Source organism: Euphorbia lathyris, chromosome 1 (assembly GCF_963576675.1).
Source record: "Euphorbia lathyris chromosome 1, ddEupLath1.1, whole genome shotgun sequence".
In the NCBI taxonomy this organism is placed as follows: Eukaryota; Viridiplantae; Streptophyta; class Magnoliopsida; order Malpighiales; family Euphorbiaceae; genus Euphorbia; species Euphorbia lathyris.
Genome location: NC_088910.1, coordinates 121,957,989 through 122,030,077, shown reverse-complemented (window position 1 = coordinate 122,030,077; position 72,089 = coordinate 121,957,989). Strand labels below are relative to the sequence as shown.

General features: G+C 38.7%; 1 pseudogene; it reads left to right on the top strand.

Annotated features, from left to right (window-relative positions):
• The first annotated feature begins 37,585 nt into the window (after positions 1 to 37,585).
• LOC136219301 (syntaxin-71-like) lies at positions 37,586 to 38,865 on the top strand (annotated as a pseudogene).
• Positions 38,866 to 72,089: the final 33,224 nt, after the last annotated feature.

Genomic DNA, 72,089 nt, shown 5'->3' with positions numbered 1-72,089 from the left:
CCGAGTAACTAAACCTCTACAACTATCCGTTGAACAAAACTGACTACTCAGAATACGAAGCGTTTATACCAACAAACGCTGAGTAAAGGTAATCATTTGCATTTAATGCAACCGCACGCGTAATGACACCTGTACTGCGCATGCGCCGAATACGTCTTAAAAGTGTCATACATGTCAGGGTTTCTGCCGATTGGACAACCCAAGGGCAAAACCGACTTAAATTCACACGGAACCCTAGATTAAAAATCTATAAATAGTAGGTATTTCTCACTACCTTCTCTTTACGCGCACTGAACTTTAGAACGCTTCAGAATTTCCTTAAGCACCTAAGAACTTCCCAAGATGACAAAACCCTCTTTCAATGTCTCCGGTGCCGGTCGTTCCCAGACCACCACTGATGAACAAACAACCAGCAATCCCCCAACTCAGCCTTCACCCTCCAAAGCTGCTGGTCATGGCAAAGAAAAAGCCATTCAAGCTCAGGGGAAACCAGCTGAACCTAGACAATACATTCGAGTATTGGAGAACGTACGGGAATGGAAAGTGGAAGCTTCTCGCTGGGTTTCTCAAACCTTCATCGATTCAGAACAACCGTTCTGTGAATGGATAAAGAACAACGGCTGGACCGAGTTGTTCTCCTTGCGTTTTCCCACCTACCCTGACTTGGTTATGGAATTCTACCATAACCTCAATGCTGACGTAAAAGACCATGACTACTTAGTCACCGAAGTCAGAGGAAAAACCATCTTCATAAACCCAACGTACTTGGGATCCCTACTCAGCCTCAAGACTGAAGGTGCCGAATTAAGAAGAAACGGTGACCAGGAGGACATCTACTATAATGAAACTTTCTGTAAGCCTGCTGGGTACATTGGAGAGGTATCCAGCTCGTCCATGGGTCAGCATCAGAAGATGGCCCATTTCCTGCTAGTTCAACTAATCTACCAAAAGGTCAACTGCACCAGCTCAGCATCACACTTCGAGATGTGCTTTATCTGGCACATGCTGACCTACAAACCAATAAACATGCCAGTGTTTCTCATAGCTGGGTTTCTGCGCAGTACCAACAATCTTCGACTCGGCTCATTGATCACTAAGATCCTTATTGATCACAAAGTTGACCTTCAAGGAGAAACTTGCATTAAGGGGTCGGAGATCACTGCAGCCTCACTACGTGCTCTCAAATTCAATCAGCCCTTAAAGAAGGGAAAGTTCGTTGAGCTGCCTGAAGATCAAGTCAAAGAAGAACTACCTGCTGAGGTGATTGTTCCAGCAAAAGGCAAAAGAACAAAAGCTCCTGCTATCAGAAAAAGGAAGCCTACTGGCACCCCATCTAAGGAAACTGAGCCTCAATCCAAGAAATCCAAATCTGCTGCTGAGTCAAACTTAGAGACTACTCAGTCAGCTGAAAAGCACTGCAGGCAAGATGAGCCTGCAACTGAGGGTACAGCTGGTGCTGCTCAGAAGAAGCAAACGACTTCTACCCTTTCACCCATCCATGCTCTTCCACTTGACTTCATTGTCACGTCGGACTCACATTATGCTCAGCATTGTGCTGAAGAAACTAAGCAACATGAAAATGCGGTGGACCTAGACGAACACTTCGTCGCTCAGCTTGAGGAAGAGCTTGAGAACGACGATACTGAGGATGAAGGGAATGCACAGGAGCAAGCGGAGGAAGCTGACTCTGAAAGGACAGCCGGTGAAAATGCTCAAGCTGATCAAGCTACTACTGAGTCAGTCGATGGAGTTGAACAACATCACGAACAAACTGACCAGCAACCTACCGATCAGAACATACAAGGCTCTCCATCTCAAGCTGATGAGAATCAAGCTAATCTTCCTCATGTACAAAAGCCCAGAAGAAGAAGACTGGTAAAGGCCAACATCTTAGACCAACCAGTCAGCGCACCGTTACATGATCCTTCCAAAGTAAAGATGACCTTCTTTAGGAAGCCAGTTCCTTCTGCATCAACTCCTCAGCCTTCCCAGGCCTTAGAAAAACAAGCCTCTGTTTCTACACAGGAACATGCCGAACAACCTAACCCTATCAATCCAACAATCCACACCGAGCAAACTCAAGAAGAAAACATAGCACCCGTCAGCTCTGAACCTGTCCAACCTGAACATTCCACTGAAGCTGACCCTGCTCACCAAACATCTGGACAACAGGATTTTGATTTGACAAAATTAATTAAGTGAAATTAAATATTCTATAACACATTAAGTTTAAATGCTTTGATTTACTGTTACTAATGTGTTTGTTCAATGTTGAGTTTATAATTGTTATAAGACATAAAGATCATAAGGCCCAAGCCCTATATGGAAGTCAAGGCCCAAGTCAAACGAGCCCAAGATCACTCAGCCCGCATATTTCAAAACGCTGCCGTTGAGTATTGAAACGGAGCTCACCAATGAAGGATCGAGAAGATCCACGTAGACAACTTCGGTATGAAGCTGCTGAGCTGTCTCGACAAAACGTACAAGACAGCCGCTGACTACAAAGCAACTTCCAGACCAAGTATTTCCTCTGTTGGTAAAGAACAGAAGATGCAGGAAGCTGTCTGTTTGACATTACCCGATTTGGAGGAACATACTGCCACACTGACCGAAGAACAGAAGATGCTGGAATCTGATTGGCTAAGAGAACTGCTGAACAGACTGAGTGAAAGCGACATGAAGCCGTTTCCCTCCAACGGTTATTTCGAAATTCGAAATAACCAGAAGCTCTCACAGCTCTCTATAAATAGAGCATTCAGAATCCACATTCACCAGAGAACTTTGAGCAAAAGCCGTTACGCTGACCAAACGTGTACAAAAGTTCTCCATCAAAAGCAAAGCAAATTCTTACACTACAAGCTTATTCATTTGTGTAAAAGTCTAGAGTGATTGATTCTCAATCATCTAAGGTGTTCTAGCAATTGTTGTTTAGGACAAATCTTAATCATTTCTAGGAATAGAAAGGAGAGGCTGAGTACTCGGTTTTAAGTACTCAGCGGAGAGATTAGGATTGAGTAGAAGTATAGAGGAAGGTACTCTTGTCATACTCAATTGCTGATATTGTAAAAGGTTTAAGGCTCTACCTTTAAAGAGCTCAGTAGAGGATTTGAAATCTCGAAAGTGTTCCGGGGACAGGACGTAGGCTTAGAAGAAGCCGAACCTGGATAAATCTGCTGAGTGAAGTATTTCTAAACCTTAACTCCTTATTTATATTGCTTGCTTAAAACAAACTAAAACTGACCAAGTAAAAGAGGTCAAGCTGAGTTGTGCGCTGCCAACGAATTAAGTCAGGAATAAACTCTAAGTGCTATTTCCTGACCTAAGCAACGAAACTGACCTAGTCACCAGTTGACTAAGCCAGTGTCTTGTCGATTGATCAGCGCCGCTATCATACAATCTTTTCTTAAGAAAAATAAATTTGCCCTAATTATTTAAAAAGGGTAAAATAGTTCCTAACCCCCCCCCCTTGGAACTATATTTGCAACCTTACAAGGGACCAACAAACTGGATTGGGGATAAACCGTTAATTGAGGTGTGTTCTGCCCCCCCCCCCCCCCCCCCCCCGCCTAGTGATATACGCAACTGGAGGATTGCCGATGTGGTTGACTCGGAAGGGGACTGGATCTGGTCAAAGTTTGATACTTTCTTTAGCCTTGAGACTCTCCTTAGAATGCGGGGAGTGAAGGTGAGTAATCAAGAGGAAGACTTGGATAGGCACTGCTGGGCGCTGACTAACAATGGAGTTTATTCTTGCAAATCGGCCTTTGAAGCTTTCTCTCTCTTTAGATCTGATCCTCCCTCGGATGTGTGGAAGTCGATTTGGACCCTTAAAGTTCCTTTTCGTATTAGGAGTTTCATGTGGCTGGGCGTTAAGGACAGGCTTCTTACTAATTCGGATAGGCACAGAAGGCACTTGGCTGATTCTGGAGCTTGCAGTAGATGCAGAGGCCATGTTGAGACTTTGTGCCATGCTCTTAGAGATTGCTCTAATAGTAAAGAGGTTTGGAGGAAAATTCTCCCACACCATATTTTCTCTTCCTTCATGGCACATTCTGAGGTCGACTGGTTCTCTGATGGTGTTAGAGGAAAGTTGCTTCCATACATGGAGCATGGTGACATTTTCTTTGCTATTATCTGTCACCAAGTTTGGAAATGGAGAAACGAGGAGATTTTTGGAGATAAAACTGTTTTTATGACAAACTTAGCTGATTTCTTCTCGAAAAAACTTTTCTCTATTATCGATAGTTTCAAAGGAGAGTCCATTGCCAGAGCCTCTCAGTGTTGTGATGTCCATCTCGTGGGATGGAGCAGGCCAAGAGAGGGGGTTGTGAAGCTGAATACTGATGGTTCCTGCCTCAGTAACGGTAAGATTGCGGCTGGAGGTGTGCTTAGAGATGTAGGGGGCGCCTGGCTTTCTGGGTTCTCCCAGAATTTAGGGTTGGGTTCTTCCTTTTCTGCGGAGCTCTGGGCTATTCTTACTGGAATCAATCTTGCTAAAAGGCTGGGTGTTAAGAGGCTCTCTGTGGAGTCTGATAATTTGGAAGCAATCAAAATGATTTCTGAGAATCATTCTATGGGTCTTAACAGTCGCAACCTCATCAAAGCTATTAAAAGGCTTTGCTCCTCCTTTGAGTTCGTAGAGTTCAGACACATTTTTAGAGAGCAGAATCGTGCTGCTGATCGCTTGGCGGCGGCGGACCATAAAGGGACGTTAGGCGTTACTACCCTTCCTATTTCCCCTAGTTTCATCTCTCCTCTTCTCTTAGAAGATAGAATTGGGGTTAGCTTCCCTAGGCTAATTCCTGGGTAGTTTGTTGTTGTTCGTTTTTCTTTTCCTTTTCTACCAAAAAAAAAGGGCTCAATTTTATTCTCTCGCCCCGGGCATACAAAAGGTCAGGAACGGCCCTGAGAGAAACTATTACGATCTATATATTAGGTTTTTATATCTTTTTTATTTTATTATGTATAAATAATTGCTAATGTATTAATACTACGGAGAAATGAGAACATTGAGTCATGCTAGCAAATTTTTATAAAAAATACAAAATGAAAAAGTCTAAGACATAGTGCAAAGAAACATTTCATCTGTAAATTGAAATATCCTTGATACGATAAAAAGAAACTACATAAGTGTTCATTGTATATGTTATTGAGGAAATGTCAAAAAGGTGATTGGTTTTCAAAGTTTGTAGAGATTAGATTCTTTAATATTGAATGCAAATAAGACCCAAAAAGTCAGAAAAACCTTATACATTTTTCTTATTTTCTTGAGATATGAAAATGAATCGATAAACAAATGAAACGATTGAAGGAAAATAGGCAAACGTTTGGCAGCGGAAATATAAAAATTTTAACCTTTTTTCCATTAACCCAATATATGTTAATCATTATTTCATATAAAGAGGGATAGAAGGAAATACCTTTTGATGTTCTATCTACCGTTGCAATCGAAGTGCTCACAACTCTTACTTCGAGTTCCCGAGCACAAGATAAAAACACAATTCAAAACCAAGTTAGAATTCAACCGTATGAAAGCAATCAAGAATAGATTGCCTCTAATTAATCAACACAAGATCAAGGAATAGAGAAAGAGACTAATAATCAATTGAAACGGAAGGAAGCGGTGAATAATCTCGTCCTCAACAAGGGGGTCGAAATCCTTCTCTTCGGTAGACACTGTCTTAGCCGAAATTTACACATAGGGGGGTATATATACTCTCTTGTATCTAAACCCTAGTTAGATAGAATTAGGTTACTAAATAAGAATTTAATTCGAAATATAATTCTTATTTATTATCTATAATTATATCTAAATATAAAGATAATAATAATAACCTTTTAGGATAATAATAGGAGCAATTTAATCTCATTAAACCTCCTAACTTATTTATCCTTTAATTAATTTAATTCACAATCATAATCTAATTAGGATTGCTTAAAATCAAATTAATTTCTTTATGTAATTTATACATAAAAATCGCCCCCCCTTGCTTACTGGGCCTTAGTGGACTCAGTTGGGCTTCCATCAATTAATTAACATATGTTTATCTTTTGGGCTCCAAGTCTTATGTGTGACCCATTAGGTTCTTATTGCTTCTAGCCATATGCAACTATTAAATTAATTTTCTCAGAATTATATTTAATCTTTGCATAACGGAATGAGTACGCGAAATGTGATTAGCAAATCCGAAACATTCCCCCAGAGCTATAAGAAGACAGGTTGATTCTGTCGTTGACCTTTCCGTATTAGTTACAGTATAATTCGATCCTTTATCAACTACATCATTAAACTGAATCTTATGACTATGGATAATATCAAGTCACATATAGCGAGACGTTCGTTTTACTTATACAGGCCGAGTTAACTCCAATTAGATAGGTTAAGTGAAATCTGTATTTCAAGTCTTAAGCTATCACCTTGCAAGGATTTAGAGTCAAGTCTTCCACAAGCGATCCTTGGACGTATCTCCCATTTATCGGGAGTGACAAATGCTCAATCTAATGTATAACTATCCTGCAATTACTTCCTGTGATACCCAACGTCTGCCGTTCACACCCCAGAGTCATCTCTGTTATGGATCGTGTTACAACAGAATCAAAGCATCACATTCCATAATCCAGAATCACTAATTAACATTCCTTTGAGTCTGAGGATTACTTATACCTATTAATACCAATGAGATGAACAGGTGACAAGGATAAATCTACCCATCCTGTTATCTCAAGTCGGGTCCCCAATCCTAATGAACTCCCTTTCATTGGATCCATGTAACTGTCCAGATATCTGCATATCTGAAGCTTGTGAGATCAGCTCTCTGTCTCGATAGAAGACATTGTTACATACAAGTCTCAACAGTGATATGTCAATCCTATTTCTAAACATATTACTTGACTTGGGGGTGGTTTTAAGTTTATTAGTTTATTATAAAGTTTCGTCTCACTTCATGCTTGTATGAACACTTTATAATCACTTTAAACAAACTTAGGGATTTCCTTTTGTTAGACTTATTTAGTTCTTAAAAGAGGTTGCCTTTATGTAGTTTATGAAACCATATCTATTTAAAACAAATGATGTAAAGAACACTTCATTTACATTAAGTTCATATCCTAGAACAATTGTCTATAGGACACTAAACCCCAACATACTCCCACTTGGACTAAAGCCAATTGTTTCTACAACTTATCCCAGTAGAACTTAGATGATGATCATGTACTTTCTGGGCTAAGGGTGATAGGGGTATTTTACCCCTATCTTTTAGCGTGATTTACAGGTTGATTTTGGATAAAATAAATAAGTTTAATTACAAAAATAAAGTGTTTTGATAAAATAAAGAAATAAAAATAAATCTCGTACTTTCAGTTAATTTTCCGTGCTTTTGATCAGTTTAGGAAATAAAAACGTCAAGCTAACTCGGCTTGCAAGATTTGTATATCAGGTACGAGCTAGGAGCAATACTCAAATACGCGGGGCGTATCATCCTTTACGCGGGGCGTGAAACATGTTGTCAACAATAATTGCCTTATCCGCAGGCGCTATGTGGAATTGACTCAGCATACGCGGGGCGTATGCCACCTTACGTGGGGCGTATGACACATGTCGGAAATGATTGGCCTAATCCTGAAAGTCAGACTGCACTGTCTCCCTGAGTCAACTCTTCGTACGCGGGGCGTATAACCATACACGCGAGGCGTACCAGGCAATTCCTCAATGATAATAACTCAGAGACTCTTTTACGCGGGGCGTACTTCAGCTACGCACGGCGTAAAAGCTCCAATAGTTAGGGATAGTGTGTAGTTGTGTCTTACTTTACCCCAAAGTAATCGTCGCTTAAATAACATACGAAACCGAGTCGTCTAATACTTGTAATTATAAATCCCGTGGATTCGATACCCGGTCTTAACCGGATTATTACTTGATACGACGGGGTACACTTGCCCCTAAGTAGTCGTAGCGTCTAGTAGAGTTAAGAGCAATTTACAAAGATCACATCCATAGATATAGAGTCCGCACTGATATACATTTCGTCGTGAAAACTCTACCACTAGGCGTCGCGCACATCAAGTTTTTGGCGCCGTTGCCGGGGATTTATAATCTCCTACAATATTAGACAAAAACGTTTCATTGTTAGTTTAAGCATTCTTTTTGTATAAATTGTTTATATATACCTTGACTAACATTATTCTTTCTTGTTGATAACCTTTTATACTTCTTTTTACTTTATGCACACCCGATCGAAAAGTGATTCTCTTATTCCTATTGATCTCGAAATTGAACGTACTCTTTGTAGGATTCGAAAAGAAAGAATGGCAAACCCCAACGCCGAGGTCAACCAACCCGACGGAAACCAAAGGCCACACGTGAACAACATTCGCGGGGGCAATGATACGCGTTCGATGATGGAGATCCTTGCTCTGCATCGCCCCCAGAATCGTAATGGCATTGTTGCTCCCACGATCCCAGCCAACACATACGAGATCAAGACCGGCATGATCCAACTGATACAACAATGTGGTCAATTCGGAGGGGAACTCCATGAGAACCCCAACGAACATTTGGATAAATTTCTTATGTGTGCCGATACCTCTCGGTAAAATGGTGTTCCCGTTGAGGCTGTGAGACTGAAATTATTTCCTTTTTCATTGACAGGACAGGCGTTGGAATGGCTACACTCATTGGAGGCGGGATCCATCACGTCATGGGAGGAGCTCGAAAAGGAGTTCCTTTCCTACTATTTTCCGCCATCCAAAACAGTCAAGTTACGGACCGATATCACGTCCTTCAGGCAATTGGAATGCGAGGCCCTTCATGCAGCTTGGGCTAGGTTCCGGAAGTTGCTCCGAAACTGCCCCCACTATGACATCCCGAAGCACGACTTGGTAAGCACTTTTTACCACGGGTTAACCCCCACTAACCGTGCGACTATTGATTCCGCTGCAGGTGGGGATCTATTTCGAAAGTCAGTTAGTGTGGCCTACGAGCTCATTCATGAGCTCGCAAGGAAAAGTGTGCAATGGCAAGAGGATCGGCTTACCAGCCCGTCGCGACACCAGACGTTCGCTGTGGAGAAAGAGGCTCCGAAAAGCTCCATAGCAAAAATGAACAAGAAACTTGACTCGTTGATCGCCCAATTGAGCCTCAATAAAAGTGTGCAGGTCCTGATGTGCACTCACTGTGGTGGAGACCATGATGCGTTTAATTGCCAAACCGGTAGCCCTTTCGCCGGCGATGCCGAAAATGTAAGTTATATAAGAGGCAACCAAAGGTATAATTCCCATCTGAACTCCTATTCTCACCACAATAATAATAATAATAACGACGGATGGAGGCCTCGGTACCAACACCCGAACTTATCATATGGCAATAATAATAACGTGTTGAGGCCCCCATCCGGCTTTGAGCAGGAATTTCAGGAAAACGGGCTCGGGCAATCACAAGCCGCGCCCGGTAATCGGAACGCTCCACCTTCCAACAATGTACACGACCAATCGGTCACGTCTTTGTTGAAGGACATATTAACCCATCTTTCCGATAGCGAAGTGTTTTGCAGGGATCTTAGCCGCTAGGTGGCCCACCTAAACCGTCAACAACAAGAAAGGCCACTAGGAACCCTCCCGGCGAACACTGAACAAAACCCGCGGGGTAAGAATCGGGAATCCGGACAGGTGATAACGCTCCTCAACAATAGGGGTTCGGACCCGTCAAGTTCCAACCCGGACATCTTGCCCTAAGCCGCGGCATGAGAAAGTCGAGCTACTTCGACTATAAACGTAGCACTGGTTTGAATTACTCGAACCCTTTTGTTTATATGCATTATAAATTTTTGTTCCTTTCTTTTCTCTTTATTTTTCTTCCTTTTTGAGTTATTGTTTTACATTTTATTTTCGCTTGTGTTTTAATTTTTGCTTTCATTTTTATTCTTAGCATAGTTTCTATTATTTTTATAAAACCAAAAGAAAAACAAATCCCACATTAATCCAAAAAAATTTTTAAGGTACGCGGGACGTATAACCCCATACGCCCCGCGTATCTTACAATTAATCCCAAATAAATGCCACATAAAGGACACGCGGGGCGTACCCTAGGGTACGCCGCGCGTATCCTCGGGGAGTTGTGAATCACAACTCCCCATGGCAGCTTTTCCTTCCTAACCTCCCATCATTTCTCTTCCCCAAAAATCTTTCCCACTTCTCCACTCCACCTCTTCTTCCATCCAATCAACTTCCATCCTTTCAAATTCAAATCCTCAACCTCCCTCAACAATAAATTTACATTAACTACCCTCTTAATTTCAAAATTAAAACACCCAAAAATATTAATTAAACATAAAAACCATAAAAAACATTAACACCTCATTAATAACATCATATATCAAAACTCCAAAAAAAAATTCAAAATACATCTAAAACCGAAAAAGATTTTTCACATTCCGTTTTACGTGCGGCGTACTCCCCCGTACGCCCCGCGTCCCTGCCTTTTTCTTCCATCAAAAAGGGCAGGAGGTGCACTACGCGTGGCATACCCCCATGTACGCCCTGCCTATCGCACCCCTATTGTGCAATTAAGCACTCAAAAGGTGGGATACGCGTGGCGTGGCCGCTTCACGCCGCGCGTACCCCTCCTGGGGATCCGAGTTTTGCTTGGATCCCCACTTCCTTCCTATAAATATCCTTCCTTTTTCCTTCTTTTTCTCCACTCATTAACCCAACTCTTCCCCAACACTCATCTCCCACTCTTTCTACTTCTCCTCCATTCCTCACTATTGTCATGGCACGAAAAAGAGCCGCCGACATACGCCCCCACGGTCCACTCGGGCCCGATCCTCCCGTTCCGCACAAAACCAACAATCACCTCCACCTCCCGAACGGGAGGAAACACCCCCCCTCACCCACCTATACCGGGCTCCTTTTCACCTTCTCACCGAGGAGGAGGCCACCCGGTACGAAGACCTTTGTGCCGCCACCGTCATGGAGCTTCCCTATATCCCACATAGCGTGCTCGATCAACACGATCTCGGCATGCCTTTTGAAGCTCGTCTCCATGCCCTCGGGTGGTACGACATTTATAGTAAAGAATACCACGTGTACCCATCACTAGTGGTGGAGTTCTACACCACCCTCACCTCCAACAACGTCCCCGGAGCCGCACTCTTCAACTTCCGCCTCCACAATCGCCCCTTCTCCATTGACACTCAATGGCTCCAACACCATTTCACTTTCCAAACGGAGGGGGGCAGATCCAGTTGGCCCCGACGGCATTGCCGCTCATGAGTTTTGGGCCTCCATTACCGGGTCCGATGACTATCACATCTCCAACCTCCGCCCATCTCTCATTTGTGACCCTATCCTCTAACTTCTCCACCGTTTCATCTCATTTTACTTTTCGGGGAAGTCCGAGGCCTCTAAGGTCAACAAACACAAACTGTTGGCCCTCTACTGTTGTGTCAATGGGCTCACCTATGACCTCGCCTATCACGTGGCTGCTCACCTCCACTCCACGCCCATCCGGAAGCGGGCCAAGCTCGGTTTTGGCCACCTCGTCACCATCTTCGCCCTCACCGCTCTCGGTGAAGCTGCCCTCGAGCGCCTCCCGCGCCTTGTGCCTCAGCCAATGGACAAAAACGCTTTTAAATCCTTAAAGCATCCAACTTTTGGCCCGAGCGAGACTTCGGGGGCGGCTCACTCCAATGAGGACGGGGACTCGGATTCAAGCATGGGTCTCAACTTTAGCCCCCCGCTTCTCCACGACCTCAACGCTCTTTATGCTCGTTTGGATATCTTGGAGGATAACCAACGTCGTGATCGGACTCATTTCGACTCCCGCTTCGATACCCTCGAGGCTCAAAGGCTAGCGGATAGGGCTAACTTTGACGCCTTCACCAACGCCTTCTACACCCACTTCAACATCCATGACAATCTGCCTCCACCACAACCATAGTTTCCATTTTTCTTTCTCTTTTATGTTTTCTTTATGTATTTTCTTTTGTTATTTCCTATCTTATTTTTATGTTTTTTATGTACGATGTTGTTTCTAATTAAAAACGTTAAGTTCCGTTTGTGTTTTGTGCTTTCGCTATTTTCGTTTTTATTGTTTAGAATAACACCACGCAGGGCGTACCCCATGGTACGCCCCGCGTACCGCCCATTTTTATGCTTAAAAAAGTTCAGAAACTCAAACACGCGGGGCGCCCTGTTCCTACGCCCCGCGTATTTGAGTCTCTGACTCCAAAAGCAATAAAAATACCGCCCTACGCGGGGCGCCCCCCTATTACGCCCCGCGTATTTGAGTCTCTGACTCAAAACGCAATAAAAACGCTGCCCTACGCGGGGCGCCCCCCTGGGTACGCCTCGCGTAGGGCCCCTGACCACTAAGGGTCTTCTTTTCCTTCCTTACCTTTATTTTTCTTGTTTTTGTTTTAATTTCTTTTTACGACGCCCTTGGAATAGGCGTTACTTTAAATAACGCGGAGGGTCGTGCAACCCCGCACTTAACGTTTGTTTTGCACTAACAAAAACAAAAATAAAAATAAAATAAATACAAAAATAATTAAACTACTTTATTGAATCTTTCAAATTTTTCCCAACACGCTATCCCTCCGTCGGAAATTAATTAAAGTTCCGTTATTTGTCATCAAAAATAAAAGACGTCGACACAAGGGGATGACCTAATTAAGGAATTTTAGTCTTGGTTTTGAAATTAGGGAATTTGTGCAAAGCTTAGGATAGTACTAAACTAAGGCATTGAGGCTTAACCCAAATGTTATCTCCATAATAAACTTTAAAAAGGCAATAGAAACGGGATAGTTGAGAATTTAGCGAAGACTTGATAGTACACAATTTAAACCCGAATCTTTGTGAGGTATTTTTGAGCCTAAAAGAGTTCGTACGAGAACTCTAATTCTTTCACAATTTTTCGAGACCTTTGACTTCACTCGACTCATAGAATTTGCATCCAATACCGGGTTAAGTACACTTATTTTTGGTAAAAAGGCAATAGATGATAAACCGAACCCACGTAGGCTAATTTTCCTTAATTTATTTTTCTCGTTTTCATTGAATATTAGGAAACCCCTTCGAGCCTATTAACCAACTTTTTTTTGTTAATACCCTTTTAACATTTAACCCTTTTTCCTCTTGTTCAAATACCGACATAACCAAGTTGCACCCGAATTACCCGAAATAAGTCACGGCCTTAGCAAATGAGCACCATAAGCTTTCAAAATTTTGTTTTTGTGCCTCTATCAAAACAAAGGATACGATAAAAATAAAAAGGCATTCTCAAGCTCCACCCGAGCAATTTTGAAGTATATTTTGTAAAATTCGCCAAAGCCGAAATAAACAAAAATACGGTGCAATCACAAAACGGTATTTTTGAACTCGAGTTTCTTTAAACTAACCACTAAAGAAGCCACCCACATTACAACCCCCCTTCGGGTTCATTTTTAATGTTGCCTAACCATATTTTAGGAGGAAAAACCCGGATGAAAATGCAAATTCAACATGATCTCGAGTAAGTGCAAAGAAGAGTGCTAAAACACCGACCCACCTAAAATTGAGCGTAAGAGCGAAATCCCTTGGTGAGGTACTATCGGGTTCTCAAAAGATATTCAACCCCCGTTAATATTGCCCATTAATCTTGATCATGGAGGTTTCAAACAAGTTTCGTACTCAATTGGTTGCGTAGGTACTTACCGAAACCTTTGCATAAAACCATAACTTTGAAATCACGCACTTGGCAAAACCAACCTTCGGTTTGTTTCTTAATTTTCTCAATCCCTTGTCTTTCGATTTCTTTTACTTGAGGACAAGTAAAACTTTAAAGTCCGAGGAGGTTTGATAGGGGCATTTTACCCCTATCTTTTAGCGTGATTTACGGGTTGATTTTGGATAAAATAAATAAGTTTAATTACAAAAATAAAGTGTTTTGATAAAATAAAGAAATAAAAATAAATGTCGTACTTTCAGTTAATTTTCCGTGCTTTTGATTAGTTTAGGAAATAAAAACGTCAAGCTAACTCAGCTTGCAAGATTTGTATTTTAGGTACGAGCTAGGAGCAAAAATCTACTCAAATACGCGGGGCGTATCATCCTTTACGCAGGGCGTGAAACATGTTGTCAGCAATAATTGCCTTATCCGCAGGCGCCATGTGGAATTGACTCAGCATACGTGGGGCGTATGCCACCTTACGCGGGGTGTATGACACATGTCAGAAACGATTGGCCTAATCCTGAAAGTCAGACTGCACTGTCTCCCTGAGTCAACTCTTCGTACGCGGGGCGTATAACCATACACGCGAGGCGTACCAGGCAATTCCTCAATGATAATAACTCAGAGACTCTTTTACGCGGGGCGTACTTCAGCTACGCACGGCATAAAAGCTCCAATTCAAGCAATAAAACTCCAGAGACTCAAACACGCGGGGCGTACCTTAGCTACGCAGGGCGTGCTTGAGACAACAAGACACAGAATTGGTCCACATGCAGGAGATTTCTGACGGAATGGGCATTTACGCGAGGCGTAGACCACCTTACGCGGGGCGTATCATGGGATTTCTGCACCAAATAATGTTGCTCCATACTTGTACTTTATGAAATTACAACATTGCCCTTGCTTGATGTCTATAAATAGGAACCTCTTGAACTTCATTAAAAACCACCCAAGAAACAATCACACACTAGAGAGCAAACTATACTTGTTTTGATTATTGTTGTAGTATAGATTCAGTTTTTGTAGCTAAACTCTCCACCTCGAGAGCTTGTTCGGTTGTTCCGGCATTTCATCGAAGCTCCGCTCCACCATTCGTCACCAAGCTCGAGAGTTCCACCTCCACGACCTAGGAGACGGCTTTGAGTCCGATTAGCTAGTTTCAAGGGCGGATTCTCCCCTTTTACATGCTAATTAGCTTGTACTCTTCCTATATACTAGGCTTGGTTGTATTCCATTTATATACATTTCATATTTATAATTTCATGATTTATAAACTCTATTTCCCTTTACGTGTTAGTGTTTGCTACTTGTTTTGATATTGATAATTGATTATTGTGTAGGAGAACGCGATTTCTGACGCCATTCGGGCTATCCTTAGGGAGTTATATAGGTGTTGCCCTACCGGAAGTGACAAACCGGAAACCGTAGGAATTGACAAGCCACGGAACTTACGTGCCCTAGTTTCTAATTCCCCCGCATTAGACACGCCTTGACTAGGAATCACGTAGTCTAAGTGCTTCACGAGTCGGTCCTACTACACTTAGTCATCTTTGCAAGAGTAAACTATTTTCCGTATACATTTAGAGTCGTTATTTATCGTGGTTATAACTTATCGATATTCATCCCACTTCATAGGGTTTTAGCTACACAAATCTGAGTCGCCAATAGTTAGGGATAGTGTGTAGTTGTGTCTTACTTTACCCCAAAGTAATCGCCGCTTAAATAACATACGAAACTGAGTCGTCTAATACTTGTAATTATAAATCCCGTGGATTCGATACCCGATCTTAACCGGATTATTACTTGATACGACGGGGTACACTTACCCCTAAGTAGTCGTAGCGTCTAGTAGAGTTAAGAGCAATTTACAAAGATCACATCCATAGATATAGAGTCCGCACTGATATACATTTCGTCGTGAAAACTCTACCACTAGGCGTTGCGCACATCAAAGGGCTTTGTCAACGGATCTGCAACGTTGTCCTCAGTAGGTACTCTTTCTATTCTCACATCTCCTCTTGCCACAATCTCTCTTACAATGTGGTATCGCTTTAGGTAATGCTTGGATGCATTATGAGACCGTGGTTCCTTTGCTTGTGCAATGGCTCCATTGTTATCACAGTACAGAGTAATAGGATTTACAATGTCAGGCACCACACCAAGTTCTATAATGAACTTCTTAATCCAAACCGCTTCCTTTGCTGCTTCCGCAGCAACGATGTACTCTGACTCGGTCGTAGAGAAAGCTACGCTTCCCTGCTTGGAACTCTTCCAACTGACCGCGCCCCCATTCAAGATAAACAGGTATCCTGATTGGGATCTAAAATCGTTCTCATCTGTGAGATGACTGGCATCTGAAAATCCTTCTATTTTTAGATCCCCTTCTCCGTACACTAGGAACATGTCTTTAGTCCTTCTCAAGTACTTAAGAATGTTCTTGACGGCATTCCAATGCTCGTCTCCCGGATTGCCTTGATAACGACTCGTTATACTTAACGCGAACGCCACGTCAGGTCTAGTGCATAGCATAGCATACATAATCGAACCGATTGCGCTGGCGTATGGGATTACAGCCATGCGTTTCTTATCATCTTCGGTTTTAGGACATTGATGATTGCTTAACTTTACTCCATGTACCATGGGTAAGTTACCTCGTTTCGATTCAAGCATGCTAAACCGCTTTAGCACCTTTTCAATGTATGTAGCCTGTGAAAGACCAAGCAGTCTTCTTGATCTATCTCTGTAGATCTTTATACCAAGTATATAAGCTGCTTCACCAAGGTCTTTCATGGAGAAGTTACCTGATAACCAAACTTTTACCGACTATAGCAGAGCTATATCATTTCCCATTAATAATATATTGTCCACATATAATATTAGAAATGCAACTGAGCTCCCACTTGCTTTCTTGTAAATGCAAGCTTCTTCGCAATTTTGTTCGAAACCAAATTGTTTTATGGTTTCGTCAAAACGCTTGTTCCAGCTTCTAGATGCTTGCTTGAGTCCATAAATTGATCTCTGTAGTTTGCAAACCTTGTTTGCATCCTTTGATATGAAACCTTCAGGATGCATCATATATACATCCTCAAGCAGGTTTCCATTGAGGAAAGCTGTTTTCACATCCATTTGCCAAATCTCGTAATCGTAGTGAGCGGCAATAGCGAGCATTATTTTGATTGATTTGGACATAGCCACAGGAGAGAAAGTTTCGTCATAATCAATTCCTTGTTTCTGACGATAACCTTTCGCTACTAACCTAGCTTTGTAGGTGCTAACCTTTCCATCCATGTCAGTCTTCTTTTTGAAGATCCACCTACACCCAATGGGTTTTATCCCTTCGGGTGGATCAACCAAAGTCAACACTTGGTTGGTGTATATGGAATCCATTTCAGAATCCATGGCCTCGAGCCATGCTTTAGAATCTGGACTGGTAAGAGCCTCTTCGTAGTTTTCGGGTTCGTCGTCTAACACGGGAACCTCATCATCATCTCCCACTAGAAAACCATATCTAATTGGGAGTTCACGAACTCTTTGTGATCTACGAATGGGTGGCACTTGAGTCTCATCTAATGGGACTGCTTCAGGTTCCTCAACCGCCTCTATTGTTTCAGTCGGTGTTTCTTCTTCTTGAACTTCATCAAGTTCAATCATGCTTCCCTTTTCTGTTTCTTCGAGAAACTCTTTCTCTAAGAAGGTTGCGTGCTTGGATACTATTACTTTCTGATCATCTGGATGATAGAAGTAATACCCTACAGTTTCCTTAGGATATCCAATGAAGAAACATTTATTAGATTTAGAATCTAGCTTGTCTGACGCTATGCGTTTGACAAATGCTGAACAACCCCATACTCTCATGAATGAGAATGTGGGTTTCCTACCAACGAACAATTCATATGGTGTGGAACTAGCGGATTTAGTTGGTACTCGATTTAGGGTGAAGAGGGCAGTTTCTAAGGCATAGCCCCAGAATGTCTTTGGAAGTAATGCTATGCTCATCATATATCGTACCATATCTAGTAAGGTACGATTCCTCCTTTCGGATACACCATTGTGCTGTGGTGTATAGGGAGGTGTCCATTGTGAGCATATCCCACACTCAGTTAGATAATTCAGAAAATCATCTGAAAGATATTCGCCACCTCGATCGGATCGAAGTATCTTTATTTTCTTTCCTAATTGATTTTCTACTTCATTCTTGAAGCATTTGAATTTCTCAAAAGCTTCGGACTTGTGCTTCATCAAGTAAACATAACCATATCTGGTATGGTCGTCTATGAAGCTTATGAAGTATCTGAATCCTCCTCTTGCTTGGACCGACATAGGACCGCATACATCTGAATGTATTAATCTTAGAGTGTCTGATACACGCTCACCTTTATTGCTAAAGGGTGTCTTTGTCATTTTACCTTTTAAACATGCTTCGCATGTTTCCAATGATTCAGAATCAATTGAATCTATAAGCCCATCTTGATGTAGCTTAAGCATGCATCTTTTGTTTATATGGCCTAAACGATAATGCCACAAGTAAGTCGAATTATCTAGCTTATGTCTTTTGGTATCAATTGCGAATACAGAAATTTTGTCATCTAGCACATAAATCTCATTTTGTGATATTCCTGAAAAATAGAAAATCCCATCTCTATAAAACTCGCAATGTTTGTCTTTTATTGAAATATGAAAACCGTCGTCAACAAGACGGCTAATAGAAATAATGTTTCTGGACATTTCTGGAACATACAAACAGTTCCCTAATTCTATTACAAGCCCAGAGGCCAAACTTAAAGCATAATTTCCAACAGCGAGGGCGGCAACTCTTGCTCCATTTCCCACTCGCAAGTTTATGCTTCCTTTCTTCAATTCCTTAGTCCGTCTGAGTCCCTGAATGTTCATACAAATATGAGATCCACATCCGGTATCTAATACCCAAGATTCAGATAGTGAAATTGTATTTATTTCAATATAAAACATACCAGATGTTGAAGTCCCTGCTTCTCCCTTTTTGAGGGAGGCTAGGTACACCAAACAGTTTCTTTTCCAATGCCCGTCTTCACCACAAAAGTGGCACTCTCCTTTGGGCTTCTTCACTTCCTTCCCCTTTATTTTGGTGAGCATGGCTCCCTTGCCCTTCTTAGGATAGTTAGGATTGGGAGGGTTCCCTTTCCTCTTCTGTGATCCTTCAATAGCAAGGTCCGGTATTCCCTTGTTTTCTTTCATATTGGGCTTGACTGTCTCGAGCATATTTGCAAGCTCTTCAAGAGAGGTTTGCAAGCCATTCACCTGGTAGTTCATGATGAACTGTGAATAACTCTCGGGGAGGGATTGAAGAAGTAAGTCTACACTTAGTTCATGATCCATCGCATCTCCAATACTAGAAAACTTGGTAATAAGGCCAATCATCTTGACACAATGTGTCATTACAGATGTGCCCTCCTGCATCTTGCATCTATATAACTGTTTTGTTATCTCATAGCGTTCGCACCGAGTTTGATTCCCAAACAACTCTTTCAGGTGCGCGACCATGGAATAGGCATCCAGCTCCTCATGTTGCCTTTTCAATTCCGGTGTCATTGATGCAAGTATGATGCATCCCGCATGATCGTCATCAGCGTTATGCTTTAGGTAAGCATAAAATTCTTGGTAGGGAGCATCATCCGTCGGGTAAGGGGGTATCGGTGTATCAAGTACATACCCTATCTTATCGAACTTCAAAACGATTTTGAGGTTACGAAACCAGTCGATGAAGTTTGAACCGTTCAACTTGTTATCGGTAAGTATATTTTGCAGATTGGTTTTAGTCATGATTTTAGGAGTGTTTTAATTTAACCTGGGAGTGAGAAAGAGTAAACGTACGTTATTCATTTGCTTTAAAATCTATCAATCTAAAATTATAGGTCTTTTAATTCATTTTAAATTGCTCCCACTATTTTGCCAAATTAATAGCCCTCCATATTAATTCGAAGAATTTCACAAATCCTTTAGTGAGCTAGGATCCTAACTCCTGAGATTTCACCTTGAGTTTGCTCAACAAGCTAGTCTCATTTGTTAGGTAGATTCATGTAATCAATCACATCTTTAATGTGATTCCTAGGTTATTGGGTTACTAAACACATTAGTAACTAATATGCTATTCATATTAATCCCAACCATATTGCCCATTAGTTTATGATAACATGAGTTTGCTCATCCAATTACCATAATCTAATTTAAGTATTACCCCATATTCATGAAAGAACGATTTTCGATAATTCAGGTGTTACCATAAGACCCCGAGCTTGAGTTTGCTCAACAACTCAAAGGCCCCCAGTACTGCCGGCTGAATTATAATATTAGGGAGGGGCAACCGATTTTAATAACTTGCTTATTTACTTAACTTTTAATTAGTGAGGGATTTTTATTTTAAGTCTCATAATCTAACTTAGTCTTGATTTGCTTTAGCATACATCAGACACATACATTGGTGTTATGGACATATTGTCTAAATTATTCCGTCGAGCCAGAGACGGAATAAAAGGCCAAACCTAGGGAAATACTAACTATTACATATTTCTCTTTAGGTCCTCCGTCTTCTCCATGGCGCCTTGAAATTACATATTAATTTCTATACTACTAAAGAAAACTTCAATTAACTTGAAGGGAATTAGATGAGAGCAGAAATTAGAATAGATAGTAGAAAGGCAGGACTCGCAGGCCCTATTTCAAAAATACCAAAAGACTAAATAGAGGGTCCAAATATGTCCATAACTCCAAACATACATAGACTCAATTAAATAAATTTAATTGGTTGATTACATAAAATATTTATGTAATATTTAGGTTAATCACATTAACTCATCAAATTAACTTTCATCCAATTTTAATTCTATCAGTTTCGTATCTTCTATATTAACCTATTAGATTAATACAACTATACAAAACTTTATTTATGCATATCCCAATTATTTTGATTTTAATACTTTTGATTTACAAATAGGTAAAACAAACTTTTAAATAAATTCTTTCATCCGATAATCAAAAAAACAGAAAACTATTAATTTCTGAAACATATATGTATATAAATATATTTAAAAACTATTTTAAAACGATTTTAAAATATGTAGGTTTCGGGCCGGGCCCGAACACGTGGCTGCCGCAGGACAGCAGTCGGGTTGCGCCTCACGAGCTGCTGTCCAATCTTTTTTTTTAAATATGTATATATATATATATATATATATATATATATATATATATTGGTTTTAAAACGATTTTCAGAAAATAAGAAAAACTTATTAAAGATTTTCCGTTTTATCTTTAGAATAATAAAACTAACTTTTATCAATCTAACTATAAAACTAATAGATTTTGTTATAATGATTATCAACCAAAATAATTAGGAACATATGCATAATCTATTTTAATTAACAATTAATTAAAAATTATTTATCTTTAGAATTAATTAATCAAAACAGTGTCGTGAATTAACCTAAATATAAATATTCATTCAATCTGATTGAAAAACTTCTTAATTTTCATATATGAAATAACGGATTTAACGCAGGCTCTGATACCACTGAAGGAAAATAGGCAAACGTTTGGCAGCGGAAATATAAAAATTTTAACCTTTTTCCATTAACCCAAGATCCGTTAATCATTATTTCATATAAAGAGGGATATAAGGAAATACCTTTTGATGTTCTATCTACCGTTGCAATCGAAGTGCCCACAACTCTTACTTCGAGTTCCCGAGCACAAGACAAAAACACAATTCAAAACCAAGTTAGAATTCAACCGTATGAAAGCAATCAAGAATAGATTGCCTCTAATTAATCAACACAAGATCAAGGAATAGAGAAAGAGATTAATAATCAATTGAAACGGAAGGAAGTGGTGAATAATCTCGTCCTCAACAAGGGGGTCGAAATCCTTCTCTTCGGTAGACACTGTCTTGGCCGAAATTTACACATAGGGGGGTATATATACTCTCTTGTATCTAAACCCTAGTTAGATAGAATTAGGTTACTGAATAAGAATTTAATTCGGAATATAATTCTTATTTATTATCTATAATTATATCTAAATATAAAGATAATAATAATAACTTTTTAGGATAATAATATGAGCAATTTAATCTCATTAAACCTCCTAACGTATTTATCATTTAATTAATTTAATTCACAATCATAATCTAATTAGGATTGCTTAAAATCAAATTAATTTCTTTATGTAATTTATACATAAAAATCGCCCCCCCTTGCTTACTGGGCCTTAGTGGACTCAGTTGGGCTTCCATCAATTAATTAACATCTGTTTCTCTTTTGGGCTCCAAGTCTTATGTGTGACCCATTAGGTTCTTATTGCTTCTAGCCGTATGCAACTATTAAATTAATTTTCTCAGAATTATATTTAATCTTTGCATAACGGAATGAGTACGAGAAATGTGATTAGAAAATCCGAAACATTCCCCCAGAGCTATAAGAAGACAGGTTGATTCTGTCGTTGACCTTTCCGTATTAGTTACAGTATAATTCGATCCTTTATCAACTACATCCTTGAACTGAATCTTATGACTATGGATAATGTCAAGTCACATATAGCGAGACGTTCGTTTTACTTGTACAGGCCGAGTTAACTCCAATTAGATAGGTTAAGTGAAATCTGTATTTCAAGTCTTAAGCTATCACCTTGCAAGGATTTAGAGTCAAGTCTTCCACAGGCGATCCTTGGACGTATCTCCCATTTATCGGGAGTGACAAATGCTCAATCTAATGTATAACTATCCTGCAATTACTTCCTGTGATACCCAACGGCTGCGGTTCACACCCCAGAGTCATCTCTGTTATGGATCGTGTTACAACAGGATCAAAGCATCACATTCCATAATCCAGAATCACTAATTAACATTCCTTTGAGTCTGAGGATTACTTATACCTATTAATACCAATGATATGAACAGGTGACAAGGATAAATCTACCCATCCTGTTATCTCAAGTCGGGTCCCCAATCCTAATGAACTCCCTTTCATTGGATCCATGTAACTGTCCAGATATCTGCATATCTGAAGCTTGTGAGATCAGCTCTTTGTCTCGACAGAAGACATTGTTGTTGAAACACCTTTCCACAAGATTTTGATTTGACAAATCATTTAAGTTTAATCCATGATTAAGAGACAATTAAATTTAAGTGCTTTGATTTAATTGTACTAATCCGTTTGTTCAATATTGAGTATAAATATAAATACAAAAAGAAATAAAGATTAAGACAGGACAAAGTCAGCACAAGTTGAGTGAAGAGCAACTCAGTATAAGAGAAGATAAGTCATCTTCAGAACAACAGCTTCAGAATGAAGCTGATCAAAGAAGCTGAGTGAAACGAAGCTCAGCACAGAAGAAGTCTGCTCCAAGAAATAGATTCTACAAGACGAAGCTGACCATGGAAGCTGAGTGGAAAAAGAACTCAGTATGAGTATTGGTGAAAATCAAAGACAAATGATTGTCGAAATGAAACTGAGTAATCTTCAGGACAGCTTGAATGATCCGTTAGCTAAATGATACGCAAAAGCCAAATTCCAAGATGCATAGGTCAACTGTTCGATGCTATAAGACAAACTTCCGTAAGAAGACAAAGTCTGTAGGAAGAGGACAAATCTGATGACTGAAGATTTCAGAAGACAGGATTGGCCTGCACATCTGAAGCCGACCAGAAGTTTGTCCCCCCAAAAGAGCCGTTTTGGACTCAACGGACAAATCAATTTCAAATGATTTGTTCCTCACATTTCAACTATAAAAGGGACAAAGATATCATTTGGAAGATTGCCGATTTATAGAAAATTACAAGTGAGAAAGATACAAATTCAAAGCACTCAGAAACAAGAAAGAAAGCTTACACCAATCTTCTATTCTTTGTGTAAATGCTAGATTGATTTCTGTAATCATCTAAAGTGTTCTTTATCTTAAAAGGAACAAGTGTGTGATCAATTGTAATATTGAGAGTGTGCGTGCTAAGTGCTTAGTACTAAGTACTAAGTGGTAGAGAAATCTAAGTGCTGGGTTGTAGCGCTTAGTAGGAGTTGAGTAGACGAATAGAGGAAGGTACTCTTGCATATTCAACTGCCTGTAATCGGTTTGTGCTCTACCCTTAAAGAGCTCAGTATTGGATTCTAAAAGCCCGGAGGATTCTGGGGACTTGACGTAGGTGGAGAGGCCGAACCAGGATAAGTGATACTGAGTAATTTCTAACTCTCTCAAATATATATATATATATATATAAGTGCTTGTGTTGCTTGTTATATTTACTCAGCATATAAACTGTTTGAAACTGACACTGAGTAAATTGGAGTGCTGAGTTTGAAGCTGACCACACAAGTGTCAATTCCCAACTCTTGAGTGAAACAGTCTTAGTCAGCATTTGACTATAGCTGTCTTACATTAAAATCGGCCAAGCTGACCAAAGCTGAGTTGATAAACTCACCAGAATTATTAAGTCAGCAAGATTAATTTGCGAAAAAGTTATATTAGTTCCTAACCCCCCCCCCCCCCTTGGAACTAATCACATGGGACCAACAAGTGGTATCAGAGCCTAAGCTCACTACTCAAAGATATAACTATCTTGAGCTGATCCCGATAAATGGCTGAGAACAGCACTCGTTTCCTTCCCGGGAACCAAACAACACAGATACTCCCTGAGGGATTATCAATTAGTCGGACTCCCCTATTCTTTGGATCCAATTATACATTTTGGAAGAATAGGATGAAGAACTTTATTCAAGCCACAAACATGAGTGCATGGCTTGCAATAGTTCAGGGCCCATATGTGCCATATAAAACTGTTAACAATGAGAAAATTGTTAAGAGTGAAACTGAGTGGTCAGAAGATGACCTTAGAAAACTTCAAAACAATGCTTCGGCTATCAATATGCTTCATTGTGCTTTAGATGCTGCAGAATACAATAAGATTTCAGATTGTGAGTCGGCACAGGAGATTTGGAAAAAGCTTGAAGTGACCTACGAAGGCACGAGCAAGGTCAAGGAATCAAAAGTAAATCAGCACATAAGATTATACGAGCTGTTCGAGATGAATGATAATGAGGACATCTCGGCAATGAATGCTAGATTTACCAACATTATAAATGAGCTGAAAAGACTTGGAAAGAACTTCACTGAGGAAGAACAGGTGAAGAAGATCTTAAGAAGTCTCCCCAAAAGCTGGCAGGCCAAAAAGACTGATGTGGAGGAAGCTCAGGACCTGACTACGTATAAGTACAATGAGCTGATCGGATCGTTGCTGACTCATGAGATATCAATGAAAAACTTTGAAGAAAAGGAGAAGTCAGAGGACAAGAAACAGAAATCACTTGTCATGAAAGCTGATTCCACCGAAGCCGACTCATCAGATGATGAGGAAATGGCAATGTTCACCAGAAAAATGAAAAAGCTATTCAGGAAGAATGATAGGAACAGCAAGAGGTCGTTCAGAAGAAATGACAAATACAAAGCTGAGCCCAGCGACAACAAATATAAAAAGGACAGCTCAAAGCCTGTCACATGTTTTGAGTGCCACCAAACTGGGCATATCAAGTCAAGCTGCCCGAACCTCAAGAGAGACAAGAAGGGAAACAAGAAGGCAATGGTAGCAACATGGAGTGACAGTGATGAGTCAACATCATCCGAAGCTGACGAAAATGAAACGGCAAATATATGCTTTATGGCCGATGATGCTGACCACTCTCAATCTGAGCAAGCTGACCTCTCTGATGAAACTGACCATGAGGTACACAACAATGAGGTAACATCCTTACTTTTGCTTAGAAATGAGATGATAAACGCCCTGAGTGATTTATATGCGCTAACTAAAAAGTGCAATAAGAAAGTAAAGGCACTCAGCAGGCGGTGTGATGAGATAGAAGAGGTCAAGCTGAGTGACCTCCGATATCTTCTCCAAGACAACTCAACTTTGCATAGCAACATGGACATTATGCACAAGTTTGTCTCGGAGGTCCAATCTGATTCAAAGAAACTGAAAAAGGATGTCACTACCTTACAGAGCCAAATAAGAGGCTCAAATAAAAATAAACCCCATGCTGAGTACTCAAGTACTAGTCAGCATAAACAGTTCACACAGTGTGACTGTTGCGGGAAAAGGGGACACACAAGAGAAGTGTGTTGGTACAATAAGTGGACTGTCCAATGTGACTTCTGCGGAAAGAAAGGACATACCACAAAGGTATGTTGGCATGCTCAGCACAATAATGCTGACCACCCTCAAAGGGTAATTCATTGTGACTTCTGTGGTAAAAGTGGCCACACTATCAAAGTATACCGTCACAAATTAAAATACGACTTTGCACCTGTTTATGCTAACAAACGAGGACCCAAAAAGAATTGGGTACCTAAAGATGAATAGTCTAAAATGCAGGTGAGCCTGAGATGCATGGAGAAATAAAAAAATGTGGTATATAGACAGCGCATGCTCGAGGCACATGACTGGTGATGAAACTCAGTTCATCACACTAGAGCTTAAACGAGGTGGAAGTGTAAGCTTTGGAGATAATAAGAAGGGTAAGATAGTCGGCTCAGGTACTATCGGAGGTAACCCAACTATTGAGTCAGTCTCCTTAGTTAAAGGTCTCAAATACAATCTGCTGAGTGTAGCTCAGCTTTGCAAGAGCGGCAGAAAGGTTGTATTTGATGATACTCAGTGTCAAATAATCGAGGGAAAAACAAACGAATTAATTTTAACTGCCCCTCGTATAGACAATGTGTACATGCTGAGTTTGGAAAAACAGTTTTCTAAAAATATATGCTTAGTGTCTAAAGAGGATAACTCCTGGCTATGACATAGAAGACTTGGTCATGTAAGGATGGACCTTCTTGCCAAATTAGCTAGAAAGCAACTAGTTGAGGGACTGCCCAAACTTAAATTTGAAAAAGATCAATTGTGTAATGCTTGTCAGCAAGGCAAACAAACTAAAAAGTCATTTCAAAGTAAAAATATTGTCTCAACCAAGAGACCATTGGAATTACTACACTTGGATCTTTTCGGACCTGTCCAGCCACTCAGCTTGGGAGGTAAGAAATTTTCCTTAGTCATTGTAGATGATTTCTCTCGGTACACTTGGATCATCTTGCTGAGTAGCAAGGATGAAACATTTGAGATGTTCACAACATTGATTAAGAAACTTGAAAATGACAAAGACCTAAGAGTAGCTCATATTAGAAGTGACAATGGTGGAGAATTCAAAAACCAACAGTTTGACGAATTCTGTGAAACCTGTGGCATTGACCATAATTTCTCTGCTCCTAGAACACCTCAACAAAATGGGGTTGTTGAAAGGAAGAACAGAACAATTGTCGAAATAGCTAGGACAATGCTGAGTGAAAATAGGCTTCCAAAGTATTTCTGGGGTGAAGTTGTCCACACAGCATGCTACATTCTCAATAGGGCTTCAGTTAGACCTATTCTTAAGAAAACCCCATATGAACTTTGGAAATGACGAAAGCCCAACATTGGCTACTTTCGTGCCTTTGGGTGTAAATGTTTTATACTCAACACAAAAGATAATCTTGCAAAATTTGATGCTAAAGCTGACGAAGCGGTCTTTTTAGGGTACTCAACTAACAACAAAGCATATAGGGTATATAATAAACGAACTCAGGTTGTAGAAGAGTCTGTCCATATTGAGTTCGATGAAGCTGACCCTGCAGGAAAGTCAACTCAGCTTAATGAAGATGAACCAAGCTCAGCTTCCGCTGATCAAAATGGAGCCTCTGAGTCATCAATACAAGGGCTGACCAAAGGTAAGCAAGAAATTGAAATAACCTTTGCTGACCAATCTATTCCTGCAGAGATTGTAGAAACACCTGTTCCAAACAACTCAACATTGCCCAAAGAAATAAAAATTCCAAGAGGACATTCAGAGAAGTCCATTCTTGATGCTGCTGACAACAAGCTGATGACAAGAGATCAGCTTAGGAAATATCTCAGCAACGTTGCCTTCGTCTCAGTGCATGAGCCAAAGAATTTTGCTGATGCTGAGCACGATGAATATTGGATCAACGCTATGCAAGAAGATCTTGATCAATTCACAAGAAATGAGGTATGGGATTTAGTACTTAAACCTAGGAATCAAAAGACCATAGGAACTAAGTGGGTCTTTAGAAATAAATTACATGAGCAAGGCTACGTAGTCAGAAATAAAGCCCGACTTGTAGCCCAAGGCTATAGTCAGCAAGAGGGCATTGACTACGGTGAAACCTTTGCACCTGTTGCTAGGTTAGAAGCAATACGAATACTGTGTGCCTATGCTAGTTTTATGAACTTTAAATTATATCAAATGGATGTTAAGAGTGCATTTCTTAATGGCTTTATAAACGAAGAGGTATATGTTAGTCAGCCTCCAGGGTTTGAAGATCCAAAATTTCCAAACCACGTTTATAAACTCAAAAAGGCCCTATACGGCCTAAAGCAAGCTCCAAGAGCTTGGTATGAGAGGTTGACCAACTTCCTGCTGACCAGGAATTATGTCAGAGGCAAAGCTGACACAACCTTGTTTATTAAGAAAAAGGGTAAAAATACCCTACTTGCACAAATTTACGTAGATGACATAATTTTTGGTGCTACTGATTCTATGTGCAAAGAGTTTAGCAAACAGATGCAAACTGAGTTCGAAATGTCTATAATGGGCGAACTCAACTTCTTCCTTGGACTTCAAATCAAGCAAGGTAAGAATGGCATCTTCATAAGTCAGTCTAAGTACGCCAAAGAAATGTTAAAGAAGTTTGATATGGAAGAATGTAAGCCTATATCAACCCCAATGGGTACTGACACGGTCCTTTGTGCTGACGAGAAAGGTAAGTCTGTAGACAGCAGGTTATATCGAGGTATGATAGGCTCTCTACTTTATGTTACTGCCAGTAGACCCGATATTCAGTACTCAGTTTGTTATTGCGCAAGATATCAAGCTGACCCCAGGGAATCTCACTTAATAGCTGTAAAAAGAATTTTCAGATATTTGCAGAGCTCAGTTAATGCAGGTTTATGGTATCCAAATACAAGTGACTTCACACTGATTGGATATACTGATGCTGAATATGGACGAGATAAGCTAGAATGAAAAAGCACTTCAAGAGGATGCCAATTCCTAGGAAGTTGTCTGGTTTCGTGGTTTAGTAAAAAGCAGTCATCAGTGGCCTTGTCTACAACTGAAGCTGAGTACATTGCTGTTGGAAGCTGTGTGGCCCAAGTCCTATGGATTAAGCAACAGCTTGAGGATTATAGCGTCAAAACAGAAACAATAGAAGTCAAATGTGACAACAAGAGTGCCATTGACTTATCTAAGAATCCAATCCAACACAGCAGGATGAAGCATGTCAGCATAAGACACCACTTCATCAGAGATCATGTACTCAAGGGTGAGATCAAGCTGACCTACGTTTCAACAAATGAACAGCTTGTGGATATCTTTACGAAGCCCTTGGCTCGTGAGCAATTTAACATACTAAGGGAAGCTATCGGTATGTCTAATCCTCTTCAATAAATTCTATGTGCTAAATTGAATGTTGAGTGATTACCATGCTGAGTGATTTGTGATAATTTAGTAACTGTTGCATGCTGAATTAAGAATGACATGAAATCACCCTAAGCTGAGTAGACATACATGCTGAGTGATTTTTCCTAAGCTGAGTTACTAAGACCATAAACAACTATCCTACGTAAAACTGACTACTCAGAATCACAAACGGTTGATATTCTTAATGCTGAGTAAAACCCATTTAAAACATTAAATGCTAGCACGCGCATTAATAGCCACCTAGGATAACGTAAGCAATAATGAGAAAACCCATGCGCCGAACGTGTCATAAATGCCAGAATCTCTGTCGGTTGATAATCTCGAGGTTAAACAGCTAGTTCAACGAATAGGATCATTTAGCACCTCTATAAATAGTGGAAGTTTTCCCACCTATCACTCTTTACACACGAAATCCTTGGCATTCGAATCCATCTCTCTGGATTCCAAAATCCTCTCAAAGAATTCATAGTAATGGCGAAATCCCAAAATCCTTCCGGTGGCGGTAACAACGACGACCACACCGATGAAAACCCTAAGTCTCCTCCTCAACAAGGTCAGCATGACCTAACTCCAAACAGAAACACCAAAACTGACCTAGCAGCCTCTTCAAAGAAGAAGAAGAAGGATAAGGAGCCGAATGAGAAATTCTTCATCAAGGTGTACCCAAGTGTGAAGAATCATGAGGTTCTCAGATGTAGATGGTTCTCCCCAAGCTTCATAACACATGAACAACCGTTTTGTGAATGGATTGCGAAAAACGGATGGGCTGGACTCTTTTCGCTTGCTGGAAGAACCTACCCTAGGTTAGTACGAGAATTCTACTCCAACCTCTGTGTTGATGGAAGTGATGCTAACCATCTAGTCACTCACGTTAAAGGTAAGAAGCTCACCATTACTCCTTCCTATCTCGCAACCTTGCTAAACCTTCCAAACACCGGAAAGGAATTCAGGACCACTAAGGAAAAGCTTGACCACACAGCCACTTTCTGTAAACCTGAGGGACACAAAGGGGAAATACCCAGCACGTGCATGGGGCAAAACCAAAAGATGACGCACTATATACTAACCAACTTCATCTTCCCGAAATTCAACGCAGCATCATCCGCCTCAAACTTCGAGCAGTGCTTCATTTGGCACATGATGACCTACAGCCCCCTTAACATGCCCGTATTCCTAGTAGGAGCACTCCAACGGAGTACTATCAAGCTCAGGTTGGGTTCTCTTATTACCTGAATCCTTGAAGATCACCAAATCGACCTGATAAATGAAACAGAAACGGTAGGAATTGAAATTACGGCTGCGTTGTTGTTTGGTCTAGTATACAACCAACCTATCAAGCCTAAGAAGGGAAAAGGGGTCATCGAGGCAACTCAGGGGGAAGCTGAGGAGGAAGCTCAGGAGGAAGATGATGCTGAGCTACCTCAGGAAGAGAATATCGTTGTAGCCGAAGCTGCTGTCCAAACCAAGCGAGAAAAGAAATGCAAGGCAATCCAAACCAGCTCAAAGGATGCTGATGTTGTCCCTAAGAAAATTCGGGTTGTCTCTAAGGGGAAGAAAATTGATGCTGACCAAGGTAAGTCTGCAGAGAAAAGAAAGAGGCAAGACGAGCCTGAGGAACTAGAAAGTGAGGAAACCCCTCTGAAGAAGAAGAAGAAAACTGCTGAGCCGAGTCTAGTTGAAGCTGCTCCTCTTGGATTTGCAGTTCCTGATGGTTCTCACTTTATCAAAAGCCAAGAGATTGACCTTGAGCAAATTCCTACTGATCAAGAAGCAGAAGAACTGAACAGTGATGAAGATCAGCATGATACTGATGAGGATATTGAGCAATATCAAGAAGCTCATACTGAGCAAGAACAAACAGGCAATATTGAGCAAGTTGAAAGTCCAGCCGTACAGGATGAGACAGGTGATGCTGAGCTCCCAGAGCAAGAAATAGTAAGGGAAGGGCTCAACACTGATCTCGGAATAGAATCATCTCTTGATTCCATTCTTGCTGACTCACCTCCTCCAAAGACCAGAAAGTTAAGAAGGCTTAAGAAGAAGGCCTACAAATCTCCAACTATTGACCTCCTGGATGATTCGCCTCCGAGGGATGAAATCACGGATCTTACAACTACTCACTTTAAGTTCTTCACATCACATCCTGAGCCCTCCATATAGGAAAACCAAGCCTCTGTTACTCATACCGAGCAACACGCCAAGACTCCAGAAAATCCAAACCAAGCCGAGCAAGAACTCGAAGTCCTAGCTACTCAAGGAGACAAGCAAGCTAAGGAAAATCCTGCTCAACCTGAGGTGCCTCTTCCTGCACCAACTCAAGTCCATGTTGAGCAGGTAATTATCTCTGCAGATGCACCTCCTTCCCATCCTATTTCACAAAACATTGAGCAGTCAGCTCCTGCTGTTCATCCTCATCAAAGTCCAGCTGCTGACCATACTGGCACTTCTACACAAGGACAGCACCAAACACCTCCTCAATCAGGTGCTATTAGAATTCCGGCCACTGAGGTAAATCCTGAGGCACAATTTGCCTATCTTCATGCCACTGAGTCCGGACGTCGCATCATTGAGTCGGCTTAACATCTTCTCCAGGATATAAACACTTCTCATGCCGATGCTGCTGGGTCCGCAAATGCTGAATCACAAGAGTTTTCATCTATCACTCAGCTTCTCAATGAGATCAAGAATCTCAAAGATTTAGTAAGTGTCATGACCTCAGTCTAAACCCAGCAACCCAAGCAAGAATCCTTTGTCAAGCTGACTGAGCTGATATTGATGATGGTGAATCACATGAATTCACTTCAAGGACAGATCAATGCTTTACCTACAGTCAACATGGGCTATGCTACTTCTGCTGAGTTAGATCATTGTTTTACCAAGTTATCTTCTGAGTTGACTGGTACTCATGACCTTCTCTCTTCATCTTCCCAATGTACAATGGATGAAATTAGTGAGGCTGTCCGTCTTCTGAATCTGAGTAAAGAGGAGATGGAAACTGACATGGTCAAAACCAATACTATCCTCTAAACCACTCAAAGCCTATTTCGCCATGTGCGTCATACAAACGCTCAGCGTGACATCTACGACAAGGCTATAATCAGAATGTACCATCAATCTTATGCCCAGCTAGCGGAAGCAATGTCATGGCTAGCTAAATCACAAGAATACATGCTCAGCATGATCAGCTCATCTATTCGCGTCCCAGGTTCAGTTCTGGATGATGGAGTTCCAGTGCTTGATGGGTTGTTTGAAAGCACGAAACGTCTCAAGGCATACTCTGTCAAACTAACTTGTGCTGCTCTCAATGACACCTTCATTGCTCCTCCGCCTGATGGTGGCAAAACGGGGGAGAAAAGACGAGATGATGGAACTCAGCAAGACACAGGTGAAACTTCAGGCAGCGGCAAGAAAAAGGCAAAGGAAAATTGTATCAAGCTGCTCATCAAGCACAAGTTAATAGGAAGCAATAGCTTAGTCAACTTAGGACTTAGCTTACTCTGTATTTATGCTTGATGACTCGAATATATGTTAAGTATCCTTTCATTCAATTTGACTTAACTATATGCGATGCTTATTAATTTATGATATATGCTGACCTGTCTAAAAATTGAACAAACAAACAACTTCAAATTAAAAATACTCAGAACACACTAACTCTGATACCAAAACTATTCAACTGAGTAAACATTAAACTCTTCTGAAAATTGACCTAGGTTCATCTGAAGTGAATCTTAGAAAGTCTAGGATTGAACCAAGTCAGTATAAAACATGTATTCTCTAATTACTCAGAAGGCTTAGAGTTAAGACAATATATGCAACCCTTACGGGGGAGTAATTTCAGAAGAATAAAATGTAATTCAATCATGGGGAACTTCAATACTGAGTTCCATAAATTAAATATTTTTCCAACATCAAAATGGGGGAGTTTGTTGAAACACCTTTTCCACAAGATTTTGATTTGACAAAATCATTTAAGTTTAATCCATGATTAAGAGACAATTAAATTTAAGTGCTTTGATTTAATTGTACTAATCCGTTTGTTCAATATTGAGTATAAATATAAATACAAAAAGAAATAAAGATTAAGACAGGACAAAGTCAGCACAAGTTGAGTGAAGAGCAACTCAGTATAAGAGAAGATAAGTCATCTTCAGAACAACAGCTTCAGAATGAAGCTGATCAAAGAAGCTGAGTGAAACGAAGCTCAGCACAGAAGAAGTCTGCTCCAAGAAATAGATTCTACAAGACGAAGCTGACCATGGAAGCTGAGTGGAAAAAGAACTCAGTATGAGTATTGGTGAAAATCAAAGACAAATGATTGTCGAAATGAAATTGAGTAATCTTCAGGACAGCTTGAATGATCCGTTAGCTAAATGACAAATTCGACAATTGTCTGCACCAATAATAGAAGCTTTGAATTATGCAAAAGCCAAATTCTAAGATGCATGGGTCAACTGTTCGATGCTATAAGATAAACTGTCGCAAGAAGACAAAGTCTGTAGGAAGAGGACAAATCTGACGACTGAAGATTTCAGAAGACAGGATTGGCATGCACATCTGAAGCCGACCAGAAGTTTGTCCCCCTAAAAGAGCCGTTTTGGACTCAACGGACAAATCAATTTCAAATGATTTGTTCCTCACATTCTAACTATAAAAGGGACAAAGATATCATTTGGAAGATTGCCGATTTACAGAAAATTACAAGTGAGAAAGATACAAATTCAAAGCACTCGGAAACAAGAAAGAAAGCTTACACCAATCTTCTATTCTTTGTGTAAATGCTAGATTGATTGTCTGTAATTATCTAAAGTGTTCTTTATCTTAAAAGGAACAAGTGTGTGATCAATTGTAATATTGAGAGTGTGTGTGCTGAGTGCTTAGTATTAAGTACTTAGTGGTAGAGAAATCTAAGTGCTGGGTTGTAGCGCTTAGTAGGAGTTGAGTAGACGAATAGAGGAAGGTACTCTTGCATATTCAACTGCCTGTAATCGGTTTGTGCTCTACCCTTAAAGAGCTCAGTATTGGATTCTAAAAGCCCGGAGGATTCTGGGGACTGGACGTAGGCGGAGAGGCCGAACCAGGATAAGTGATACTGAGTAATTTCTAACTCTCTCAAATATATATATATATATATATAAGTTCTTGTGTTGCTTGTTATATTTACTCAGCATATAAACTGTTTGAAATTGACACTGAGTAAATTGAAGTGCTGAGTTGGAAGCTGACCACACAAGTGTCAATTCCCAACTCTTGAGTGAAGCAGTCTTAGTCAGCATTTGACTATAGCTGTTTTACATTAAAATCGGCCAAGCTGACCAAAGCTGAGTTAATAAACTCACCAGAATTATTAAGTCAGCAAGATTAATTTGCGAAAAAGTTATATTAGTTCCTAACCCCCCCCCCCCCCTTTGGAACTAATCACACGGGACCAACAATTGTTACATGCAAGTCTCAACAGTGATATGTCAATCCTATTTCTAAACATATTACTTGACTTGGGGTGGTTTTAAGTTTATTAGTTTATTATAAAGTTTCGTCTCACTTCATGCTTGTATGAACACTTTATAATCACTTTAAACAAACTTAGAGATTTCCTTTTATTAGACTTATTTAGTTCTTAAAAGAGGTTGCCTTTATATAGTTTATGAAACCATATCTATTTAAAACAAATGATGTAAAAAACACTTCATTTACATTAAGTTCATATCCTAGAACAATTGTCTATAGGATACTAAACCCCAACAACGATCTTAATACACTACAAAATAATTGATTATAAGGGACAAAAAAATAGGGACATTTTAAATATATAGTCCTCAATTTTTTGTTTACAATTTTGATTGAGGACTAATTTATTAATTGTCTGCTTTGCCTTTCCAACTTAAAGTTGGGGACGAAAATATATAATATTAAAATTTATATATTCTAAATATTAAGTTTTAGGGACAAAACTATAACCCTTTCCATAATTGTATCGTGCGGTTCTCTTGCCTTCTTTCTTTCTCTGCTTCCCGCCTCCTTATTTTAGTTCTTTCGTCCATTTACGTCCATCACCTCCCTTTTCGTTCATCCATGTCTACTTCATGGTTCTTCCTCCAATCACCTCTCTCTAATATTTCCTTTATTTATTCGTTCCTTTTTCTTTGTACAAACTGATGGCAGACCTGTTAGTAGGGGTTGTGGTTATGATGGCTACATCATGTCAACGACAATGAATGGAGGAGATCTAACTCTGGCATATTGAGGTAATTTTTCAATTATTTTTTTCAACTATTACATGAAATCGAAGGCTTGATTTTGTGATTGTATTACTAACATCTAGGATTTTAAGTTAAATTTGTTTTAGTATATATAATTTGGGGTTTTGGATAAATTTTAGGGTTTTGATGATTTTAATTTTAATTTTGCTTAGAGTGTATGCATCTAGATGATTAAGTATATATAATTTGGGGGTTTTAAATCGAAGCTTTCTGTCCAGGAGGCATAAAACATCAACTTTAGTCCATAACCATTAACTGTTAGTAGAGGCATCGCTGGGGAAAATTTTATCGAGTAAGTGGCAAGATCCTTCAATTCTTGATGGTTAGAACGTTTTATTGGCATTCTCTCTGCTGGCAACCATTTTGCAGAGCGGATGGCTGTGGGTACAAACTGGATGCATCAAAAGTTGATAAGATCTGTGGAAATAGTGGCTCGGTCTTTCGTAGCTTTTGTGAGGATGGAAAAGGAATTCATACTTAGTTTTATAAACTAGTAAATCTAATAAAATTATTATCAATTGAAAATGTTAATGGATCACTAGAACACCATGTTTTATTCAACTAAATGGAAATGAAATAAACATATAAAGCTAAAGAAAGAAGCAAAATATTTCGGTGATATTGATATAGTTCCATACATGGATAATTATGCCCTCATTGTGTTGAAGATAGTTGTTATTTGTGAATATGGGGTGAGTGATTGTGCAAGGTGGGTCATTATTGGTTCATCTTATTTCTTGTTTGTTAAATTTTCAGACTTGTTCTTTCCACAATTGTATTTCTAGCATCTGGCTAACTAGACTTGTATATATTGCCCTTCTTTTGTTTTACTAGGTTCACGATGTTGCTTCAAAGTATATTATGAAGTGTGACTGCAAGTAACACCTTCAGGAATCCCTAGGAACCACGATTTGGGTATTTTTCTTTCTTCTAAAAGTTCATTTAGTTTATTCCTTTTGTTGTATGTTGAGTTACTCAGGACTATTTGTTAACCTTCTTTTCATGGCTAGCATTTGATTAATATCCTAATCGGTGTCTGATTTTATACTGAATTAGAGGTCTCTATCCAAATTATTTATGCATTATCTATGATTGACAATAAAACAAATAAGGATGATTATGAGTATAGAGATTGGAAATTTCACATGCTATTTGAGTGTTTATTTCTGATACTATGGCTATTGTGTTAAGGTTAACTAGTTATAAGAGTTCCAATAGCAAAAACTGAACCAAAAGGTGTACAATTTTATTGTTATTTTATGGCCATTGGATGATTCTCTTTCTAGCCTGCTTGAATCCGAGCTAGCCCCTGATGTCAGTTTTCCTTTTCTTATTTGGATTCCTATCTATATATATGCTAATTAATGCTTTTGTGTTTGCTTCTTTTCATAGGTTACTTGGTTCAGTTTCCTTTTTTTTCATTTATAGACTAGTCTATGATGCATTTTATGGTCTTAAAATGGCATTGAATTTGTTGTGATGATGTCTGATTTTAATTGATGCATTTTGATGTTGATACGTGCTAATTTTATTAACTAATTGGAAGTCGTGGACGAATTTCATGAATAATCATGTTTGTGATGGTTGTTATTATAGTCTATTGGATTTGATGATTTTGGATAAACACCTGATACTGGAAAAATGCATCAATCAGTATCAAGTGGACCTCCTGCATTGCTAGGGAAGCCTATTTGAAAACAGCTTCAAATATGCTATTGTTGACAGGAAAACATTATCCATCAGATTGATGTATTGAATCCACAAGTATGCTATTGTGCTCCTTCATCTTTGGAATCTGATATGCCAATTTGTGTATTGCACTCCACTTAAAACGTTGATACATGTCGCTTTAATATACTAATTTGAAAGTGTTTTATGATTATTCTTATAGAGCTCCGCAGTCTATTGGGTTTGATGAACATATTGTGATTTATAGTCGGAATGGGAAATTTTTATATCAATTTAGAATACTAATAATAACTAGTGAAATTGAAATGTGGAATTACAAAGATAATATAAATGGATCTAATTTTGTTCAAAACTGCTTGCAGGCCATTTGAAGGATTGAAGTAAAATCAATGAAAATTGGCAGCATTCGTAGATTTATCATCCCAACATCACAAGGTGCTTTTTCTCGACTCTACGGCGTCGTTCAGGCTGACCTTGATGCTACTATTGATGTAATTATCCCCTCTTCCTCTTCCTCTTTTTTTTCTTGGTTGTTGCTGCTAGATTTTAGAGGACTACAAAAGTACATTTTCTCAATTCTGAAATTGGAAATTATTGTAGAAGTCAGAGTCGGAAGTAGTGGATAAAAATAGGGCTACCGTTATTGCTATAAAGGCTGAGATACGAACAATAAAGGCTCGATTGCTAGAGGAAATTCCCAAATTACAGAGACTTGCCTTCAAAAGGTCTGCCATATAGCTTTCTTTTCTTTTCCCCCTAGTTTTCTGACATTTTCTGTTTCGATGTGGTCCTAAATTTGATTGTTCTATACAAATTTTTAAATCCCCAGAGAAGAAGAAAACAAAGCAGCTAATTAGTTTAAATTTCTCTATTCTAGGTCAAAGGGCTTTCAAAAGAAGAACAAGAGGCTCGTAAGGATTTAGTTTCTGCATTAAAAGACAGGATTGAAGCAATACCAGATGAAAGTATGGGGCCAGTTAAACAAACTAGTGATTGGGCACCTTCCACTGCTCATGCTGGAATCAAATTTGACTCCACTTATGGTAATTTATCAATCTGTCTTGAAGTTGACTGTTAATTATAAGTATACCCTCATGAATATGATACTCACGATGATTCTCCAATTGTTTTATTAATGACTATTTCCAGTAATATGAAGAGTCGGACTGATTTAGGCAGTAGTATGAGACACATAGAGTGAAATAGGCAAGCTTGTGCATTTATTTATCTTCGAACTATGCTTTAGACTATGTTTTGCTGTCATATGTTAAAATGCAACAATCTGCCATAGTTTTAGTTGGAGCATATCAGTGAAATTAGTGCGAACTTCTTTTCTTAGTGGCGACGTGGCGTTAGTTGTTCATCAATATAATATATATCTAACTTCATGCAGGATCAAGGCTTAGATGTCATAGTAGAAGGGTTAGACACTCTGAAAAACATGGCTCGTGACATAAATGAGGTTTGACAGTGTATCTTGATGTTTGGAGTTCTAACAATTATTAAATGTTCTAGTTCTTATTTGTTAGCTGGTTGTTAATTTGTCTTCAGGAAATGGACAGGCGAGCCATTGGTGGATGAAATGGATGACAAGGTAATTCACTGTTTCTTCCTTGTTTTGCTTGATGATTACACTACTAGTATAGTAGTATCCATTGTGAATCTTTAGTAACATGTAATTGGCATTGGTTATTTAAGAATGCATCTTGTTAAATATTGTAAATCTATTGATGAATGAGTAGAATTCTATATAGCAAGTTGTAGGATTATTATATTTCAATACCAAAATTTCATCTATTAGGATCAATTAAGTTTTGATTTTAGATGCTAATCATGGGCACTTACATTGTCAACTTTATGCAGTTGTATAATATTTTTACATCAAGCTCTCATGTCACTTATCTAGGAAGATATCTAATGAAAATGTTCTTAGCAGTTGTGAGATTTTGAAGTAGCTCTCTTCAATCCAAATATTCATATATCTTTTAGCTTTTTTTTTGTCAAAACGCCTAATGATAATTTTTGGGATCAATGTTGTCCCTTTTCCCTAGGGATGGCATTTGTCCCTTAATGAAGAGACAAAATTTGTCTCCTTTACATGGGGACGACAATCGCCCCTTCTTTTGGGGACAAAAAATTGTCCTCTAAGAGTATTGAAAAAAATCATCTTCTATACACGAGACGGAAATCATTCCTAAAAATGAGGACGATAATCGTCTCTTAGAATGGGGACGATAATTGTCCCAAAAATTGGAGACGGCAATTGCCTCAAAAAAATAAGGACGACTCATCATTTTTGTCTCCTATAGAATAGGGTACGCTCGCATAGGGGATGGAATAAGGGGACAAAAAAAATTGTCCCCAAAAGAATAGGGGACAATTTTAACGGTCTCCAATAGTCAATTTTTTATAGTGATAGGAATTTGTTGATAAGGTAAAAAATTTATCATCTAATAGACATTAAAGCATGAATTCAAACACTTCTATAATAAACAATTCTCTTTTAAAAAAATCAGCAAAAGTTTTGGAAGAGTGCAAGACATAATTCTTACCGATGTCAAATAGCAAAAGAATATTATTGATATATTATCGTTTCTAGAACTAAATGTTGATTTAACTCCTTTGAAACAATTTCATGTTCATTCCATCAGTAGAAGCATGTATGCAATCACTTGGAAGAAAACAGAAAAAACAGTAAGGAGAATAACAATTATGCTCATTTTGAAGCCAAGTTTGAGAGTAACAAAAAAAATTATGATGAAAATAACTCTAAAGATTTTGGTGAAGAACAAGCAATGATAAGATTCAAGAATTTGATAAATTTCAACCACAATTCACATATTTATATAGTTTTCAGTTCATCTAATTTTTCCTATCATTTAATACTTTCAAAAATTCTTCTATATATATATACACACACAATTCGAGTAATATATATAATTTTAAAAGTAATGTTTGTGGTTCATGTCGTTTTTTATTGTTGCGAAAAGAGGACTAAAATTCCTCATCGTCAGCAAAACTACAGATTTTTATATTAAAACTATCAATTTGACTATCTATTACTTTTATATTCCAAAATCACCACTTTCGGTGCTTTCTTTCTCCTAAAAAATCTAAATGACTTCAAAGTTAAAAAGTTAATAATTAAAGTTGATTAAAATATCATTAATTTTTGAAACTTTTATATTTTAAGGTCATCAATAATCAAATTGATAGTGTCAACCTAAAAGTTTTTGGTGTTGTTAACGGGTGAGGAATTACGTCTTCTTTTTGCAATAAAAAACCACAGATATTGCATCTTTTAGAATTATTTACGCACCTCAATCAAATATATGTTGAAATTTGCCAAAATAAGAAAAGAAAAATATATCATAATTATTAGATGGTTTTTGTACCAATTATGCATGTAATTGTTTTTTTATTTTTCCTTCATCAACCAATAAAAAGAAATCTGTTTCACCTAATAATTTCCTATTTATAGAGTAAATTACATCCATGGCCACTGAACTTTGTTTCTTTTAACTGTAAAACTATTGAACTTCAAAACTTAACATAAAAATTACTTAGTTTTACACTTTTTAACACTTGTGGCCACTAACACCTCAAAACAACCGTTGACGGCCTCACAATAAAAAATTTCAATAACTAATAATATTTTAAGAAAAATTAATTCTTCAAAATTTCCATTTTAAGATCATTTAGTTGTTATTTGGTTAAAAGATATAATGAATTTTTAGAGAGAAAAAGCTCAAAATTTGTGATTTTGAAAAATAAAAAATGTGGTTTCATGGTAAAAATCATTTTCAACAACTTTAATTCTTCAATATTTTCATTTCAATGTTGTTAAGAGTCATTTTAAGAGTTAGTTAAAATTTAGTGGTTACAAATATTAAAAAGTGTAAAATTGAGTTAGTTTTAAAATTGGCCTAATACACAAATAACCCCCTGAACTTGTCCAAATGTTGTAACTACTCCCCTCAACTTTCAATTGTAACAACTTACCCCTTAAACTTGTTCAATTGTAAAACATAACCCTAAATTGGAAATTTTTTTACACCGTACTTGAAGCAACAGTAAAAGCGTTTCTCCGGATTCGTATCACGCCAAAGATCTGATTATCACATTCCACGAGCGTTGAAGATTTTGCATTTCACGTGTTTCTTCAATTGCAGTCCATGTCAGCAATTTGGGGTTATATTTTACAATTGGACAAGTTTAAGGGGTAAATTTTTACAATTAGACAAGTTCGAGGGGTAAGTTGTTACAATTGAAAGTTGGAGGGGGCAATTGCAACATTTGGATAAGTTCAGGGGGTTATTTGTGTATTAAGCCTTTAAAATTTAGTGACAATACCATTAGAAAAAACAAAGTTTAGTAGCCATAGATGTAATTTACCCTCTCTTTATATGTATTTTATTCCATTTTTGACAGGTGTTGGATTGTAAGTAAAAGCTTAATTAATGTCAAAATTTATTTTTAAGGAGTAGAATTACTTGACAACTATATAGCTTTCAAATTAAACCATATTTTATTACATGTGATATTTTCAACGATATTGTTAGCAATATTTTGTGAATAATGCTAATTTTAACATTGTCACATGTGGTTTGGATACGCATGTGTAAGAGAAATTAATTCTCAATTAATGTGAACGGTTATATTTATAGATTATGTGCGCAAAAACTTGAATTCCAATCCAAAACGATTTGCGAGAGATTCAAAGATTGAAAAAATCTCTTTTGAGTTACTAGTACCGTTATATAAATTTTGCTAAATAATTTATAGATATTAGGAGTGGCAACGAGGCGGGGATCCGAACTGACGGGGTTGAGAAATCATATAATTATTTGAGAGTGGATGCAGGGGCAGAAAAATTTTATCCCCAAATACTAAATTTGATTGGCGGAGGTTATTATCTCCGAACCATGGGGATTTCCGTCTTGTAAAAAAAAACTGTAACAATCCCTGCAGGATCCTCGAAAACTATATAATTAAAATTATATAGTTATTTTTTATAAATATATATATTCAAATTTGAATAAAACTAATACACTACAGGTTATTATTGAAAGTAAATATTCATTAGTGAGATTTTGATGATGAGTCATGAGATTGTATTTAAAAATCTCAAACACAAAAAGTAAGACTAAGTTAAAAAGTTATGACTCTCATTTATGTAGGTTTTATATAAATACTCACAAAAACAACTTCTAAATTATTTTTTATGTTTATAATTTGAGCAAAATTTAAAAAAAAAATAAGGTAAAACTTTGTATTTGTATGATGTGTTTATACTTTTCGGTTTGCTGCTTTTATTTTTGCATTCAATATCATAATGAAAAAAGTCAATATAAATATTTTTATATTTTTAGTAAAAAAAGAATTTAAAGAGAAAGAAAGTAATTATTCTTTTTTTAAAGCGAATGAGGGGAACTGTCACGTCTGTGCCTAAATTTTTTATATATATAAATTTTTATATTTTGAGTTCTTTAACTAATACGGAACACTTAAGAGCTTAATTTTCTATTTAGTTATAAAATGGAAATAAGTATAAAAATGGAGGGAGAGTAGATTAAAGAAAAACATAAGGGTAAAATGTGTGAAACGAGGCCTAATCATATGAATTAAAAGAATTGGGGCTAAATTGAAATATTAGAATAAATTAAAAGGTAGAATTGTAACATTAAAGGACTTAATTGCACCTTTTAATAAAGTGGGGTAATATATTAAAAGGTTGTCTTATAACTTCTAAATTTATGGATTTATTTGGATATTTGGGGGATTCATCTGAAAGGATCTCGTTTCTTTCTGGGTTCTTCGAGGGGAAGAAGAAAAGAAAGGTCCCTCTCATCTTTTCGAGGAGGGGGGATCGACCCCTTGAGTCTTCTCAGACGATTCTGAGAACAACGGTCGTTCTTACCTACGGTGAAGAATCTGAACTGCTGAGGAAGTTTAATCGGTCGGAATCCTACAAACAAAGATAGGTTAATAAGGTTTGTGACTCTTCTCTCTCTTTCTCCCGGTCTCGGTTTATATTTGGGTATTTGTGATTCCTAATTTCTATTACCTGGAATTGAGATGCATATTGTGTTTTCTTTGATGGAGAAAGGTGTTTTATTGAGTTTATTGGGTTTGAGATGTTTATGGGGTGCTTTGTTGTGTTTGTTATGTTTGTTTGATTTTATTGTTCACAAGGTAAGACCGATTCATTGTTGGCTTTGATTTTGCTTTGTATATTCGCTTCTCCCTTTGTATGTTACCCCTTAATTTCGAGAAGGAGATCTATATTCTCATTGTTTTGTTTCCTGTTACGTTGAGGGGCTAACGTTAAGTTCCATGATTTGCAAACAGCTCAAGTATAAAGGTAATCGATCATAATCAGTATGTTCTCCTGCAATTTCTTGAAGCAATTTTGAGGGAAGATCAGTCCAATTTAACGTTGTTTGTTGTTTGTTAATTTCTTCTTCTTTTTGGTAAGTTAGTTTGTTGTCTTTTGGGATTGGCCTATAAACTTAAACAGTACCTATGATCAATTGAAAAATTAGCTTACCTGAAATGTTTCACATGTCTGAGATTGGTTTTCCTTAAAAGGGTCATTTGAGACTAGATATCAATTAGTTATTGTTTGAAAGGTAAACTATATGTTGGGTAATGATATTAGATAAAAAAATGTGTTGTGCAAATACGACTTAAGTAATATTTATAATAAGCAAGTTTTATGCTAGAGTTCTCATTTTGTATGTTATATGTGCATTTTTGAAACGTAATAGTTAAACATTTGTCTGCTTTTAAGCCATGAGATTAACTTGTTAAATTATTATGTTGTGTAATGATATTAGATAAAAAAAAAAAAAGGTAGAACTACATGGTTTTGATTCCCGATTTAAAGATTATTAGATGATTCGGGATACGTAGGAAGCTTGATAGAGTTATCAATGTTGAAACACTTTTCCACATGATTTTGATTTGACAAAATTATTCTCATGATTAAAACAATTAAATTTAAGTGCTTTGATTTAATTGTACTAATGAGTTTGTTCAATGTTGAGTAAATTAACTAACGAGAACAGGAACTGAAAGACTATAAAAGAAAGACAGAACAAAGTCAACATGAGCAAGTCACACAACAGAGCTGAGTAGAATGCAACTCAGCTTTACGAAAGAAATGTCTTCTTCAGAGAAGCTTGAAGGCGAAGCCGCTGAGTCAAGCTGAGTAACAACCAAGTCAGCATCAATGATCCGTCAACTTGGGAGACAAGGTTTGACACAAATCAGAAGCCTCGAAAATCAATCTTAAGGACCTTTTCGAGATGCATGGACCGTCTGACTTTGGGCTAGAAGACAAACCTGGCGCTAGAAGATGAACCTGGCACAAGAAGACGAAACTGGCAAACCTGGCTCCTGCTATAAACAGACGATAGGATTGGCCCGCAATTCTGGAAGCTGACCAATCAATGACGAAAGAAGACCGTTTACTCTCAATGGATATGTCGGAATTCAAATCATTGAAGCTTCAGAATTCACTATAAATGGACAAGTTCATCACTTGGATCATTGCCGAAAAAAATACAAGAAAGATACAGACAAGCAAAATCTTCACTAAGTCAAAAATCCAAAAGAGAAGCTGTCTGAATAGAAAAAGCAAGTTCTTACACCAAATTCCAATCATTGTGTAAAAGTCTAGAGTGAATTTTATTCATCTAAAGTGTTCTTCATTTTGCGAGAATAATCTTGTATCAATTGTAAAGGTTAAAAGAGTGAAGCTGAGTACTCGGTTATAGTACTCAGTGGCAGATAGGATTGAGTAGACGAATAGAGGACGGTACTCTTGCATACTCAATTGCTATTGTAAAAGGTTTTTGCTCTATCTTTAAAGAGCTCAGTAGAGGATTGAAAAAGCTCGGAAGGATTCCGGGGACTGGACGTAGGCGGTGAGGCCGAACCAGGATAAGTCTGCTGAGTAATCTCTAACCCTTTCTCTTGATATATATATATATATATATATATATATATATATATATATATATATATATATATATATATATATATGTGTGTGTGTGTGTGTGTGTGTTGCTTGCTTAAAATTACTCAGTAAATAATTTGTATAAGTCGACGCTGAGTAATCAGAGTGCTGAGTTGGAAGCTAACTCAAAGTGTTATTTCCCAACTCACAATTGAAACGGCTCTAGTCAGTATCTGATTAAAGCTGTCTCACACCTCACTCAGCCCTGCTAACCTAAAGCTGAGTTAAATTGTCAAACATTTAAATTAAGTCAGCATTATTAAGCGAAAAAGTTACATTAGTTCCTAACCCCCCCCCCCCCCCTTGGAACTAATCATATTAAGTTACACGGGACCAACAAGTGGTATCAGAGCCCAGTAGCTCATTATTCAAGATAAAACTATCTTGAGCTGATCCTTATAATGGCTGAGAACAGCACTCGTTTCCTTTCAGGAAATCAGACAACCCAGATACTCCCTGAGGGATTATCTATTAGTCGGCCTCCTCTGTTCTTTGGATCTAATTATACATTTTGGAAGAACAGGATGAAAAACTTCATTGAGGCAACAAACATGAGTGCATGGCTAGCTATAGTCCAAGGCCCGTTTGTTCCCTATGAAACCATTGACGGTGTGAAAACTGTCAAAAGCGAGGATAAGTGGTTAGATGATGACCTTAAGAAATTACAAAATAATGCTTCGGCTATCAATATGCTTCACTGTGCGTTAGATGCTGCAGAATACAATAAGATTTTAGGTTGCGAGTCAGCACAGGAAATTTGGAAGAAGCTGGAGGTTACCTACGAAGGAACCAGCAAGGTCAAGGAGTCCAAAGTGAATCAGCATATGCGGCTGTACGAGCTGTTCGAGATGAATGATAATGAAGACATCTCGGAAATGAATACAAGATTCACCAACATTATCAATGAGCTTAAGAGACTCGGCAAGAACTTCACTGAAGAAGAGCAAGTGAAGAAGATTCTGAGAAGTCTCCCTAAGAGCTGGCAAGCAAAGAAAACAGCTGTAGAAGAAGCTCAGGACCTGACAACATATAAATATGATGAACTCATAGGATCTCTGCTGACCCACGAGATCTGAATGAAGAACTTTGAAGTGAAAGAAAAGTCTGAAGACAAGAAGCAAAAATCCCTTGTCATGAAAGCTGACTCAACTGATGCTGACTCATCAGATGATGAGGAAATGGCTATGTTCACCAGAAAAATGAAGAAGCTGTTTAGAAAGAATGACAAATACAGCAGAAGGTCATTCAAGAAAGGTGACAAATACAAAGCTGAGTCCAGCGACAGCAGACATAAGAAAGACAGCTCCAAGCCCGTTACTTGCTTTGAATGTCATCAAGCTGGGCATATCAAATCAAGCTGTCCCACTCTGAAGAAAGAAAAGAAGAATAGCAGAAAGGCAATGGTGGCCACATGGAGTGATAGTGATGAGTCAACCTCGTCAGAAGCTGATGCCACTGAGTCAGCAAATATCTGTTTCATGGCTGACGAATCTGCTGACCAATGTCCCTCTGAGCAAGCTGACCTCTCTGATGGATCTGACCATGAGGAACACCCAACTGAGGTAACATCTATGCCCTTGCTCAGAAATGAAATGATTAATGCCCTGAGTGATCTATATACACTGATCAAAAAGTGTAACAAGAAAATACGAGCACTCAGTAGGCGGTGTGATGAGATTGAAGAGGTCAAACTCAGTGACCTCCGACATCTTCTCCCGGACAATACCAGGCAAGATGAAAACTTGAAAATCATGCACGGGTTTGTCTCTGAAGTCCAATCAGACTCTAAAAAGCTGAGAAAGGACATCACATCCATACAGAACCATCTGAGTTCATCGGCTAAGAAAACGTTCTATCCAAAAACTGAGTATACAGGTACTAGTCAGCAAAGACGGTACACTCAGCAGAACAGTCAGTGTGACTGTTGTGGAAAGAAAGGACACACCATAAAAGTGTGTTGGTATGCTCAGCACCATCGTGCTGACCAAAAATGGAAATACCCCCAAAGGGTAGTTTTTTGTGACTTTTGTGGAAAAGATTGCCACACTATAAATGTATGCCGTCACAAAATTAAATATGATGCTTCACCTGCTGACTCTAACAAACGAGGACCCAAAAAGAATTGGGTACCTAAAGATAACTAGTTACATTGCAGGTGAGCCTGAGGTGCGCAGAGAAGTCAAAGCTATGGTACATTAACAGCGCATGCTCAAGGCATATGACTGGTGATGAAACTCAGTTCATCACACTTGTGCATAAACGAGGAGGAAATGTAAGTTTTGGAGACAACAAAAAGGGTAAGATAGTAGGGTCAGGTACTGTTGGTGGTAATCCTACTATTGAGTCAGTCTCCCTAGTCAGGGGTCTTAAATATAACCTATTGAGCGTAGCTCAACTATGTGACAGCGGTAGAAAGGTTGTATTTGATGCCACTGAGTGTAGGATACTCGAGGGAAAAACAAATGAATTGATTTTAACTGCCCCTCGTGTTGAAAATGTTTTCATGCTAAACCTAGAAAAGAAGTTTTCTAAAAATATATGCTTAGTGTTAAAGGAAGATAATTACTGGTTATGGCATAGGAGACTTGGTCATGTAAGCATGGACCTCTTAGCCAAATTAGCAAGAAAGCAATTAGTTGAGGGATTACCCAAACTCATGTTTGAAAAGGATCAATTATGCAATGCTTGTCAGCAAGGTAAACAAACCAAAAAGTCTTTTCAAAGTAAAAATGTAGTCTCAACCAAGCGTCCATTAGAGTTACTACACTTGGATCTTTTCGGACCAGTCCAGCCGCTGAGCTTGGGTGGTAAGAGATTTTCCTTGGTTATTGTAGATGACTTTTCTCGGTATACTTGGGTCATCCTGCTGAGTAGCAAGGATGAAGCTTTTGAGATGTTCTCAACACTGATTAGAAAACTTGAAAATGACAAAGACCTAAAATTAGCTCACATCTGAAGTGATAATGGCGGAGAATTCAAAAATCAACAGTTTGATGAATTCTATGAAGTCAGCGGCATTGACCACAATTTTTCTGCTCCTAGAACGCCTCAACAAAATGGGGTAGTTGAAAGGAAGAACAGAACCTTAGTTGAAATAGCTAGAACAATGCTGAGTGAAAATAGGCTTCCAAAGTATTTCTGGGGTGAAGCTGTCAACACAGCTTGCTACATACTCAATAGGGCTCTAGTCAGACCTATACTTAAAAAAAACCCTATGAACTTTGGAAAGGACGAAAACCCAATATTGGATATTTTTGTGCCTTTGGTTGCAAATATTTTATTTTAAATACTAAAGACAACCTTGCTAAGTTTGATTCTAAAGCTGATGAAGCTATCTTTCTAGGGTACTCAACAAACAGCAAAGCATATAGGGTGTTTAATAAACGAACTCAGGTTTTAGAAGAGTCTGTACATATTGAGTTTGATGAAACTAACCCTGCAGGGAAGATAAGTCAGCCTGCCGAAGATGACACATGCTCAGCTTTCGCTGACCAAAATGGAGCCACTGAGTCACAACCTCAAGGGCTGACCAAAGGTAAGAATGAACCTGAAATTATCTTTGCTGACCAATATAATCCTGCAGAAAATGTCGAAACACCTATCCTTGAAGACACTACACTACCAAAGGAGATCAAGGTTCCAAGAGGACACTCAAAGAAGTCCATTCTTGATGCTGCTGAGAACACCCTGATGACCAGAAATCAACTCAGGAGATATCTCAGTAATGTTGCGTTCGTCTCAGTTCATAAACCGAAAAACTTCTCAGAAGCTGAGCACGATGAATTCTGGATAAATGCTATGCAAGAGGAACTTGATCAATTCAAGAGAAACGAAGTATGGGATTTAGTGCATAAACCGAAGAATCAAAAGACCATAGGAACAAAATGGGTATTTCGCAATAAGCTAGATGAACAGGGAAACGTAGTCAGGAACAAAGCCAGACTTGTAGCTCAAGGTTACAGTCAGCAGGAAGGTATTGACTATGGTGAGACCTTTGCACCCATAGCTAGATTAGAGGCTATAAGAATATTGTGTGCATATGCTAGCTTTATGAACTTTAAATTGTTCCAAATGGATGTTAAGAGTGCATTTCTTAATGGAGTTATAAATGAAGAGGTTTATGTCAGTCAGCCTCCAAGGTTTGAGGATCCAAAATTCCCAAACCATGTTTATAAACTCAAAAAGGCTCTGTACGGCCTGAAGCAAGCACCACGTGCTTGGTACGAAAGACTGACCAGTTTTCTACTAACTAGGAACTATGTCAGGGGAAAAGCTGACACAACCTTATTCATTAAGAAAAAGGGTAAAGATACCCTGTTGGCACAAATATATGTTGATGATATTATCTTTGGTGCTACTAATGAGTCTATATGCAAGGAATTTAGCAAACAAATGCAAACTGAGTTTGAGATGTCAATGATGGGAGAACTCAACTTCTTCCTTGGACTTCAAATCAAACAAGGCAAGAATGACATCTTCATTAGTCAGACTAAGTATGCTAAGGAGATATTGAAGAAATTTGATATGGAAAAGTGTAAGCCAATATCTACCCCAATGGGTACTGACACTGTGCTTTGTGCTGATGAAAAAAGTAAGTCAGTAGACAGCAAATTATATCGAGGTATGATTGGCTCTCTACTCTATCTAACTGCAAGTAGGCCAGACATTCAGTACTCAGTATGTTACTGTGCAAGATATCAAGATGACTCTAAGGAATCTCATTACATAGCTGTAAAAAGAATCCTTAGATATTTGCAAAGCTCAGTGAATGCAGGTTTATGGTATCCCAACACGAACGATTTCACACTCGTTGGATACACTAACGCTGACTATGGACGAGACAAGCTTGAGCGGAAAAGCACTTCAGGAGGATGTCACTTCCTTGGAAGCTGTCTAGTGTCTTGGTTCAGTAAGAAGCAGTCATCAGTTGCCCTGTCAACAACTGAAGCTGAGTACATTGCTGCTGGAAGCTGTGTTGAACAAGTACTATGGATCAAGCAACAGCTGGATGATTATGGAGTTCAAACCAAAACAATTGAAGTCAAATGTGACAACAAAAGTGCCATTGACTTATCTAAAAATCCAATCCAACACAACAGGATGAAGCATGTCAGCATAAGGCATCACTTCATCAGAGATCATGTACTCAAGGGTGAGATCAAGCTGACCTATGTTCCAACAGGTGAACAGCTTGCAGATATCTTCACGAAGCCATTGGCTCGTGAGCAGTTCAGCATACTAAGGGAAGCTATCGGTATGTCTAATCCTCTTGAATAAAATTCTGAGAAAAATGTTGAGTGATTATATCATGCCGAGTGATTATTACATGTTGAGTAACTATCATATGCTGAGTAGACATAAATGCTATAAAATCACTACTTGCTAAATTGCTATATATATATATATATATATATATATATATATATATATATATATTGAGTGATTGCTAAAAGCTAAGTTACTACATATGCTAAGAATGTCACACCCGACCCTAAACGACCTCAATCGGCATCGGGCATGAAATAGAAAGATCATAATCAATACTTAGGAGTCTCCAATTTATCCATATATCATAATAACATATTTATTTATTTATTTTGGTTTTCCTCTCCAATCAACCAAATGAAGCCTTAAATCAACATAATCAAGTAAAATCTGAAATTCACATAGAAGCATAGTCAATAGCTTCATTTGAACCATAATTTCACAATAAAAAGCAAAATCGTGAAAAACCTCAATTTTACAAAATTCCTGCATAACCTTAAAATATCACTTAGTCATTCGAGGACCTCAACATATATTTACCAACTCCATTATATTACAATTGAAATACCAAAGTTCTAACCATAATTCTAACAATAAGCAACAACTTCCAATCCCCGCCTAATCTGTCGGTAACTTTCTCTCTATCATGTACTTTCTCACCTAAAAACATTAAAACATTTAAAAACGTGAGACAAAAATCTCAGTAAGAAACTATCAGCTATAAAAACAAACTTTACTTAACATAGCTACATATATACATTTATAAAGGGATTTAATCAAAACCTTATAAAATATACTCAAACTTAAGTTTATAAGATAGTCATCAAAACCTTATAAAATATTCTCAAAACTTAAGTTCATAAAATAAAAGTTGTGTATGTGTATCCATCCTCGAATTCCACCCATGTAGATCATAACATCAATCATAACAATATCGAGATATCTCATTTATATCTCGTTCCTTGCCTAACAGTTAGGACTACCAGCCATGCACTTTGGCCATACCGCCATTAGATATGGTCTTACAACTTACAACTCCTACCCTGGGCAATCCTAGATGGACAAAACCATTTTATCTATCAAAATATCACAACTCATAAAAATCATATTTGGACTTTAATCCAAAATAATAACAACAATAACCGCAACAGATTTCTCAAAATATAGTTGATAGTTACTTACCTTGGTCACTAATTGAGAAAAATACACCCGATCGATTCGCCTCGAAACTCTGTCTAAGACGTTTTCCCTCCAAAAACTGCCGAAACTTAAAAACTCTTCGGTTAGGACTTAGATCTATACATAAGGATGCTATGTTTTAAATTTCGAGTGATTCGGACGGTCGAATCTCCGTAAATCAAAGAAACAGTGGAGAAACGGTTCAGAGAAAACTGATGAATCCGAAAAGATTAGAAAAAGAAAACAAAAGAAAAATAAAATGACAGAGATAATGATCACCGCCTATGCCTGTAAAGATTTGAGATATATACCTCAAATTTGGCAAACATCACGTTTGATCCTCCATCTTTCTATAATCTTTTTAAAATTACCTTAAACTTTTAATTTACACTTAAAACCATCGAATTAACTCCAAACTTTTCCTATACCACCGAATTAACTTCACACACCCAATAATTATAATATATACTAATATCAAAATCTAAATTTTAGAAATTTAGACACGGACGTGATAATTCTCCCCACCTTAAAAAATTTCGTCCACGAAATTCATATTCTCTAATCTATCTTGATTTTCTTCATCAAATAATCTCTAAGATCACGAAGTTCTTTCTAATTATCAAGATTTCTACCACAAATTCTAATGTTTCCCTTCATTAACTACATCATTTATCCATATCCAAATCACTGTAACAATTATTTATGCATAACTCTTAGTAACTCTCAATTTCAACCTAGGTAATTCCATCATCATAATCCACAATAAAACTTCAAATATCATTTATTCAACTTTATAGAATATGATATACTTTATATTCATATCTTCCTTATTGAAACACCTTTCCACAAGATTTTGATTTGACAAAATCATCCATGATTAAGAGGCAATTAAATTTAAATGCTTTTATTTAATTGTACTAATGTGTTTGTTCAATATTGAGTGCAAAATATATATAAGGTAAAGACAGGACAAAAGTCAGCACAAGCAAAGCTGAGTAGAACGGAACTCAGCATGACAGAATGTAAGCGGAGTGGAGTAGAACTTAGAAGAAAAACGAAGCTGACTAAAGTTAAAGATTTCTTCAGAAGCGGTTACACAGAACGGAGCTGACCAAGAATGAACTCAGCTTGGAAGTTGAACATCCAAAGATTACGAAGAAAGCTGAATGACTGTCAGGACAGCATGAAGGATCCGTTCACTAAAGGACAAAGTCTGCAAATCTTCTGCACCAATAATTAGAACCTCGAAGACACATAAAAGACTAATTCCAAGAGTCATGGGTCATTGGATTATTGGTAAAAGACAACTGGCACAAACAGACAAGCCAGACGCAAGAAGACAAATCTGACGCCTGAAGAAAACAGAAAAAGGGAATGGCGGAGCAGTCTGAAGCTGGCCAGAAATTGTTCCCCAAAAGAGCCGTTTTGGTGTAAACGGTAACAACAACTCAAAGGATCCAAATCTGCGATTTCCTTCTATAAAAGGACAATGAAGAACCTTGGATAACATACTGAAGCATCAAGAGAAAAATACAAAGAAATAAAATCTTGAAAGCACTCAAATACAAACAGATCTTACACCCACCTTTCTATTCTCTGTGTAAATGCTAGATTGATTGTTGTATAATCATCTAAAGTGTTCTTTAGCATAAAAAGAACAAGTCTGTGATCAATAGGAATATTGAGAGTGTTAAGCTGAGTGTTTGGTTGTAAGCATTCAGTGGTAGAGAAATCTAGGTGCTGGGTTGTAGCACTTAGTAGGAGTTGAGTAGACGAATAGAGGAAGGTACTCTTGCATATTCAACTGCCTTGTAATTGGTTTGTGCTCTACCGTTAAAGAGCTCAGTATTGGATTCAAAAAGCCCGGAGGACTCTGGGGACTGGACGTAGGCAGAGAGGCCGAACCAGGATAAGTGATACTGAGTAATCTCTGAACTCTCTCTTATATTGTATGTGTTGTTTGCTATATTTACTCAGCATATAAATTGTCTAAGCTGACCTTGAGTAAATAAGTGGTGCTGAGTTAGAAGCTGACCTCCAAGAGTGTCAATTCTTAACTCAAGAGTCAACATCTGACTAAAGCTGTCTTGAAACATATCTCACCAAGCTGACCAAAAGCTGAGTTAATAAACTCTCAAAATAACTTTCAGTCAGCTTAATTAAAACACGAAAAAGTTATATTAGTTCCTAACCCCCCCCCCCCCCCCTTGGAACTAATTACCAGGGACCAACAAGTGGTATCAGAGCCTAAGCTCACTACTCTAAGATTTAACAATCTTGAGCTGATCCCTAAAAATGGGAGAGAATAGCACTCGGTTCCTTCCAGGAAACCAAACAACATAGATACTCCCTGAGGGACTATCAATCACTAGACCTCCCCTATTCTTTGGGTCAAATTATACATTCTGGAAGAATAGGATGAAAAACTTTATTCAAGCCACAAACATGAGTGCATGGCTTGCAATTGTTCAAGGTCCACATGTGCCATACAAAACTGTTAACGATGAGAAAATCGTTAAAAGTGAGGCTGAATGGACAGAGGATGACCTCAGAAAATTACAAAATAATGCTTCGGCTATAAACATGCTTCACTGTGCGTTAGATGCTGCAGAATACAATAAGATTTCAGGTTGCGAGTCAGCACAGGAGATTTGGAAGAAGCTTGAAGTAACCTATGAAGGCACAAGCAAAGTTAAGGAGTCTAAAGTCAATCAACATATGAGACTCTACGAGCTGTTTGAGATGAATGAGAATGAAGACATCTCAGAAATGAACGCAAGGTTCACAAATATTATAAACGAGTTAAAAAGGCTTGGAAAAAACTTCACTGAAGAGGAACAGGTGAAGAAAATTCTGAGAAGTCTGCCTAAGAGTTGGCAAGCAAAGAAAACAGCCGTAAAAGAAGCTCAAGACTTGACTACCTATAAATATGATGAGCTGATCGGATCCCTGCTGACCCATGAAATCTCTATGAAAAACTTTGAAGCCAAAGAGAAAGAAAAATCAGAAGATAAGAAACAAAAGTCACTTGTCATGAAAGCTGACTCGACTGAAGCTGAGTCAACTGATAATGAGGAAATAGCCATGTTCACCAGAAAGATGAAGAAGCTGTTCAGAAGGAATGATAGAAACGGCAAAAGGTCATTTAGAAGAAATGACAAGTATAAAGCCGAGTCAAGTGACAAGTACAAGAAGGACAGCTCGAAGTCTGTCACATGCTTTGAGTGTCATCAAACTGGGCACATCAAGTCAAGCTGTCCCAACCTCAAAAAGGAGAAGAAGGGAAGCAAAAAGGCTATGGTAGCCACATGGAGTGACAGTGATGTGTCAACATCATCCGAAGCTGAGCAAAATGAAACAGCCAACATATGTTTCATGGCAGATGATGGAGCTGAACAATCCCAATCTGAGCAAGCTGACCTTTCTGAAGATTCCGAGCAGGAGGAAAACAACAATGAGGTAACATCCTTACTTTTGCTTAGAAATGAAATGGTAAATGCCCTGAGTGACTTATATACACTAACTAAGAAGTGTAACAAAAAGATTAAGGCACTCAGCAGGCGCTGTGATGAGATTAAAGAGGTCAAACTGAGTGACCTCCGATATCTTCTCCAGGACAACTCTGACTTGCATACCAACATGCAAATCTTACATAAGTTTGTCACGGAGGTTCAATCTGAGTCAAAGAAACTTAGAAAGGATATCACAATGTTACAAAGTCAAGGGAAGGGCTCAAATAGAAATAAACCCCATGCTGAGTATGCAAATACTGGTCAGCATAAGCAATTTACTCAATGTGAGTGTTGTGGAAAAAGGGGGCACACAAAGGATGTGTGTTGGCACAACAAGCGAATTGTCCAATGTGACTTCTGCGGAAGAAAAGGCCATACCATAAAAGTATGTTGGCATTCCCAACACAATAATGCTGACCATACTCAGTTCAACCCACAAAGGGTACCTTTTTGTGATTTATGTGGTAAGCCAGGCCATACCATAAAAGTATGCCGTCACAAGTTAAAATATGATTTTGCACCTGTTTATACTAACAAGAAAGGACCCAAAAGGGATTGGGTACCTAAAAATGAATAGTTTAAACTGTAGGTCAGCTTGACATGCGTGGAAAAGTCAAAACTATGGTATATAGACAGCGCATGCTCAAGGCATATGACAGGTGATGAAACTCAGTTCATCACACTAGAGCTTAAACGAGGTGGAAGTGTAAGTTTTGGAGACAACAAGAAGGGTAAGATAGTCGGCTCAGGTACTATCGGAGGTAACCCAACTATTGAGTCTGTCTCCTTAGTTAAAGGTCTCAAATACAATCTGCTGAGTGTAGCTCAGCTTTGCAAGAGCGGCAGAAAGGTTGTATTTGATGATACTAAGTGTCAAATACTCGAGGGAAATACAAATGAATTAATTTTAACTGCCCCTCGTGTAGAAAATGTATACATGTTAAACTTAGAAAAACAGTTTTCTAAAAACATATGCTTAGTGTCTAAAGAGGACAACTCCTGGCTATGACATAGAAGACTTGGGCATGTCAGCATGGACCTTCTTGCCAAATTAGCTAGAAAGCAATTAGTTGAGGGATTACCCAAATTAAAGTTTGAAAAAGATCAACTGTGTAAAGCTTGTCAGCAAGGCAAACAAACTAAAAAGTCATTTCATAGTAAAAATATTGTCTCAACCAAAAGACCATTGGAATTACTACACTTGGATCTTTTCGGACCTATCCAGCCACTCAGCTTGGGAGGTAAGAAATTTTCTTTGGTTATTGTAGATGATTTCTCTCGGTACACTTGGATCATCTTGCTGAGCTGCAAGGATGAAACTTTTGAGATGTTCACCACACTGATTAAAAAGCTTGAAAATTACAAAGACCTAAGAGTAGCTCACATTAAAAGCGACAATGGTGGAGAATTCAAAAACCAACAGTTTGATGAATTTTGTGAAATCAGTGGTATTGACCACAATTTCTCCGCTCCTAGAACACCTCAACAAAATGGGGTTGTTGAAAGGAAAAATAGAACTATTGTCGAAATAGCTAGGACAATGCTGAGTGAAAATAGGCTTCCAAAGTACTTCTGGGGTGAAGCTGTTCACACGGCATGTTACATACTGAATAGGGCTCTAGTTAGACCTATACTTAAGAAAACCCCATATGAACTTTGGAAAGGTCGAAAGCCCAACATTGGATACTTTCGTGCCTTTGGGTGTAAATGCTTTATACTTAATACAAAAGACAACCTTGCTAAATTTGATGCTAAAGCTGACGAGGCGATCTTTTTAGGGTACTCAACAAACAGTAAAGCATATAAAGTATTTAATAAAAGAACTCAGGTTGTAGAAGAGTCTGTACATATTGAGTTCGATAAAACTGACCCTACAGGTAAGTCAGCTCAGCCTGAAGAAGATGAACCAGGCTCAGCTTCCGCTGCTCAACCAGAAGCTTCTGAGTCATCTATACAGGAGCTGACCCAAGGTAAGCAAGAAATTGAAATATCATTTGCTGACCAATCTATTCCTGTAGAGATTGTAGAATCACCTCTTCCAAACGACTCAACATTGCCCAAAGAAATAAAGATCCCAAGAGGTCATACAGAACAGGCCATTCTTGATGCTGCCAACAACAAGTTGATGACCAGAGATCAGCTTAGAAAATACCTTAGTAATGTTGCCTTTGTCTCAATGCTTGAGCCAAAGAATTTTGCTGATGCTGAGCAAGATGAACATTGGATAAATGCCATGCAAGAAGAACTTGATCAATTCACCAGAAATGAGGTATGGGATCTAGTACCTAGATCTAGGAATCAAAAGCCCATAGGAACCAAGTGGGTCTTTAGAAATAAGCTAGATGAGCATGGAAATGTGATTAGAAACAAAGCTCGACTTGTAGCCCAAGGCTATAGTCAGCAAGAGGGTATAGACTATGGAGAAACATTTGCTCCTGTTGCTAGATTAGAAGCTATACGTATATTGTGTGCCTATGCCAGTTACATGAATTTTAAACTATACCAAATGGATGTAAAAAGTGTGTTTCTTAATGGTTTTATAAACGAAGAGGTATATGTTAATCAACCTCCTGGGTTTGAAGATCCAAAGTTTCCAAACCACGTTTATAAACTCAAAAAGACCTTGTACGGCCTAAAGCAAGCTCCAAGAGCTTGGTATGAGAGGTTGACCAACTTCTTGCTGACCAGGAACTATGTCAGGGGAAAAGCTGACACAACCTTGTTTATTAAGAAAAAGGGTAAACATACCCTACTAGCACAGATATATGTAGATGATATAATATTTGGTGCTACTGACGAATCTTTGTGCAAAGAATTTAGCCAACAGATGCAAACTGAGTTTGAAATGTCAATGATGGGTGAACTCAACTTCTTCCTTGGACTTCAAATCAAGCAAGGTAAGAATGGCATCTTTATAAGTCAGTCTAAGTACACCAAGGAAATGTTGAAGAAATTCAGCATGGTAGATTGCAAACCAATATCAACCCCCATGGCTACTGATACTGTCCTATGCAAGGATGAGAAGAGTAAGTCAGTTGATAGTAAACTCTATCGAGGTATGATAGGTTCTTTACTCTATCTCACTACTAGTAGACCGGATATTCAATACTCAGTATGCTATTGTGCTAGATATCAAGCTGACCCCAGGGAATCTCATCTAACGGCTGTGAAAAGAATTTTTAGATACTTGCAAAGCTCAGTTGATGCAGGTCTATGTTATCCAACCTCAAATGACTTCACACTCATTGGATATACTGATGCTGACTATGGACGAGATAAGCTAGAACGTAAGAGTACTTCGGGAGGATGTCATTTCCTTAGAAGCTGTCTAGTATCTTGGTTCAGCAAGAAGCAATCATCCATAGCTCTGTCTACAACTGAAGCTGAGTACGTGGCTGCTGGAAGCTGTGTTGCACAAGTCCTATGGATAAAGAAATAGCTTGAGGATTACGGAGTCAAAACAAAGACAATAGAGATCAAATGCGACAACAAAAGTGCCATTGATCTATCTAAGAATCCAGTCCAACACAGCAGGATGAAGCATGTTAGCATAAGGCATCACTTCATCAGAGACCATGTACTAAAAGATGAGATCAAGCTGACCTATGTGCCAACAAATGATCAGCTTGCGGATATCTTCACTAAGCCCTTAGCACGAGAACAATTCAATATACTGAGGGAAGCCATTGGTATGTCAAATCCACTCTAAATAATTCTGTATGATTGAATGAATTGCTATACTGAGTGGAAATTTGAATGAATGTGCAAATGCCATGCTAAATAGACATAAACATTGAGTGGTTATACTGAGTAGATTCAAATGTTGAGTAAATACCCTATACTGAGTAGATAGACATATTGAGTCTTCATCCTATGCTGAGTAGAAGCACACACTGAGTGCCCAAACATATGCTGAGTTATTTCGAGATAGACAAAACATGGGCACTCAACATCACAAATGCTTCGAATTCTAGAAAAACCAAAAAGAAACCCACTTGCGTAAAATGAACCTACACGTGTAACCTCTGGCACCTTGGAAAGACGCACATTAATGGCAAATCCCATACGCCGAAGATGTCATAAATGACAGAATCTTTGTCAGTTGAACGTCCCTAGGTAAAACGGCTAGTTAATGAATAGGGGCCGTCGTAAATCTATATAAAAAGTATAAGAATCCCCACTCTTCACTCTTTACGCTTGTAATCTCCTGCAATCGAACTTCTCTCTCTCCTTAAAACCTCAAAACCTTCAACAATGGCTTCCGGCAAAGACAAAACCCCTAAAACTCAAACCTCAAACAAACCCACTCAGGCAGACCTCGCCGGTTCCTCACAACCAGTGAAAAGAACCATGATTAAGGTTCACAAAAAGATTGCCAATCTGGAGGTTCTAATATGCCGATGGTTTTCTCCAAGCTTTGTCTCGTCTGAGAAACCATTATGTGAATGGATCGAGAAGAACAAGTGGAAAGGTCTCTTCTCTCTTTCAGGAACAACCTATCCCAGGTTAGTACGGGAATTCTACTCGAATCTACATGTTGATGCAGATGACTCTGACTATTTGGAGACCACAGTTAAAGGTCAGAAAATCATCGTAACCCCTGTCTATCTAGCCACCCTACTAGATTTACCAGACGAAGGAATTCAGTTTAGAACGACGAAGGAGAAAGTGCCAAAAGACACGGCCGAGAAGCTCAAGGGGTTCTGTAAACCCAAGGATCATAAGGGTGAAATACCCAGCACCTGCATGGGTAAAGAACAAAAGATGGTCCACTACATGCTGACCACCTTTATCTTCCCCAAACTCAACTCAGCTTCATCCGCCTCCAACTTCGAGCAGTGCTTCATCTGGCACATGCTGACCTACACTCCACTCAACCTTCCCGTCTTCCTAGTTGGAGCTCTTCAACGAAGTGGTAAGAAACTCCACTTGGGCTCTCTCATTACAAAAATTATTAAGGACAAGCAAATAGAGACGGTGAATGAAACAAGCACATTGGGGAGTGAAATCACTGCAGTTCTACTGGATGGACTGTTGTACAATCAACCCTTAAAGGGATATGAAGGAGCTGGAGATGCTGAAGAAGATGAAGAAGCTGAGCAACCAGAAATTGAGCTCGAAACTGAGCCTGCAAGAGATGTTGAGGCTCATGCTGAGTCACCTAAGACAGCTCAGCCTGAGAGGAAGAAGAAAAGGAAGGCTATAGAAACCTGCTCAAAAGACATTCATGCAGTCCCAAAGAAAGTAAGGCTATTATCAAAAGAAAAAGCTAAAGCTGACAAGGCTAAGGAGCAAGCTGAGAAAAGAAAACGGCAAGAAGAGCCTGAGGATGAGGAAGAAGAAACTCCAGAATCCCCTTTAAAGAAAAAGAAAAAGGGTAACTCCTTAAAGATAGTGGAAGCTGTCCCACTAGACTGTACTCAACCTGAAGGTCATGGAACTGACCAAAAAAAGGAAGCTGTAGAAGAAACAGAGGTACATGTTGAGCACCAAGAAGCTAATATTGAGCAGGAAGAACATCCCAATGTTGAGAAATCTCAGGATGATGCTGAACAAGGAGAAAGAGAAAGTAATGCTGTTGAGGGTCAAGTTGAGCAACTTGTAGAAGAGACAGTTGCTACTGAGTCTTGTGAAGGTATTCGAACGGACCTTTCACCGCCAAGAGCTGAGACACGGCGACGACTCAAAAAGAAAGCGCAAAAGCAAATTGATCTCATGGACGACTTTCCTATTAATGAGCTTGAAACTGACCTCTCTACAATCCAGTTCCAGTACTTCTCTAATGAGACTGAGTCACCACCAGAAAATCCTGTAGAAAAACAAGCCTCTGTTACTCAGGATGAGGAACAAGCCAAAAACCCTGCAGATCCAATCCAAACTGCTCAAGTTGAGCCAACTCCTGCCTCAACTCCACCTTCAACTCAACATGTTAATGACTCAGCTCATCCAATCAATCAAAGTTCAGGTACCAATCAAGGTACACAATCTGGCAGAGAACCAACTCCTCCTCCACCATCAAACTCAGTACCAGCCTATGAGTCTAACACTGCTAGATTTGCATACTTGAATGCTACTGAGTCTAGCCGATGTGTCATTGCTTCTGCTCAGTCCTTGCTTCAAGATCTCAATACTACTCAAGCTGATGGTCACCAACCTACTCAAGCTGAGTCCTCCCACCTGTCAGGTATTACTCAGCTTCTGAATGAACTTCGTGGACTAAAAGATCTGGTTAGCGTTATCACTACGGTTCAAACTCAGCAACCGAATCAAGGGCAAATAGCAAAACTGACTGAACTGGTGCTTACAATGGCAACCCATATGAATTCACTTGAAGGGCAAGTTCAAAAATTGTCAGCAGTCAATCCAGGGTATGCAACTTCAACTGAACTGCACGAATATTTTGTTAAGTTAAATGCGGAATTGACCAAATCCAGTGCCACTACCCATCCTGAGTATGCTACCTCTGCTGAGTTGCATGATTGCTTTACCAAGCTGAATGCTGAGCTGACCAAATCAATTCCACCCGGCAATGCTGAGTTTGCCACATCTGCCGAACTTCAACAATGCTTCACCAAGCTTCATACTGAGCTGACCAGTACACGTGACTTAGTATCCTCCTCTTCTCAATGTACTATTGACCAATTAAGTGAAGCAGTCAGACTACTCAACATCGACAGAGCCCAGATGGATGTTGATCCAATCTCCAACACTGAACTCATGAGCTTTTCACAAGCTATCATGAAGGCAATGCGCATCAACAATGCCCAGCGCATGTTTTATGATTCTGCTCTGCTAAAACTGTACCATCAATCTTTTGGTCAAATCACAAGCTCACTCACCTGCCTGAGCAAATCCCATGAATGCCTCCTCAGCATGATCAGCAGCTCCCTTCGGGTTCCTCGGTATATCCAGGATGATAGTGTACCAGTCATTGATGGCTTGGGTGAAAGCACCAAAAGGCTTCAGCGCTACTCCCATTATCTCTCCTCTGCAGCACAAAATGAAACCTTCCTCTACAAACCCGATGATGGTAAAACGGGGGAGACAAGTCAAGGAGGAACTCAGCCTCAGCCTGCAGGTAATGCTTATGGAAGCAAAGAGAAAGAGAAAGGCAAAGGAATTGCACAAGCTGATCACTCGGCTCAGAAAAAGAAGAAGTAGAACTAGCTTAGTCAATATCTAAGACTTAGCTTTATATCCTGTCTTTGAATGTATGTTTTTTTTAAGGTCAATATATAACAAGTATTAGTTTTCTTCCTGATCTGACTAATAAAATTTGAACAAACAAATCAAGAAGTTAAACACACTCAGTATGCATTAACACCAACTTATGAAATAAACTGAGAGACAACATACTTCTAATATTTTTGAAAAACTGACTTAAATCCAAACAAGCTCAAATCTAAAACTAAGTCAGCATACACAAATGTCTTAAAACTAATTAAACATTGGAAGGTTTAGAATTAAGTTAAGACAATATGTGCAACCCTTATGGGGGAGTCATTTCAAAAATCAATCATGGGGCAACTTATAACTGAGTTTCGTAATTATGTATTTTGCCAACATCAAAATGGGGGAGTTTGTTGAAACACCTTTCCACAAGATTTTGATTTGACAAAATCATCCATGATTAAGAGGCAATTAAATTTAAATGCTTTGATTTAATTGTACTAATGTGTTTGTTCAATATTGAGTGCAAAATATATATAAGGTAAAGATAGGACAAAAGTCAGCACAAGCAAAGCTGAGTAGAACGGAACTCAGCATGACAGAATGTAAGCGGAGTGGAGTAGAACTTAGAAGCAAAACGAAGCTGACTAAAGTTAAAGATTTCTTCAGAAGCGGTTACACAGAACGGAGCTGACCAAGAATGAACTCAGCTTGGAAGTTGAACATCCGAATATTACGAAGAAAGCTGAATGACTGTCAGGACAGCATGAAGGATCCGTTCACTAAAGGACAAAGTCTGCAAATCTTCTGCACCAATAATTAGAACCTCGAAGACACATAAAAGACTAATTCCAAGAGTCATGGGTCATTGGATTATTGGTAAAAGACAACTGGCACAAACAGACAAGCCAGACGCAAGAAGACAGATCTGACGCCTGAAGAAAACAGAAAAAGGGAATGGCGGAGCAGTCTGAAGTTGGCCAGAAATTGTTCCCCAAAAGAGCCGTTTTGGTGTAAACGGTAACAACTCAAAGGATCCAAATCTGTGATTTCCTTCTATAAAAGGACAATGAAGAACCTTGGATAACATACTGAAGCATCAAGAGAGAAATATAAAGAAAGAAAATCTTGAAAGCACTCAAATACAAACAGATCTTACACCCACCTTTCTATTCTCTGTGTAAATGCTAGATTGATTATTGTATAATCATCTAAAGTGTTCTTTAGCATAAAAAGAACAAGTCTGTGATCAATAGGAATATTGAGAGTGTTAAGCTGAGTGTTTGGTTGTAAGCATTCAGTGGTAGAGAAATCTAGGTGCTGGGTTGTAGCACTTAGTAGGAGTTGAGTAGACGAATAGAGGAAAGTACTCTTGCATATTCAACTGCCTTGTAATTGGTTTGTGCTCTACCGTTAAAGAGCTCAGTATTGGATTCAAAAAGCCCGGAGGACTCTGGGGACTGGACGTAGGCAGAGAGGCCGAACCAGGATAAGTGATACTGAGTAATCTCTGAACTCTCTCTTATATTGTATGTGTTGTTTGCTATATTTACTCATCATATAAATTGTCTAAGATGACCTTGAGTAAATAAGTGGTGCTGAGTTAGAAGCTGGCCTCCAAGAGTGTCAATTCTTAACTCAAGAGAAAACAACTTTAGTCAACATCTGACTAAAGCTGTCTTGAAACATATCTCACCAAGCTGACCAAAAGCTGAGTTAATAAACTCTCAAAAAAACTTTCAGTCAGCTTAATTAAAACACGAAAAAGTTATATTAGTTCTTAACCCCCCCTTGGAACTAATTACCAGGGACCAACATTCCTAACATACACCAAATCTCACTTTAATAAAGTGAAATCACAATTGATTCCATCAATTGTATATATATCAAATATATTTCACCTATCTCCAAGTTCTACAGACTTGAAAACAAAATCACGTTTGAACCACTAATATGTACGATATTATATTTTTCTTAAACTTCAACTAATTCGAATAATGATTTGCCTCCATATATAATCTTATTTCATCATAATAACAATACTTGTATCTATAATTTTTCACTCCAATCATGATTCGTATCATTAACTTCAATCATTAGCATCAACATCACCATCATTCTTATAAGAGTCATTTCATAAACATCAACATCAACATCACCAATATAAACCTCATTATGATGATACAATTTCCTATCAATAAGAGTTATTTCATAAAATCTTAATATCAACATCACTCTTATAATTCTCCATTTAACTCCTCAAAATCAATTAAGCTAACATGCTATTTTTTTTAATCACCACTATATATATCATTCACATAGAAGCATAGTCAATAGCTTCATTTGAACCATAATTTCACAATAAAAAGCAAAATCGTGAAAACCCCCAATTTTACAAAATTCCTGTATAACCTTAAAATATCACTTTCTGAAAATTCTTTGATTATATATATATATCTATATACATAAAACTCAAAATATAGTTGATAGTTACTTACCTTGGTCACTAATTGAGGAAAATACACCCGATCGATTCGCCTCGAAACTCTGTCTAAGACGTTTTTCCTCCAAAAACTGTCGAAACTTAAAAACTCTTCAGTTAGGACTTAGATCTATGCATAAGGATGCTATGTTTTAAATTTCGAGTGATTCGAACGGTCGAATCTCCGTAAATCAAAGAAACGGTGGAGAAACAGTTCAGAGAAAACTGATGAATCCGAAAAGATTAGAAAAGGAAAACAAAAGAAAAATAGAATGACAGAGATAATGATCACCGCATATGCATGTAAAGATTTGAGATATATATCTCAAATTTGGCAAACATCACGTTTGATCCTCCATCTTTCTATAATCTTTTTAAAATTACCTTAAACTTTTAATTTACACTTAAAACCATCGAATTAACTCCAAACTTTTCCTATACCACCGAATTAACTTCACACACCCAATAATTATAATATATACTAATATCAAAATATAAATTTTAGAAATTTAGACACGGACGTGACAAAGAACCCCTCCTACGCTAAACTAAACACTCGGAACACCAAACGTCTAGTATCTTAGATGCTGAGTAGAATACTTGCACGCGTATTTATGTAGACACCTAGGATGACGTAAGCGTAATGATTAGAAACCCATGCGCCGAACGTGTCATTAATGTCAGAATTAAATGTCATTGATTGATTCAAAATCGAACCGCCATTCGGACCTATCAGATCAACACGCACCGGCTATAAATTGTGGACGAATTCCCACTAACTTCTCTTTACGCTTGAAACTTTTCACGCTCGATCTCTCTCTCTCAATTCCCTAATCTCCTAACTCTCTAAAAAATCCTTAAGAACACCATGTTGAACGATTCCTAGAATCTGTCCGATGAGCAGTACGATGACCACCGCTCCGACATTAATCCTCCATCTCATGCTGAGCAGGAATATAACGAGACTTCCTCTGAGTCTCAGGAACAGATCCATGGTCAGCATGACCAAATGATGCCCAAGTTCAGCATACTCGGTGAAAATCCTCGCACTGACCAGACGACTCCCTCAAAGAAAAAGAAGGAGAAAAAGAACAAGAAACCCAGGGAAAGAAAGTTCTTCCCAGTTTTTAGCAACGTTAAAAACCTTAAAGTTTATCACTCCCGATGGTTCTCTAAAAGCTTCGTCGAAGCTGAGAAACCATTCTGCGACTGGATTTTGAAAAATGGATGGACCACCCTCTTCTCTTTCCCCGGAACTACCTACCCACAACTGGTGAAGGAATTCTACGCGAACTTAAAGGTAGCCGATGATAACAACGGCCATATGATCACTAAGGTCAAGAACAAAGAGATCACCATCACCCCTTCCTATCTCGCCATACTACTTGATCTAAAGGAAGAAGGTGCAGAACTAAGATGTACAAACGATTATAAGCGGGTTGATTACGTAGCTGAGTTCTGTAAACCGAAAAACCACAGCGGTGAAATCTATAGTACCAATATGGGTCAGCCTCAAAGACAATCACACTACATCCTGACCAACTATCTGTTTCCTAAGATCAATGCCTCCTCCTCAGCACCGGGATTCTAAGGATGGGTTCTCTCATCACCAAAATCCTACAGGATCACGAAGTCAGCTTAAAGGAGGAAATCAACATGATAGGTACTGAAATCACTACGGGAATCCTACTCGGCTTGGCTCACAGTCAGCCTATCAAGCCTAAGAAAGGAAAAGGGGCTGTAGGTGAAGAAGTAGCTGCTGAGGATGATATGGATGAAGAAGGACATACTGAGTTGTCTCGGAAAGGAAAGAGAGTTGTGGTTGAAGCAGCACCTGCTGAGCGAACTAGGCAGGAAAGAAAAAGAAAAGCTGACCAATCCTCAACCCCACTAGCCAAAGACATTAACAAGACTGTAGAGAAACTCAGGGTAGTGGTTGGTGAGAAGAAAGCTGCACATGCTGAGTCGGTGCAAAAAAAACCAAAGTCAACTGAGAAGAAAAAGAAGAGAGCTGACCCTGAGGAAGAAAGTGAAGAAACTCCTGAGCAACCCCTAAAGAGGAAGAAGTCCTCTGGGATGACACCGTTGGACGCTGCCCCTCTTGACTTTGTCATCACCGAGGATTCTCATTTCCTGCGAGCTCAGGAGATTGACCTGGAAAAGACTTCGTGTGATCAGGAAGAAGAACAAGGCTAGAATGTCGAACAGCCTCAAGCTGATAAGATGGGTTCTGCTGAGCCAAGCAACACAGTTGCTGATGAGCAAGCTGATGAGCAACGAGTTAAGTCACCAGTGAAGGACAAGGTTGTGAAGAACGTTTATGCTGACCTTGGACTTGATCTCTCTTCTGAGTAATCTGAATCCGTTGCTGCTGACCCTTCTCCTCAAACCAAAACCAAAAAGGGCAGTATGGAAAAACGGTTCAAGAGAAAAGCGCAGAAGCCCAACATCATCGACTTGTTGGATGAATCTCCACTAGGGGGCCCAATCACTGACTTAATAGGACTTCAATTCCAATTCTTCACCGACATCACTGAACCCACTCCTGATCAAGTCAAGGAAAAACAAGCCTCTGTTTCTCAAGCTGAGGAACAAGCCGACCCTAAAGTATCTAAGGGTCAAACTTTTGCCGACACCTTTGCTCCACCTTCCACTGAGCAAGTGCTTGAAGTTCCAGCTGCTCAACACACCGAGTTAGCGAAGGAAACTCCTCCTGCTAAAGAAAGCTCTGAGTTGGCTCAACCTCAAATTCAGACTGACACTGAGCAGGTTAATAATTCTTATGATCAAACTCTTCCAACTCCTATCAAGCAGACAATAAACCAGTCAGCTCCTACTGCTGACCTTAATAATAAAAGTGCAGCCACTGACCAAGCTGACACTTCCACTTCCGGGCAACACCGCAATCTTCCAACATCCAGTGTTGACAACGAAACGGCACCTGAGACCACGCCAAAACAGAATGAAGATGATTCCTATAACTTCCTTAATGCCTCTGAGTCAGGCCGACGAATCATCAACTCGGCTCATATGCTTCTTCAAGCAATTGATCAGTCTCAAGCCGATGCTGCTGGGGCCGCTCCTGCTGAGTCTACTCAATTTTCCTCCGTCACGTAACTTTTGACTGAACTTAAAGGTCTTAAGGAGCTGATGAGTGTCATGACCTCCTTGGTCTCTCAGCAGCCCAAGCAAGAATTCATGGTCAGGCTGGCGGAACTTCAGCTAATGATAGTGAATCACATGGACTCCATCGAAGGGAAAATCAATGCCCTATCTGTTGCGAACTCATCATCTGCAACTTCTACTGAAGTTACTCAGCATTTCAACCAGCTGACCGCCGAGCTAACTGGGGCTCATGAGCTTATCTCCTCCACTTCTCATTGCTCCATTGAACATATTGGTGAAGCCATTCGCCTACTCAACCTGAGCAAAGAGGAAATGGACACTGACCAAGTAAAGACCAATGACATGAAGGAAAATAAGGCTAAGGTATAGCAGCGGAAATATAAAATTTTAGCCTACTTCCTTTTAACCATAGGATCCGTTAATCGTTATTTCATATAAAGAGGGATAAGAAGAAATACCTTTCGATGATCAATCTACCGTTGCAAACGAAGTGCCCACAACTTCAAAAGAGATGGAAACTGTTTACCAATCTGCCCCTATCCGAAACAGACCTTCCAGACCTCCGAACGACAATCCCTTCGGTGGAAACGTGGAAGAATATGTCTAGAAGCTACTGTCCAAAAATCGCAACGATCCGACGGTTCAATCTCCGGGAATCCGTGAAATAGTGAACTGACCTGATGTAGGTGAAGAAAAACGAATTTCTCCCTTTTGTTTGTTTTTCCTTCTTTCATGAACACAGTGAGATTAAGTTAGAATCAACCGTATGAGATGCAACCAAAATAGATTGCCTCTAATTAACCAACACAAGATCAAAGAGAAAGAAAGATAGATGAAATTAATCGATCGATGGAAGCCGTATGAATTCTTATCCACGAACTGGGGGAGTCGAATTCTCTTTCTCTCTCTAGCTAGGGATTTCGAAAATCACAAAGGGGAAAGTATATAGCTTGGTCGAAATTCATGTAGTAGGGGGTATATATAATAACTTGTATCTAAACCCTAATTAGATAGAAATATGTTACTTAATAGGAATTCAATTCGGAATAGGATTCCCAATTATTATCTTATTATATATCTAATATATCTAGGATAATAATAAATAACCTAATTGGATAATAATAGGAGTATATTAATCTAATTAAAACTCCTAACTTAATTATCTCTTAATTAATTTAATTCACAAACCTAATCAAATTAGGATTAATGAAATTAAAATAATTCCTTACTTATTATATATAAATTTCGGCCCCCTCTATTTAAATGGGCCTTACTGGGCTCAATTGGGCTTCCATCTATTAATGACATCCATCTCTCTTTTGGTTCCAAGTCTTATGTGTGATCCATTAGGTTCTTACTACTTCTAGCCGTATGCAACTATTAAATTAATTTCTTCAAGAATTATATTTAATCCTTGCATAACGGAATGATGTACTGAGTATGTTATTGGCAAGTCTGTAATCATTCCCCCAGAGCCCGTTAAGAAGACAGGTTGATTCTGTCGTTAACCCTTCCGTATTAGTTACGGTATAATTTGATCCTTTATCAACTACATCCTTGAACTGAATCTTATGACTATGGGTGATGTCAAGTCACATATAGCGAGACGTTCGTTTTACTTGTATAGACCGAGTCAACTCAAATAGATAGGTTAAGTGAAATCTGTATTTCTTACTCTTAAGCTATCACCTTGCAAGGATTTAGAGTCGAGTCTTCCACAAGCGATCCTTGGATGTATCTCCCATTAATCGGGAGTGATAAATGCTCAATCCAATGTATAACTACCCTGACATTACCTCCTGTGACACCTAACCTTTGCAGTTCACACCCCAGAGTCATCTCTGTTAAGGATCGTGGGACCGCAGGATCAAAGTCTCACATTCAGTAATTCAGGATGACCAATTAACATTCCTTTGAGTCTGAGGATTAGTTATACCTATTAATACCAATGAGATGAACAGGTGACAAGGATGAATCTACCCATCCTGTTATCTCAAATCGGATCCCCAATCCTAATGAACGACGTTTCATCGGATCTATGTAACTGTCCAGATATCTATATATATGAAGCTTGTGAGATCAGCTTTCTGTCGGACAGAAGACATTGTTACATACAAGTCTCAACAGTGATATATCAATCCTAAACATATCACTTGACTTGGGGTGGTTTTAAGTTTATTAGTTTATTATAAAGTTTTGTCTCACTTCATGCTTGTATGAACACTTTATAATCACTTTAAACAAACTTACGGATTTCCTTTTATTAGACTTTATTTAGTGCTTAAAAGGGATTGCCTTTATATATAGTTATAAAACATATATCTCATTAAAACAAATGATATAAAGAACAATTCATTTACATTAAGTTTGTATCCTGCAACAATTGTCTATAGGACACTAAACCCCAACATACTCCCACTTGGACTAAAGCCAATTGTTTCTAAAACTTATCCCAGTAGAAGTTAAATGACGATCATGTACTTTCTGGGTTAAAGGCTGTGTCAACGGATCTGCAACGTTGTCCTCTGTAGGTACTCTTTCTATTCTCACATCTCCTCTAGCCACAATCTCTCTTATGATGTGGTATCGCTTTTAGGTAGTGCTTGGATGCATTATGAGACCGTGGTTCCTTTGGTTGCGCAATGGCTCCATTGTTATCACAGTACAGAGTAATGGGATTGACAATGTCAGGCACCACACCTAGTTTTATAATGAACTTTCTAATCCAAACTGCTTCCGCAGCAGCGATGTACTCTGACTCGGTCGTAGAGAAAGCTACGCTTCCCTGTTTGGAACTTTTCCAACTGACCGCGCCCCCATTCAAGATAAACAGGTATCCTGATTGGGATTTAAAATCATTCTCATCTGTGAGATGACTAGCGTCTGAAAATCCTTCAATTTTCAGATCTCCTTCTCCGTACACTAGGAACATATCTTTAGTCCTTCTCAAGTACTTAAGAATGTTCTTGACGGCAATCCAATGCTCGTCTCCCGGATTCCCTTGGTAACGACTCGTTACAGATAACGCGAACGCTACGTCAGGTCTAGTGCATAGCATAGCATACATAATCGAACCGATCGCGCTGGCGTACGAGACTACAGCCATGCGTCGTTTGTCATCATCAGTTTTAGGACATTGATGATTGTTTAACTTTACTCCATGTAGCATGGGTAAGTTACCTCGTTTCGATTCAAGCATGCTAAACCGATTTAGCACCTTTTCAATGTACGTAGCCTGTGAAAGACCAATCAGTCTTCTCGATCTATCTCTATAGATCTTTATACCAAGTATATAAGCTGCTTCACCAAGGTCTTTCATTGAGAAGTTACCGGATAACCATACTTTTACCGACTGTAATAGAGCAATGTCATTTCCCATTAACAGTATATCGTCCACATATAGTATGAGAAATGCTATAGAGCTCCCACTTGCTTTCTTGTAAATGCAAGCTTCTTCGTAATTTTGTTCGAAACCAAATTGTTTTATGGTTTCGTCAAAACGCTTATTCCAGCTTCTAGATGCCTGCTTGAGTCCATAAATGGATCTCTGAAGTTTGCAAACTTTATTTGCATCCTTCGATATGAAACCTTCAGGCTGCATCATGTATACATCCTCAAGCAGGTTTCCATTTAGGAAAGCTGTTTTCACATCCATTTGCCAAATCTCATAATCGTAGTGAGCGGCAATAGCAAGCATGATTCTGATTGATTTGGACATAGCAACAGGAGAGAAGGTTTCGTCATAATCAACACCTTGTTTCTGACGATATCCTTTCGCTACCAACCTAGCCTTGTAGGTGCTAACCTTTCCATCCATGTCAGTCTTCTTTTTGAAGATCCATCTGCACCCGATGGGTTTTATCCCTTCGGGTGGATCAACCAAAGTCCACACTTGGTTAGTATACATGGAATCCATTTCAGAATCCATGGCCTCAAGCCATGCTTTAGAATTTGGACTAGTAAGAGCCTCTTCGTAGTTTTCGGGTTCGTCGTCCAACACGGGAACCTCGTTATCATCTCCCACTAGAAAACCATATCTAACTGGGAGTTCACGAACTCTTCGTGATCTACGAATAGGTGCCACTAGAGTCTCATCTAATGGGACTTCTTCGGGTACCTCAACCGCTTCTGTTGTT